We start from the raw sequence: 72,089 nt of genomic DNA, 5'->3' as shown, positions 1-72,089 counted from the left end.
ATTTAATTTCATAGCTGAATGCAAAGTATAAGAAGATAAGGTCACGAGGACACGGATCTATCTCCAGCAAGCGATCACACTCCCTGGGCTGCTGTAAGTGGAGATTTAATTGGACACAGTAGGTTTTGCTATTGTTGCATCATGGAAATAAATTATTTTAAAAATGGCCAATGACCACAGCCAGCTCAGCAGGCACAGTGGTCAGAAGCAAATTTGACTTCCAATTATTGCCTGAGATGGAAACAATTGCTTACACCAATTTCAGCTGGCTGTGAATAGCTTCGTTATTTCATAATCATCATTGTCATCATCATCATCATCATCCTGCCTTACGTTTGTCTAGTAATCTTAGAAAAGGACAGTAACCAGAGAGAAAACTATAGTCTATGCTCTCTTTACCTTCAGTTAAGGAGGCCCACTGAAATAACTATCCTAACTATTATTCCTGCTCAAAATATCTGGGTCACATTTCTTTTCTTTTTTTTTTTTTTTTTTCCTCAAAGATTGGTACCTGGGCTAATAACTGTTGCCAATCTTCTTTTTTTCTTCTTCTTCTTCTTTTTCTCCCCAAGTCCCCCAAGTACATAGTTGTATATTTTAGCTGTGGGTCCTTCTAGTGGTATGTGGGACGCTGCCTCATCGTGGCCTAACGATCAGTGCCATGTCTGCGCCCAGGATCCGAACGGGCAAAACCCTGGGCCGCCGAAGCAGAGCGTGCGAACTTAACCACTCGGCCACAGGGCCAGCCCCCTGAGTCACATTTCTTGAAGTTAGGGGTTGGCAAATTATGCCCACAATTCAAATCTAGCTTGCTGCCTGTGTCTGTAAAGAAAGCTTTATTGGAACAGAGCCATATTTGCTCATTTATGTATTATCTATGGCTGCTTTTGCACTATAATTACAGAGATCACTAGTTAATGACAGGGACCATGTGACCTGCAAAGCTTAAAACATTTACTAACTAGTCCCTCACTTTACCAAGCCCTGCTGTAAGTTGCCACCATCATCCCTTCCATTTACAGAGCGTATTGGGTGTCGGATTGGTTTTAACACACTTCATTTGATAACGCCTTTCTGATCCATCAAGATGGAGACGATTGCAGTGCCCGGAGGCACCTCAGACCAGTGTCATTTCTCCATGGGAGATTCAGACTGGGCACTGCCTCCATCATGGGACTTGGGGTAAAGATGTCCCTTTGTTTGTGGAGAGTGAGAGCCAGTGCTCCTGGTTTTCATCAAGAATGAGAAGCATTGGGCTTGACCCATAGATTGGGGTGATTCCTCAGGAAATGATGGGGATGGTTGTCAAATTTGGAAATTGCTTGTAAAACCACCGTGTGTTAATACATTTATAACTGTACATATTCTCATCCATCTGGAGTGGAAATATGTAAATGGAGAAACATAAAAGTTGAGAACATTAACCTCATTAGACTCTTGGAAACTACAGTAGCAGCATAATATACCGGAAATAATTTAAAGGTTAAGCTCAAACTTGAGTTCAAATCCAGACACCCATTAGTATCCATCTTTGGACAAATTTCTTACCATCTCTAAGCTTCAATTTCTTCATCTTCAAAATGGAAATGCTAATAGATAACACTTACTTTTCAGGATAGTTGTAAGAATGGAGTGAGACAATTCCTGAATAATGTCTGGCACAGTGCAGTAAATGCTCAAGAAATGGCAAAAGTAATGACAATTGCTAGTGTTTGGCTTCAATTAAAAGGTAGGAGAGTTCCTTTCTAGAAGCTGATTTAAAAGTCCTTAGTAAATAAGGCTAACACTCTCAAAACGATGTAATTCTGTATTCAACTTGCTTTTAATATTATGCTTAAAAATATGATAATTTGTTTTTTCACATTGCTTCTACTCCCAAAGCTTTTCCAAGTGAACTCAACATCTCTACGTGTCAAGTATGGTATAAGGGTCAGGTATTTGCCCATTTTACAGATGAAGAAAGTGAAGTTATACCTAGAGTCCTGTAGTTAATGAGCTAAGCTGAGACCCTGCCTCTCCTCTTCACGACCCAGAGCATTTAGTATGATCCTGGACTTGATGTAACGGTCTGTTAAAAGTCAACCCTAACATCCTGGGGAAGGCAGGGGTCCCAGTTAGAAGGCAGCCGTGGGAAGGATGAGAGCAAAGACAGAACACACTGGGGAAGAAAGCAAGACACTCAAGGAAGCAAGAATCTAACAGAAGGATGATGCTTCAGAATTCAGACAAATGCAGTGTGCCTTTAAAAAGGACCATGTCTACACTTCTATATTGCTTACTATCTGAAGCTAAGCCAGAGGGATGTACATAGTGAGATCTTTGTCTCATTTCAGGAAGGATACAGTATAAAGATTCTGTGCCAGTAATCTTCCTTGGATTAATGGTTTCTCTTTTATCTGCTGTATTTCTGCTCAGATGTCTTTTCTCTGAATGAGTCAGAGGAATGCAAATGCTGGGCGCAGTCCGCTTGAAATATTTAAATCTAGTTTTGCAATATTTTGCAGGTTTGGAGGCAAAAATTATACACACACACACACACTCTTACACACATACGATGAAGGAATGGCAGATGAGAATTACAGATACATCAGCCAGCAATACAAAAACGTGGTATTTCAATTTGACAACAAACTCATTTTTCCTTTTCCATTTCTTTGTTTCTCCAGATCAACATTTAAGTTGCTTGATGTGAGCGGAAGGAATCTGCAACATTCTTTTGTGAGGCTCAGAATCTCATCAAGAATGTATCTGACTACATGGAAAACTGATTTTATTTTGGCTCCTAAATGACAAGGCTTCATTATGCAATGAGCACGTCCCTGGAGAAAGCATTCTCTGCACGCTGATAGAGAGAAGGTGGGAGAGGTTGGGTGGTTGGGCATGATTTGTGTGCATTTTCCTGATCCCTCCTTTTATTGATACACTCTGAACTCTTTATTTTCATGTTCAGTCATAGACTTGCAGGCAGTGTCCTACTATTGTGACTAAGAGGGCTTCCTCTAAGAGGAAACCTGAATGGCATTAATATTCAAATCCTCTGGCTTGGTCTGCAGTAGCCTGATGGAGCTTGCACAGAGCCTCTGCTGCGAGGGAGAAAACCTTGGGAAATACAGCTCAGTAAATTGGGATTTAGCTTCCGTCCCCATGTGCAGTACTTAACATGAAACCCTTATATTGAAAGGTCTCCTCCAAAGGCTTTTATTGCTGCAAGAAAGAGTTCCTACCATGTGAAACCAAGGACAGAGGGAGGCTTTCTTATTTTCTTTTCCACCTCATGTGAAAGAATAATCTCATGCCTTCAGGACAAAGCCTTCTTTAAACAACAAAGTGAAATGCTTTCAACGTCCATGAACATCTCCCAACATCAATGAGATTGCTATTCACGGATGAAAAAGGGGAGGAAAAATGGTGGGCATGAACAATCGGTCAATACGGCATTACCCTCGCAAACCAGAAAGCCAGAATTTGAAATGTGAAACATCCCCAGTCCTACTAAATTAGGATTGATGAGTTCCCAGGGATGTTCAACTTCCTTTGACTTTCCTTAAATGATTTATAACCCTTCTCCATGCCATGGTTTCTAAATTTTCTCCAAGCATGCACCTGAACTGAGGCTGGGGAAGGCTTGGCACAAGAGCACAAAATCACGCTTCTTTTTCTCAAAACCTTTTTGTAAATTGGTCTGTGGAATTCAATTCAGCATTCGTTAAGAATCTAGAATGTGCCAGGTGCTGTGCTAGGCCCTCGGACACAGAGATGAGAGAGACACAATCCTTGCCTTCAGAGACCTCATGTCTCACAGAGAGAGAGAGAAACCAACACCTGCAATGAAACATAAGTGCTAGAGCAGAGATAAGTAAAGAGGAGGGACCACCCAGGAGTGCAGGTATCAATTTAAAAAAAAGGACTTTTGAGTTAAGCCTTAAAGATATTAACCATTGGAGAGATGGACAAAAGAAAAAGAGGCCTGGAATGAGGTCACAATCTCTAGATAAGCACAAATGTAACTTGAGATACAGCTACCTCCAGGAACACAAAAATATGCTGACTTTGCTAGATCACATTTGTTGGGTTTCTATTATTCATGCTCCCTATTGGTCAAGAATTGACTTATGTCACCCAAGGGCCTACTTCAGAAAGTCACGTATTATGAGAAAGGTCCAACTTCAATCTCTCCAGGTGAGATGTTAGTGGCCCCAGCCTCCACCCACCAGTCAGTTCTCCAACTCATTCTCTCTCCAGAAAACTACTGAAAGAATCAAATTCTCTGAGGTCTCTGGCAGCTGCAGACATGAATACAGGTCCTCTCTGGACCCCATTCGATCCATCGGTAGACTATCAATTGCAGGTGTCTAAATGAGAATGAGAAGCAGGGCAGGGGCCCCAGGCCACAGGAAGGGGAAGCCCTTTCTCAACAAAAGTCTCTGCCTAGAGTGGAGTGCTACATCCTGCCTGGCACAAGGATGCAAACCACACTGTGAAACAACTAGCCATTTATATCCCCTTGGAAGGACTCCAAGTGCTTCTGTCATCCTATATGCGTTCTCCAGACCTGAATGACGATCAAGGTATATATTCAATATCTCTAATATATATGTATTAGAATCCCAGTTTCAGTGGTTACAACTTGCCCACTGAGTCCTTTCAGTGAATCCAAATGTGGTTCACCAAAATACCTCTGCTCTCTTGACAGTAGAATTCAAACCATCATCTACGCTACAAAGAGAGAGATTTTATATCTATAGACACGTGCCAGCCCACCAAATTACCCTTCTCTGGCTAGGGGAGCTTGTTACTGAGAAGGCGTTTAGAATGCTCCTTTAAATGAGATGGAAGCTAATTTATTCTCTTAAATTATATTGAGGCTCTGGGTGGCATCACGTGAAAAATGACTAAGTCCACTCATACATCAAAGAGGATAATTCTGGTAAAGTTGGTGCTGACAGCATTAAAAAACAATGATGGAAGAGTCTGGCCTTGTTGTTGTCATTTTAATTGTCACTGTGAGTGACGAAAAATGCATTTCCTTCTCCAGCATACTTATCTCTCAGCTTTGTAATACCTTAACTGGGCCGGTGTCACTTGAGAGTGTGATAAAAAATAAAAAGGAAAAGAAGTAGGATGTGTGTGTGTGTGTGTGTGTGTGTGTGTGTGTGTGTGTGTGATCAAGCAAGAGAAAGAGAGAGTGGGAAGAGAGAGAGGAAGAGAAAGGGGGATGAGAAGAAGAGAGACAAAGAAAGAAAGAGAGACAGAAAGAGACAAGTAAGAGCTAGAATCAGAGAGAGACAATGAGACAAAGACAGAGAGAGGAAAAACGATAGACAAACAAGGATTATTTCAGATGGCTCTTCCTGAATATCAAACAAAGACTGCTGTCAGTAATCTCACGGAAAAGGCTAGTTTTGCAAATCAAGAAACCTGCAATGTTTCCAAGATCCACTCTGGGTTTTCAGGCAAGACAGCCCAGAATTTCTTGTTAAAAGCTTAAGGGCTCAATTTATGCTAAGCATTCAAGGAACTGTCTCATGCAAACAGGATATCGTTTTTCATATTAAAGAAGCAAACCGATCTCAGAGCATAAATGTTATTATTCACAGTCGCAAAGGAAAATGGCATTTACTTTCTCTTCCCTCTTAGGGAGGGAAGGAGGAGGCTGTCCCTTCTTTGGGGCCAGAAGAGAGCTCAGAAATCCTGTTTCTGCTCCTGAAAGAAATACATTTATTTCTCTCAACCCCAGTAGGTGAGTCCACAAGCCTCCTCCACAGCATCGATTGCTTTGCTGGGTCAGTCTACAGTATGCGCATGTTGCTTTTCAACATATGTTTGAGGGAAAGAATCAAAGCTAATTTCAGCGTGTGAAAAGCTAGCAGATTCCATTAGTGATTTGACTTCACTTCAAAGTGATAAGGCTGCTGGATGCAGGTTCTCAGAACTGAACATCCAAATGGGAATTTATGATGTAGAACCTCAGTTTTATCAACCATAGGCTTCAACACACACACAAAAGAAGAAATACATACACATTTTTCCACGAGAAGAAATTTTAAAGTTAGCCCAGTGAACCAGTCATACATTTTTTTTCTCATTGCCCCCCATCATTTTTTCCTCTTCAAAACACGTTAGAGTGGGGGGTCATCAGGATCATCATTTCTGGTTTTCACATCGATGGATCTAGAAGAATGCACATTACATGAACTCACGCTGCCTCCTCCACAGACGGCCATAGCAAAACCCCAGAAGCAATTCAAATGGGACTAGAACACAGTCTAATTCTCTTAATTGTCCTTGTAATATCTATATCTGGTAGTATTCTTAATTATCTTGGTCCCAAACCCCATGAAGTCATTTCTCATCTTTACGGAGAACAAGCCAAATTAGAGCTTGGAAAAGGATATGGTCCATAATACTTAATAGTTGTCATTACATTCAAGATGCACCCAATCCATAAATGTACATAAATTGACTACTCATATGTCCAAAGACAAAATGGTATGTCCTGCTAAATTCTATCAAAATAAAACACACTTTATCAGATAGTTTTTTAGAAAACAATGTTTGGTGTTCCCACCTATGAAACTGGGTGGTCTCCATTTAACAATATGTGGTGTTTTTTTGTTTTTTTTTTTAGCAAGACAAGATTTACATTACTCAGAATATGAAGAGTTAAAAGCTGGGCCCACCAATTTCATAAAAAAACAAGTCAGGATTCATGCCAGTTTAATCTGATCTCAGGCAGAGTAATAATACCCTTCCTTGTTCCAGGTCCAGGAAAAGGAAAACAGAGTCACTGAGAGTGATACTGGAACCCCTCCTTGTTTGATTTGGCCGCAAGTCCCTCTGCAGCTATCATTTGCTGTGTGTTCAGGCACAAGTTGCTATGGTCAGTGGAAAATATAAAGACACAGAGTGAAGCAAAAGGTAATCAATGTTTACTGAGAGCCTACTGTGTGCCAGACACAGTTGATTACTTCTTTCGATCCTTGTAGTTACTCTATGAGGGAGACATTCCAATGCTCATCTTACAGACAATGAAACTGAAGCCCTAGGACTTGCCCATGATCTCATAGCTGGGAGCTGGTGGAACTGAGAATAAATTCAGATCCATCCCATCTGATTCCAAAGCCCATGTGCCAGAAGACTGTAGAGCAATGATTTTCAAACTGTGTTCCAGTGTTTTAGAGGTTCCTCAAATGTTTGATTTGAATTTTTTGAATATATTTTAAAATATTTTAAAACTATAATAAAAAATGAGAAGTATATTCAAGTGTTATATTCTCAGTTGTTAACCTTTTGGAGACTACCAGGATATTTGCTAGTTTTCTCATTGGCTGACTTTGTGATAGAACATGTTTATATAATTTAACATCTAAAACACATTCATACTACTAAAATATTAGTTTTATCAATTTCATATATTGAATTTTGCATAGGCTAAAAAAACAGGTTTAAAAACCACTGTTCTAGGGCATGCATTTTCAACGGGGGCGCTGGAGGGCAATATAATACTCAAGAGGGTGAAATTTGGTTCTTAAAGGCCAAAAAACCTTAAACACTATAATCTTTTCCCCCACTTTTCAAAGGTCATAGCACATAAACAGGTATCCAGTATTTCTATGGTATTAAAATTCATGTGGGGAGGGGGATTAGAAAATAAATGTCTAAAAAGGCTCTTTCCAGGGGAGATAATGTAAAAAAGGTTGAGAAACAATGCTCTGGGGTATTAACAATTTCAGAGAGTTTGAAACATAGAAGGGGGGTACTTCGGTCCTTCTTCAGCCTGAGCAGCCAACCTGACTTGAATTGTAACCCTGTGGGGAGTTCTCCCTGACTAATCAGCCTGGCTTGTTTGCAACCTTAGGATTTTCTGTCTGTAAAACACTTGTACAAGCTCCAATCCCTTTGCTCCTGAGAGGACACTTAGCAACCTGAGCCAGGCTCCTCATTTTACAGAAGGAAAAACTGAGGTCCAGAGATGCAAAGGTTTGCCCAAGGACATAGAACCATTTGCGGCAGTCAGAACTCAAACCTAGAACAGCACCCTACACAGGGCAAGTGCTCAAAAAGTGTTTTGTTGAATGAGTGAAGAGAAAAATGGCTCCTAGTTTAACAAAGAGATTGCATTGGAAAGATCAGATCAAAGAATTTTTTAAACCAAGTGTATGCAGACTGCCTATTCCACATCACCAATTGATAGGGAAAAATTAAAAAAAGAAACCCACGACCTCAATTTCCCCAGTGGTTGGAAACCCCTAGAAGTCCCTTCCCACCTCACAGCCCCACTGAAAGGGAACAGTGTTGGGAGACAAGTGAGTTCTTCCTCTGGCTGACCCAACTGCACATCTTCCCTTTGTTTGTTTGTTGTCTTTCTTTAAAGCTCTTACAATACTCCTAGCATAGTACCATCTGCCGAAGCGGGATGAACAGGTAGCTTTAAAATGATGATAGCTCTGGGAAATGATAATCACTAGGTCATAGAAAGCTGCACTGCGGTGTATAAATAAGATAAGTAAAAGTGCTGAGGACTGCATGTTTGCTTTCATAAAATGTGTTTTCCCTTTTTGTGGAGAATGCCTTTCTCAAACGCCTGGGGAGAGAAGCTGAACTATAGACCAGAAACTCGCAGACAGTTCCAGAATCCGGCAATGAGGGTGGGATCAGAGGGGAGAGGGATGAAATATGACTTACTGAGACACAAAAGGAAAGAGTTGGACCAGAGCCTTTGTGTTGAACTGCTGAAGCAATGGAATGAGATCAGACCTTCCAGGTCTAATTCCAAAGCTCCTTTGGTAGAGGCGATACGCTGCCGTGAGAAGAGCAGGGCTTGGGTTACAGCACATCTCTCCACTAGCCGTGTGACCTTGGGAAACTCAATCTCTCTGAATCTGGATTTTCTCAGATGTGAAAAGGGGACAATACCTCACAGGGATATTGTAAGGTTTAAATTGGAGAATGTGTATAGAGCGCCAACCATAATACATGATATACCTTTGGCATTTAATAAATGGTGGTAGTGATGATAAGGATGCAGATGCTCAAGAGGATGATAGTGGTGATGATGATGATGATCCATAGGCCTTCTCTAGAAAGTAGCTACATGTATATACTGAGTCTTGAAGATCCTAAGTAGCTTAGAGGTTACCATGCCCTGTGAGATATGCCATTGGAAAGTATAATTCATAGAGCAAGAATTTCCTTTGCAAAGCATTTCAGGGAGCAAGAACTAAGTCTTAAAATCATGGGCAGCTTCTGAAGTTTTGCAAATATATTATCCTACCTAGGCTTTCTACAAATACAAAGCATTTTCACTGACATTCTCTCATTTTATCCCCATACCAGGAATGTGAGGTTGCCAGGGCAGGTATAAGATACACATTTAACAGATGAAAAAACTCAAGGCCTAGGAGGTTTTGGTCATTTAGTTACTAACCCAGTGTTGCACGGAGAGGTGGTACCCAGACCAAAAACCTAGTTGTCTGCTTCCTATCCCAATGGTACGCTGAGCCAACTAGTTAAAAATTTCCACCTGGAAACAAATGTGGACCTTATGTAGGTCAGGCACAGTTGTGCCCTCTCTGCATCCTCGTGTGTAGTCATCTACCCTCCACCTGATTCCTTCCGAGTCAGCACAGCATTCTGTTTGGTCATCTACTTACCTCTGTGTCCTCCACCCCTGACCCAAAGTGGAAAATCCAGGAGAGACTCAAAATAATCTTTCCCCTTGGGAACCAATAAAGTGAGATGTCTATCAAACCAGACACATAAATGGCATCATCTGACCATTGTTTGATTGCCAAAGGAGCAAGACTGAGAAAGCTCTGGAAGGCTTTGCTGTACCCTACAGGGCAGAATAGAGCTGACTTTGATCTGCAAGATGTCAGCCCTGCTGGGAATACTCTCTTGCTCTACCCTCCAACACAATTCTGAGCACATAAATGATGTACCCTTCTCCTCACAGCAATCCTGTGAGGAAAATGGGGCAGCGTCCTTTCTTCAATTGGGGAAACTAAAGAATCACAAATAGGGTGCCATAGGCATAAACACACAACTTATTAGGTGGAAAGCTGGGTCTTAAACACAGGTTTCCTCACTCCAGGCCCATCTTCTTTGAACTCTACCAGATTACTGGCTATATCAATTAGAAATATTTTGGTGACAAAAGGCAGAAAATCCAATTCAAATCTTTCTAAATAAAAAAGTGAATTTTTCTTTTCTCTTTTTCTCCCTTTTTATGGGTGGGGGTGGGGTGGGTTGGGGTGGTGGTTACATAACTAAATAGTTCATGGGTGAGTCTGGTTTCAGATCCAGGTTAAAGTCTGAGTTAGCTCCCTCCACATGGTGGCCCCTGGCAACTACAGGCTCTCCTCTCATGGCAGAGGCAGTTCCATTCCTCATAGTCTCACTTTACCATCTTCCATGGGAATTGCCTCTGCAGTTCCACCACAGGGGTAACCTTCACTCTGAATGGACTAGCCTAAACCATGTGTCCTTCCCTGAACCAATCATAATAGGCAGAAGGAAGGGATACTTTGGTTAATTTAGGCTAATCAGAGCCAGCCATTGGAGTCAGGGGTGAGGTCAATCAGTCTATATGAATGACTATGGAGGAGGGGTACTTCCTCAAAGGAAATTCAAGGTGCTGTTTTCAGGTAGGAGAGGTAATGGAAACTGGGCAGGAACCCCACAATGACATCCAATCTTTAATTTTACAAATATTCCTTGAATTCCTATTGTGTGCCAATTGTACTGCCAGGCAGGAAGTAAATTTTAATATGGGAAAGACCAATGTCTGCCTAGGTATAACTCAGTCTAGCTTATCTGAACCCAGTGGTAGTGAGTAGGTACCTTCCCTGTTGACGGTATATTCAACCACTTCCTCATATTTGCCTCTAACTCACCCAAATTGCTCTTCTGGCCAGTGAGTCACGCTGGTGCAAGACACAGCAGAGTGGTGAGTTGAGATTGTTTTCTGTTAGCAAGGCAACTAGAATCCTAGAATCATGTCACGTACAGTAGGAAGGGCAGTGCGGTGTAGCAGTTAAGAGCACAGATTCTGGAGTCAGATTGCTTGAGTTTGAATCTTGAGTCAGCCACTTCCTAGCTGTGTCACCTTGGGCAAGTTGTTTGACCTATCTGTGCTTTAGGTTCTTCACCTATAAAATGGTGATAATGATAGCATGTAAGGATATTTTGAGATCCAAATGAGTTAATACAGGGATCAGCTAACTTTTTCAATAAAGGGCCAGATAGTAAATATTTTCAGCATCATGGGCCATGCAGTCCCTGTGGCAACTACTCTATTCAGCTCTTAGAGTGGGAAGGCAACAATGGACAGCATATGCACAAATGGGAGCGACTGTGTTCCAACAAAATTTTGTTTACAAAAACAGGTGGTGCCTAGATTTGCCTTGGCACCAAGTAGGAACTCAATATGGTAGCTATTATTATAAATTCAAGCAAATAGCATTTAACTTTGTTTATTATTCTCTTTCACACACTGTCCCTTTCTCTCAATGGACTCTACCCACCCTTCCTTGACTGTGCTGATAGTAGATCTATTATAACACATATATACACATTAGCTGTTTATTTATTGACTTAGTGACATAGAAGATAAAGAAAACTCCCCACTCCTCTAATTGGATTACTCTTCACATGTTTGAATTGTCTTGTCCACATGAATTAAAGAGGAAACACTCAGCAAAAACCTTGGCATGTTGTACACAACCCAGTGCTCCATGATTCATAGCAAGTAAAGAATAATAACTGTTATTATTTGCTATAAATAAGCTCTCAGCCTCATTAGTGAATGCTCACTTGCAGACATTTACTCCCATCAGAACGGTTTCCTTATGTTACAAGCCACCCCTCAAGTCTCCTCCTCTAACGATGCTCCAGGTCCAGAAATCACTGCTCAGATTTCGTGGTGCTCAGTCATGCTGAGATGTCTCAAGAGACACAAAAACAACACTGGAGTAAAAAGTTAATTCTTCCTGCTGGGTTAATAATTAGGTAAAACCAGTTTGAAGCAAGGGGAAATCGCTGTGTCTGGAGTTCAGAATGAATTAGTGAGGAAGGAGGGAAAATAAGGAATTACAGAGTTGGAATGTAACTGCCAAGAACTCCACCTTCTGCTGGGTGGGAAAGGGGAGACAACAAGGAAACCCATTCAGGAGTCTTAACTTATAATCAGCAAGGAATCCCCAAACTCAGAATCAGATCCCTGACTGGAAGAAAGCTTTTTAGCAAATCCAATGAATAACACTGCTGTTTATCAGTGAGACAGAGACAACTTAAAACTTGATGCATTATAAAATGTCTCCCCCTTAACACTTCTGCTGGCAGCCTAACTTAGTTTATTTGGTACCAAAGTATCTTCCCCTTAATTCAGCATCTTCCCCCAAATTTGTATGATAAAAGAGAAACTCTACATCTCATTTGTTCATTTTGTTAGGGTGGGTGCAACTGCCAATCATTATGCACCAATCAATATGCACATTACCCAGAATGCCAAGTGACAACGCTGGGAAAAACGAGAAGGAAAAGAAAAGCTGAGAACCTCTCTGCTTATTACCACACAAACACACTGCCATACTTTATGTCTTTCTGTAGAGAGGTACATGGGTGAGCCCATTCATGGCCCACGGTTTTGTTACTAGAAAAGGAATCAGTGGAGATGGGGATATTCTATGTATTTAGGCAAAACTGTATCAACATCACTCAGAATAAAGATGCTCCCATCCACTGTGTTACCCTGTACAAACCTAGACATATACCCAAGGGCACTTAGTGTAATTAGTCTAAAATATGCCATGGCCAAGATTAAGTCAGTAAAGGGTGAAATGCCACAGATTCATGGTCCTGCTGCTTGTGCCACCTGCTGCCTCTTAAACTGGGAGATGCACACGCAACTAGCCACGACCTTTAGCACCTTTCCACACTTTTTCTGCAAGGAGAGCTCCTGGTATCACCCAAATACATACAGCCTCTCCCATCCATCCCTTTCTCCAGGACTAGGCTTGAAAATGTTAGTGCAAGGAGCTAAGAAATTAGAAAAGTCCCAATAGCCTAGAGAAAATTGCATGGGCTTTAAAGTAAGATAAGGTCAAGTTTGACTTTCAAGGCTGCTCTTACTAACTGTAGGACTCTAGACAAGTTACCACTCTGTTTCTTCATCTGTAAAATAGTAATAATGGTATCCATGTCTGAGTATTTCTGTAAGAATTAAATAAATGCATGTTATGTTTTTAATATATATTAAGGACTCAATAGATACATTATTTTTCTGGAAATGCAATTTCTATGAGCCTGAAGCGTAATTTCTCCAGCCTTGCTGTCTGCTCCTCCCTATGTTAGTACATCATTTGATCATCCTAGGAACTAATGGAAAGGTCAGGATCCAGAAGACATAAAAAGAAGAAAGAGAAGGACAAGTGAAAGGAGAAGAAGAGAGAGAAGACCAATAGCAGCAGCTAATACTTATAGTGCTTACAGAGTGCCAGGCATTGCTCTGAGCTGTTCATATTTATTAACTCATTTAGTATTCATAGCAACCCTACAGGGTGGTACCATAATTATCCCCATTGTACAGATAAGAAAACTGAGGCATGGGGGGAACATGTGATATGCACAAGGCAACACAGCAGTAAGTGCAAGAGTGAGGATGCAAACCCAGACAGAATGGCTCCATAGTATGTATTAGTGACTTCTGCTATAGGACCCAAAGAAGCAAATGGTACCCACTCAATTAAAGACATCAGAGAGCTTTAAGGGGAAGGCGCTCTTCTTTTTCTCAGAGGCATTAGGATGTAATTTTGAATATAAAACAGGTAAGCTGTGGGCTTAAGGATACTCTCCTGACATGAAGAATGCAGAGAGGGTTGTGCTGGTGAATCCACTAGTTCAGAAAGGTGCTCCAGTGAACTTGTGCTCACTGCCGTCCACATCTCTTCAGACCAACAGATTCCAAACGACTGAGGAAACTGAGGAAGCTTAGCAGCACACTGGTTCCTGCCTGCCCTCCCATGTCCTCTTTGGTCTTTATTATCAATTAGATAAAATTAGGTTGAATGTTCTTATTGCTTGAGTGGTGCCTTTGAATACTGAAGGAGATGTATGGAAGGGACAGGTCAAGGCATCTTCATTGTCATCCTCGAGGGTGGAAATATAGGCAGACATCTTGGCCAGAAACAAAGAGGGAGACTTGGCTCAGATGTCAGGTTCTCCAGTTTCCCCCAAAGAGAGGATTTGTTCCTGTTGTTACAGGTGTAGGAGGTTAAAAGCAAGCATACTTCCACATGTTCAGCAATAACCCTATCTGAAAAGCCTCACAGAATTTAAATACACTCTATGGTCCACAAACTACAATCAAAATGCTAGCTTCTGTACAAATTCTATGGTACAAATAATATGGGTCCAAAAAGGACCAAGAGATTGAGAACAGGAAACTCCAGAGGTGGCACAAAAGAAACATCTCACTGTGGAGGACAGCCAGGGGAACCTTACAGGAGTTGACCATTAAAGTCCAATTTCCTCCTCCTCCTCGGGAATAAGAATAGAATGAATAGAGAAGTGCTGACTGCAGTGTGGGAAAAGGCCAGGATACAGGCCTCCCAACTGCAGCCCTGGTGGGAATTCCTCAGAGGGGAGCAGAGGGAGGGGAGGGGATTCTGTTAAATGAGAGAAGGACCAGAATCAGCCCAGTTATTATCCTCTTAACCTTCCATGCTCCTGTGCCCTCGGGAGTCTTCAAAGTTCAAAATAGACTCTCAAGACATCAAGCCTGATACTTGGAATTCTTGTGTATGTCTCCAAATTCATCTTAGTACTATAAGACTGACCCAGGCTGAAGGCTTTGGTAATATTGGTGAATCATCTCAACAGCTTCAATATGACCAAGAGCTATGAATGCCTCGGTATGCAAACCAACCAGCCAGCAGGTTAGATTCCAGGCAATTCAAGCCAGTTGCTAAGAGCAGTATAAGAAAGGAGGTTTATTTATGTGAATTGAGTGCTAACCATTTTCTTCCCCCTCCCCGGCCACCCCCCTCTACCTGCTCTGGGGGGAGGCCATGTTGTCAGCAGCCCTATAGAGAGACTCATGTGGCAAGGAATGGAAACCTCCTGCCAAAAGCCTCCTGCCAACAGTGAGTGAGCTTAGAAATAGATTTTCCAGCCCTTTTCAAGTCTTTAGCACTGCAGCCTTGTCTGACAGCTTGATTGCAACCTCATGAGAGACTCTAAGCCAGAACCATCCATCTAAGTAGCTCCCAGCTTCTGACCCTCAGAATCCATGTGAGATAATAAATGTTTCTGGTTTTAAGTTACTAAGTGTTCAAGTAATTCATTATACAACAATAGATAACTAACACAAATACTTGCTTAAGTCATATAGCTGAAATATAGTAGTATGTCTGTTTCCAAAACCTCTGCCCTTGACTTTGCTCCATTCTGCCAAGGCTAGAGTAATTCTGTTCTCCATAACTAATGGCTTCTGTTATGGTTTTGAAAGAAACAGAAATCTAATCAAGCTGGCTCAAGTAAAGTGGGGATTAATGCAGGAAGCACTAAGCAAATCATAGACCTCCAAGGGTAGAAAACAAAGTACAGAGATTTGCTTTTACAAGAACGAATGGGTGTCTAACAAGTTATCCTCCCATAAATAACATCTATAAATCCCAGAAGAAAAGAAAATAAACTTTAAGGGCTCCAGGAACTCAAAAAAAAGCAGGCATATTTTGGAAGGCAGTCAAAAATTGTAGCAAGAAACCAGCACAGAGTGAATTCTAGTTTTTTCAGGTATGCCCTGGAGGCAGCCAGAATCGTGGCCAAGGTGGTATGGCTAAAATTCCAAGAAAATGTCTGCTACTATTCTGGCTGGAGGAACCAAGTGAAAAAAACCCAGAAAAACTGGAAAGCTGGAGAGTGAGAGGAGAAGAGAGTCAGGAAAGAAGAACACCAAATTCTGTGCATAAACTCAGCGTAAGTTTCTGCCTAATCCTTGAACCATGTATAAGTAGGTCAAATGGAGAGCAGCTAACAGTTAAAACTTAAAGAACTGACTTCAGGTCTGAAATTCCACTCACCACAGACATTACAGTTTTCAGCTCAAGTCAGACCAAGCTGGTTGCCTGCTCAGATAAAACATCAACATTCTTTAGAGTAATATAACAAAATCCAGAGTCCTTACAATATAACATTCACAATTTCCTGGATTGAATGTAAAAATCGTCCACATGTGAAAAATGTGACTCAATCTCAAGGAAAAATATAAACAATAGATGCCATCCTCAAGACAGTCTACATGTTGGTTTATGAGGAAAGGATTTTTAAATAGCTATTATAAGTATACTCAGTGAGGTGAAGTAAAATACACTTATAATGAATGACAGAAACTTTGGCAGAGAAACACAAAATATAAAAATGAAAAAAATTGAAATTTTAGAATTTAGAACTGGAAATAGAACATCTGAAACTAAAATTCAATGGATGGGCCTAACAGCAAAATGGAGATGAAAGGAAACAGTCAGTGAATTTGAAGATGGATCAATAGAAATCATCCAATTTGAATGAGAGTTGAAAAAAATTAGCAGAACTTCAAGGACCTGTGAATAACTTCAAAATGCCTCACTGAGAGAGAGAATGGGACAGGAAAAAATTTTTGAAGAAAAAAAATACCAGAAACCATCCCCATTTTTTGAAAGATATAAATTTATAAATTCAGGAAGCTCAAAACTTCTCAAACAGGATTAACTTGAAGAAATCCATGCTTCAGCACATTATGGTCAAACTGCCAACAAGCAAAGATAAAGAGAAAAATTTGAAAGCAGTCAGAGAAAAATATCACATTAAATATAGAACACAAGAGAAAATACCATAGATTTTCACCACAAACCATGGATGCTAGGAGAGAGTGGAACATCTTTAAAGTGTTCAAAAAAAAAATAATTGCCAAGAAAGAATTTCAAATTCAGCAAGGTATCCTTCAAGAATAAAGGTTAAATAAAGAGGAGTGACGTCAGCATCATAGCAGAGTGAACTTGCCCAGGACTCTCTCCCCTCCAACATGCAATGAAAAGGGGCAACCATACTCCAACAGAGAACATCCTAACAACACGAAAACTTAAGAAACATGCAGCCACACAATGTAGGGCGGAGAGGTTGGATCCGCCTTGGAGGAGCTGGAACAGGGTAAGACAGAACTTCACTCCCTCCCCTAAAGACTGCAACCATGACAGCAGGAGGACCCGTAAGGGAAGGAGTGGGGGAGGGGTCACTCCTTCATGGGATCACCTGGGACTCCCTAGGGCCCTTGCAGCCTAGAGGGAAGGCCTCTAATGGGTGAGAGCTCTCGTGGGGGGTGACCTCATCAAGCCAACACCCCAGGAGACCAGATAGGGAGAGCTGATTGAGAAAGCCCAGAGTGCACGCAGGAGCAAGTGCACCTCCCCCTACCCACCCCGCACCCCACTGCTCCACTGCCTGGGATCTCAGCTGAAGGTGGAGGGCTCAGAACATGTGGCTCTCAACCCACACCCAGTGGCGATAGGCTGTAACTGCAACTGAATAATATCAGAATGAGAAAAGGCCGGCCTTCCAACATCAGACACTACATCAAATCTCCAGACCAGAGAGAAAACGACAAGCACCAAGAACTAAGTCCTGAGGACACAGAAATACGTAAGCTAAATGACAATGAGTTCAAAATAGCTATCATCAAAAAACTCAATGAGGTAAAAGAGAATGTAGAGAAACAATTCAACGAGTTCAGGAGCTACTTCACAAAAGAGATTGAAACTACAAAGAAGAATCTATCAGAAATATTAGAGATGAAAGATACAATGGAAGAGATAAAACAAAATATGGATTCCCTGAATGCTCGTGTGGACATCATAGAGGAGCATATCAGCATAATCGAAGATAGACATGTTGAAACGCTCCAGACAGAGGAGGAGAGAGAACTAAGACTAAAAAGAAGTGAAGACAGTCTCTGAGAAATGTCCAACTCAATGAGGAAACGCAACATAAGAATGATGGGTATTCAAGAAGGAGAAGAGAAAGAGAATGGAGCAGAAAGTGTATTCAAAGAAATAATAGCAGAGAACTTCCAAAATCTAGGGAAAGAGAGGGAAATCTGTGTGTAAGAAGCTTCCAGATCTCCTAGACTTGTCAATGTAAAAAGATCTACTACAAAGCATATAGTAGTAAAATTGGAAAAAAATTAATGACAAAGAAAGAATACTAAGGGCTGCAAGACAGAAGAAAATAACATACAAAGGAACTCCTATCAGGCTCTCAGCAGATTTCTCTGCAGAAACCATACAAGCTAGGAGAGAATGGAATGACATATTCAAATCTTTAAAAGACAAAAATCTTCAGCCAAGAATACTCCATACAGCAAAAATATCCTCCAGATATGAGGGAGAAATTAAAACTTTCCCAAACAAACAAAAGCTAAGGGACTTAGCCACGAAACCCTCCATACAAGAAATCCTCAAGAAAGCCCTCATAACTGAAAATTAAAAAAAGGGAGAAAGGGGGCACAAAACATAGAGTAAGGAGATAAATAGGCAGACAGAACCAGAATAACACAGCAAGTATTCAACTATAGTCTTAAGCTACAGGGAAGGAAAACACCAAAAACAAAGATAATCCTGTCACTTTAACCACAAACTCACAACACAAGATGGAATAAGATGTGAGAAAAACAACTCAGGAGGGGAGGAGGAAAGGGACTGAATCGGTTTAGACTAAGGAAATAAGAGACCATCAGAAAATGGACTATCTTATACATGAGACTCTGAATACAAACCTCAGGGTAACCACTAATCAAAAAAGCAGAACAGAGACACAAAGAATAAGTAAAGAAAAAACAAAGAAACGCATCATAAAAAACTACATAATTCAATGCGTAGACCAAATCACACAGGACAAGAACCAAAAGAAATGCAGGAAAACTGGAAAATGACTGATAAAATGACAGCATTAAGCCATCAAACATCAATAATCACCCTAAATTGAAAGGGATTGAATTCTCCAATAAAAAGACACAGAGTGGTAAGATGGATTAAAGAACAAGACCCAACAATATGCTGCCTCCAGGAAACACAACTCAGCTCCACTAACAAACACAGGCTCAGAATGAAGGGGTGGAAGACGGTACTCCAAGCTAAGGGCAAACAAAAGAAAGCAGGTGTTGTAATACTTATATCAGGCAAAGTAGATGTCCAGATAAGACAAGTGAAGAGAGACAAAGAGGGGCAGTATATAATGATCAAAGGGATACTCCATCAAGAAGAAGTAACGCTTATAAATATCTGTGCACCCAACACAGGAGCACCAAAGTTCATAAAGCAACTATTAACAAACCTAAAAGAAGATATTAATAAAAATACAATAAGAGTAGGGGACCTCAACACACTCCACTGACATCAATGGATAGATCATCCAGACAGAAAATCAACACAGAAACAGTGGAATTAAATGAAAAGCTAAATCAGTTGGACTTAATAGACATATATGGAACTCTCCATCCAAAAAGAGCAGAATACGCATTCTTCTCAAGTGCACACAGAACATTCTCAAGAATAGACCATATGTTGGGAAACAAGGGAACCCTCAATAAATTTAAGAAATTGAAATAATAACAAGGATCTTTTCCAATCATAATGCTATAAAGCCAGAAATTAATTACAAGAAAAAAGCTGAGAAAGGGGCAAAGATGTGGAGACTAAACAACATGCTATTGAACAAGCAATGGATCATTGATGAAATTAAAGGAGAATCAAAAAATATCTGGCTACAAATGAAAATGATAACATACCATACCAACTCATATGGGATGCAGCAAAAGCCATAGTAAGAGGGAAATTCATCACAATACAGGCACAACTTAACAAACAAAGAAAAATCCCAAATAAGCAATCTCACGTTCCATCTAACTGATTTGAAAAAGAAGAACAAAGCTCAAAGTCAGCAGAGGAGAGAAATAATAAAAATCTGAGCAGAAATAAATGCTATTGAAACAAAAAGGCAGTAGAAAGGATCAATGGAACAAAGAGGTGGTTCTTTGAGAATATAAATAAAATTGACAAACTCCTAGACAGACTTACGAAGAAAAAAAGAGAGAAAGCTCAGATAACAAAATCAGAAATGAAAGAGGACAAACAACAACAGACTCCATAGAAATACAACAGATTATAAGAAACTACTACGAAAAACTATATGCCAACAAAATGGATAACCTAGAGGAAATGGACTCTTAGAGCCTCCCAAAGCTGAATCAAGAAGAAACAGACTATCTGAATAGACCAATCACAAGGAAAGAGATTGAAACAGTAATCAAAAGCATCCCAAAAAATAAAAGCCCAGGACCAGATGGCTTCCCTGGGGAATTCTATCACACTTTCAGAGAGGACTTAATACCGATCCTTCTCAAGCTATTCCAAAAAATTAGGGAAGATGGAATACTTCCTAACACATTCTACAAAGCCAACATCACTCTGATACCAAAGGCTGAGAAGGACAGCCCGAAAAAGGAAAACTACAAGCCAACATCATTGATGAACATAGATGCAAAAATCCTCAACAAAATTTTGACAATGCAAATTCAGCAATACATGAAAAGAATCATACACCATGATCAAATGAGATTTATACCAGGAACACAGGGATAGTTCAACATCCTCAAATCAATCAACATGATACACCACATTAACAAATTGAGGAATAAAAACCACACGATCATCTCAATAGATGCAGAGAAAGCATTTGACAAGATCCAACAGCCATTTATGATAAAAACTCTTAACAAAATGAGGATAGAAGGAAACTACCTCAACATAATAAAGGCCATATATGACAAACCCACAGCCAACATCACAGTGAATGGGCAAAAACTGAACACCATCCCCCTGAGAACAGGAACTAGACAAGGATGACCACTATCACCACTCTTATTCAAAATAATACTGGAGGTTTTGGCCAGAGCAATTTGGCAAGAGAAAGGAATAAAAGGAATCCAAATAGGGAGTGAAGAAGTGAAACTCTTGCTGTTTGCAGTTGAGATGATCTTATATACAGAAAACCCCAAAGAATCCATCAGAAAACTAATAGAAATCATTAACAACTACAATAAAGTTGCAGGGTACAAAATCAACTTACAAAAATCAGTTGCTTTTCTATACTCCAATAACAAACACAGAAAGAGAACTCAACAATCGCAACTAAAAGAATAAAGTTCCTAGGAATAAATTTAACCAAGGAAGTAAAGGACTTATACAATGAAAACTATCAGACATTACTGAAAGAAATTGATAATGACATAAAGAGATGGAAAGAGACTCCATGCACGTGGATTGGAAGAATAAACATAGTTAAAATATCCATACTACCTAAAGCAATCTACAGATTCAATGCAATCCCAATCAGAATCCCAATGACATTCTTCATGGAAATAGAGCAAAGAATCCTAAAATTCATATAGGGCAACCAAAGACCCTGAATTGCTAAGGCAATCCTGAGAGAAAAGAACAAAGCTGGAGGTATCACAGTCCCTGACTTCAAAGTGTACTACAAAGCCATAGTGATCAAAATGGCATGGTACTGGTACAAAAACAGGCACACAGATCAATGGATCAGAACTGAAAGCCCAGAAATAAAACTGCACAACTATGGACAGCTAATCTTCGACAAAGGTGCCAAGAACATACAATGGAGAAAAGATAGTCTCTTCAATGTATAGTGTTGGGAAAACTGGACAGCCACATGCAAAAGAATGAAGGTAGACCATTATCTCACACTATACACAAAAAATAAACTCAAAATGGATCAAAGACTTGAAGATAAGTCCTGAAACCATAAAACTCCTGGATGATAATATAGGTAATACGCTCTTTGACATCGAACTAAAAAGGATCTTTTCTAATACCATGTCTTCTCAGACAAGGGAAACAAAAGAAAAAATAAACATGTGGGAGTTCATCAGACTAAAGAGTTTCTACAAGGCAAAAGAAACCAGAAGCAAAACAAAGAGACAACCTACCAATTGGGAGAAAATATTTGCAAATCATATATCTGACAAGGGGCTAATCTCCATAATATATAAGGAACTCACACTGAACAATAAAAAAACAAACAACCCGATCAAAAAATGGGTAGTGGATATGAACAGACATTTTTCCAAAGAAGATATACAGATAGTCAATAAACACATGAAAAGATGTTCAACGTCACTAATCATCAGGGAAATTTAAATCAAAACTACACTAAGATACCACCTTATGTGTGTTAAAATGGTTATAATCACTGACTAAAAATAACAAATGTTGGAGAGGGTGTGGAGAGAAGGGAACCCTCATACACTGCTGGTGGGAATGCAAACTGGTGCAGCCACTATGGCAAACAGTATGGAGATTCCTCAAAAAACTAAAAATAGAACTACCATATGACCCAGCTATCCCACTACTGGGTATCTACTCAAACAATTTGAAATCAACAATCCAAAGTAACATATGTACCCCTATGTCAATAGTAGCACTATTCACAATAGCCAAGACATGGAAACAATCCAAGTGCCCATCGATTTATGACTAGATAAAGAAGATGTGGTATATATATATACAATGGAATACTACTCAGCCATAAAAAAGACAAATTCATCCAATTTGCAATAACATGGAAGGACTTGGAGGGAATTACGCTAAGCAAAATAAGCCAGACTGAGAAAGACAAACACCAGATGATTTCACTCATATGTGGAATATAAACATACACATGAACAAAGACAACAGTTCAGTGGTTACCAGAGGAAGCGGGGGTGGGCACAGGGGGTGAAGGGGAGCACTTATGTGGTGATAGACAAGAAATAATGTACAACTGTCTCACATTGATGTAAACTATTATGAACTCAATAAAAAAAGTAAAATAAAGAAATTTTTAGATAATGAAAAACCAGGGAATTTGTCACCACCAGACCTATGTTAAAAGTACATCAGAAAAAAATTAAAATAAAAAATATAAAAATACATCAGATTGAGGAAAATGATACAAAGTGAATCTTGCACTTTCAGGAATGAATGAAGAGTATCATAAATAAGTGATAAATATGGGTAAATATAAAATAATTTTTATTTTAATTTTTGTAGAATACATGTAACTGTTCACAGCAAAAAATATAACATTGTCTTGTGGGATTTATAATGTATGTAGATATAATACATAGAAAACTATAACAAAGTATGGTAGGATGAGAGTAAATGGACCTATACATTATAATATTTCTTCTTGTCATTATTTAATATTACATCGACTGTGAAAAGTTAAGAATAGATTGAGTAAACATTTTTTTAAATGAACAGGAGTATAACTTTAAACCAATAAATGTACTAATATGGAAATTAAATTATTGAAATAACCCAAAAGAAGGCAGGATAAGGTGGGTGGGGGATGAGAGAGGTTGAAAATCACACACAACAAAGAATAAAATGGTAGACCTAAATCTGACATATCAATAATTATATTAAATGTCAATGGGCTAAATACTCCAACTAAAAGGCACAAATCATCAGGGTGAATTAAAAAATCAAGACCCAATTAAATGTTATCCATAAGAGATACATCTTAAATATAAATAAAAAGTTTAAAAGTAAATGGACAGAAAAAGGCCCCTCCCTGTAAAAAGTAAGCATAGTAAAACTGAAATGGCTGTAATAACATCAGATAAAACAGATCTCAAGAGTATTACCAAAAATAATAAAGAAAATTTCATAATAATAAAAGGGGTCAATTCACCAGAAAGGCATAGCCATCACAGATGTGCATGTGGCTAATAACAGAGCCTTAAAATACATGAGTTAAAAGTTGGCAGGATGAGAGGAAGAAATAGATGGTGTTACAATCAAAGTGAGAGAATTTAACACCACTCTTTTAGCAAATGATGAAAAAGCTGGATAAAAACAAGTAAGTACACAGAATACAATAATTGAACATATAATTCATCTACACTAATTTTTATTTATAGAAGTTTACACCCAACAACTGCACAATACACATTATTTTCAAATGCACATTGTAATTCACCAAGATAAACCATATGTTAGACCATAATGCAAGTTTCAATAATGTCAAAGGATTTAAGGCAAACAAAGTATATTCTTTGACTACTAATAGATTAAATTAGAAATCAATAATGATAAATAGCTAGGATGATCACAAACGTTTGGAAACTAGACAACAGTCTCTCAATAATCCAATAGTCAAAGAAGAAATCACAGAAGGATTAGAAAATATTTGAAAATGAATGATAATGAAATTAAAACATATAAATATTTATGGGATGCAGCTAACATGGTGCTTAGAGAAAAAATTATGGTTTTAAATATTTATATTAGGATTAAAAAAGAAAGATCTGCAATTAAGGACTTTAAGAATCTAAAAAGAGGAAAGCAAAGAAAATCCAAAGCAGGTGGAAGGAAGGAAATAAAATTAAGAGCAAAAAACAATAAAATAGAAAACCAACAATAAATAGAATTAATAAATAGAAAACTTGTTCTTTGATAGGAATCAACAAAATTCCTAAACCCCCATCTGAACTGAGTTGGAAGTGGCAGTGGAGTGGGGAAGAAGATACAAATGACAAATATAGGGAATAAAAAAGGGGTTATAACTACAGACACTACAGATATTTAAAAGACAAAAAATTGGGGCTGGCCCCGTGGCCGAGTGGTTAAGTTTGCGCGCTCCGCTGCAGGCGGCTCAGTGTTTTGTTGGTTCAAATCCTGGGTGCGGACATGACACTGCTCATCAAACCACGCTGAGGCGGCGTCCCACATACCACAACTAGAAGGACCCACAACGAAGAATATACAACTATGTACCGGGGGCGGGGGGGGTGCTTTGGGGAGAAAAAGGAAAAAATAAAAAAAAAAAATCTAAAAAAAAAATAAAAAAAAGACAAAAAATTATAAATAGTTTTATGTCAAAATACTTGACAACTTAAATGAAGTAAATTTAATCCTTGAAAGCTAGCAAATTACAACCAAAAAGAAATAGATAACTTGATAGCTACTAAAGAAATGAAATTCCTTGTTAAAAATCGTTCCTATAAAGAACAGTAGACTCAGATGTCTCTACTGATTAATTCTACCAACATATAAGGAAGAAAAAAAATACTAATTTTACACAAACTCCTCCAAAAAATAGGAGAGGAGAGTAACATTATCCTGATGCTAATCTATACTGAGATATTACAATAAAATAAAGCTACAGATCCATGTCCTTCAAGAACACAGATACAAAAACTCTTAAACCTTTAGCAAATCAAATCCAGCAATGTATCAAAAGAATAATACACCATGACCAAGTGAGGTTTATGCCAGTAATGCAAGGTTGCTTTAACATTTAAAAAGCAAGCAATGAAGCTGGCCCCATGGCATAGTGGTTAAGTCTGGCATGCTCCACTTCAGCAGCCTGGGTTTGCAGGTTCGGATCCCAGTCACAGACTTGTACCACTCATCAGCCATGCTGTGGCAGCAACCTACATATAAAGTGGAGAAAGATTGGCACAGATGTTAGCTTAGGGCTAATCTTCATTAGCAAAAAGAAGAAGAAGAAGAAGAAGAAGAAGAAGAAGAAGAAGAAGAAGAAGCAGAAGCAGAAGCAGCTAGTGCAATTCACCATATTAAGAGAATAAAGGAGAAAAATCATAGGCAGAAAAAAATCACTTGACAAAATTCCACACCCATTCATAATAAAAGAATTCAATGAATTCTCAATGGATAAAAGGAAACTTCCTGTACGTGGTAAAGGACATCTAGGAAAATACTTACAGCTAATATCATACTTATTGACAAAATAATGAATGTTTCCCCGCTAAGATCAGGAAGAAGGCAAGAGTGTCTGCTCTCACCAGTTCTATTCAACACTGGTGGTGCTAGCAATTCCGATAAATTAAGAAAAATAAAAAGTCATAAAGATCAGAAAAGAAGAAATAAAACTGTCTCTACTTGGAGATGACATGATTACTTATGCAGAAAATCCTCACAAAGATACAAAACAACTACTACAACTAATGAGTGACTATAGCAAGATCTCAAAATATGGAATTAAAATTTTTAAAATCAAGGCTAAAATCAAAATTAATAAAATTTTTATGCAATGGTAGCAAACAAATAGAACCCAAAATTTTTTTAAATTCCATTTATAATAGCTCCAAAAAATGATACTATCCTTATGAATATATTTAACAAAAACCATACAAGACTCCTCCATCAAAAAGTACAGGATATTGCCTAAAGAAATTAATTAAAGATCTAAATAAATGAAGAGATATACAATGTTCATGGATGAGACAACTCAATATAATCAAGATGTCTCTCTCCAAACTTATCTATGGTTTCAACATAATGGCATAAAAATTCCAGCAGGACATTTTTATAGAAAACTACAAGTTGATTATTAAATTTATATATATGTGGAAATCAAAAGGACTTGGAATACAAAAAGCATTTTTGAAAAAGAACAAAGTTGGCATACTTACATATCTGATTTCAAGACTTACTCTAAAGACACAGTAATCAAGACAGTAATGGCAAAAGGATAGACATATAGATCAGTTTGTGTAGAATAGGGAATCAAAAACAAGACTCATACACACATGGTCAATGAATTTTCAACAAAGATGCTGAGCTAATTTAATGAAGAAAGATAATCTTTTCACCAAATTGTTCTGAAACAGCTACATATGAATAAGTGGGAAAATGAATATTGACCATTACCTTATGCCATGAACACAAATTAATCAAAATTGTCCATAGACCTCAATGTGATGCAAACAAAAAGGAAACAAAGATCTTTGCAACTCTGGGGGAGGGAATAACTTCTTAGATAGAACACAAAACCCACAAACTATTAAAAGAAATCAGTAAATTGGATCTCACCAATGATACCAAAAGATAGCTTTAAGACTATAAAGTGATAAGCCGCATAATGGAAGAAAATATTTGCAACCTGACAAATGACGAGTATTTGAAATACAAAAAGAATTCTAACAACTCAAAAATAAGAAGACAAATGACAACATAAAACTGTGGACCAAAGACTCGAATAGACACTTTACTAAAGAATATAAATGAATGGCCAATACATACATGGGGAAAAAATTGCTCAAATCATAAGTAATCAGGGAAATCCAAATTAAAACTAGTAATATCAAGTTTCTGGAGGCAGTAACAACAGAAGCAGAAGCTGCAGCACCAGAGCTTGGCAAAGACAGCAGTGAGTGTTCACTGACCAGTTCTGTGGTATGATTTTTGACAAGATTCTAGCCATATCACCTCCAGGTCCAGTTTTCCAGCACTCATCCTCCATCTCAGCAATTCCGTAAACTACCCAACATCTTTTCAATAAGTTCTTTTTCTACCTAAATTTGCCAAAGTCAGGGTCTTTTATATTAAACTAAGAACCTGAATAATTCAAACAGCTACCTTCTAAAAATTATTTATATAGAAGACTAAAGAAATATAGAAAACATCTATGTTCAAAAAAATAAGGATACTGTCAGACAAAAGTTGAGAGTCATCAGGTGTCAGATGCAATGAAAAAGTGAATGAAATACAGGCAGAAACATAAAAATAAGCTTACTGAGAGGCCAGCCTTGTGGTGAAGCAGTTAGGTTCACACATTCCGCTTCAGCCCAGGGTTCACCGGTTCAGATCCCCAGTGTGGATCTATGCCCTGCTTGACAAGCCATGCCATGGCAGGCGTCCCACATATAAAGTCCAGGAAGATGGACACGGGTGTTTTTTTTAGGTGAGGAAGATTCTCTCTGTGCTAACATCTGTGGCCAATCTTCCTCTATTTTATATGTGGGTCACCACCACAACATGGCTGATGAGTGGAGTAGGTCCTTACCTGGAATCCAAACCTGCGAACCTGGGCTGCCAAAGCAGAGTGACCAGACTTAACCACTACTCCACAGAGCCAGCCCCCAAACGTCTTTTTTTTTTTAATCACCAATTGGTCTTGTTAGTTCCTACCTAGTACTTATTGCAGTCTATGAGTACTTGTTTATTTGTTTGTTTATCATCTATCTCTGCCTACTAAACAGTAAACTTCTTGAGGGCATTGTCTATCTTTTTGCAACTGTGTCCTCAGCACTTACCCATTACCTGGCATACCAAGGTGCTCAGTACATTTTTATCCAATAAGTTAATTTATTTTTTTATTTTTTCTCATTTTTCATTTATTAACAAATACTTTTATAGCACTAAATGCCTGGTATAGTTCTAAGTGCTATGCAAATACTAACACATCATTCTCGGAGCAGTTTTCTGAAGTCTATTTTTATCACCAGTTTACAGACTGAAAAACTAAGGCACAGAGTCATGAGATAACTAACCCAAGAACATTCCGCTGGTCAACAGCAGAGTCAGGGTTTAAACCGAAGCATTCTGATTCCAGTCTCTATGCTCTGAAGAATTACACTTCAATCCTATATAATATATCATATCTATTAATATATGAGCCTCTTCAGCAACTTCACCTGTGATCTCTGCTTACTTCAAGAAAATCTTGGGGACCATAATGACTCATGTTTATAGATCAGTAATTTTAGCAAATTTTGAAAATGTATTTATTACCTTATTTGTTGCACTTGTGTTTGTATGTCCTTTATTTATTTTTTACTTTTTAACAACCCGATTTTAGAACAGCTTTAGATTTACAGAAAAATTATGAAGATAAGCCGCATACCTTTGGTATGACAAATTTGATACAATTGCTTAACTAATGTTAACACATTATTATTAACTAAAGCTCCTACTTTATTCAGATTTTTTCAGTTTTACCTAACATCCTTTTTCTGTTCTAGGATCCCATCCAGGACACCACATCACATTTAGTCATCGTGTCTCCTTAGGCGATTCTTGGCTATGACAGTTTCTCAGGCTTTCCTTGTTTTTGATGACTTTGCCAGTTTTGAGGAGTATGGCCAGGTATTTTGTAAAGTGTCCTTCTACTGGGATTTGCCTGATGAATGACATACTGGGTTTATGCGTTTAGAATAACAGATTTGTTTTTAAGGATTACACTCAAGAGCTACAAAGGTGCATTAAAATGGGCATTCTCATATTGTGACAGTGAAAATTGCTACATCTTACCTAGAAATAATTTCCATAATGTAACAAAACTCTATACAACCAAGTGATTCCATTTCTCAGACTCCTAAAAAATTATCAGACATGAGGGCATGGATTGAATTCTCTCTCTGATTTACATGTAAGAGGAATTGGATGAATATAGCCATAGAAGACACATGAGTAGGAGAAAAGTCTGGAGGAAGGTCTTTAAAAAGTTCACAGAGTTTCCATCTAGGTAGTATATTATCTTTTTAAATTCTTTCCTATATTTTTAAAATTTCTTACAATAAATGTATATTGCATTCTGATGATGACTCATGACTCAAGGCTCATGACGGTGCCAAGGTAATCTGCTGCCATCTCCTGCATTCAGGATGCTTGAACTCTCTGCCACACATCGGTCCAGGGATCTGGACTTAAACCCTCTCGATGACACAGAGGCCAAGGGTCTTTCTACCAGAGTTTCTATTTAATAGTTGACATTAGGACTTTTTCCTCTTTACATCTGTGAACTGGCTCATGGAATCATTGTATTGTTAAATCATTGATTTTTTTTTTCTTTTTTTTCTTTCTCTATCCCCAGATTCTCATCCTGACAATTCTCCCAATATCAGGTCAACCAGTACTGCCCTAACCTCAGATTCCCCTACTTTCCTTATAATTGTTTATGTTTTGTCTATTGAGTTTCTTGAGAACCAAGTCATATCTAATCAATCTTTGTTTTCACCTTTTGCACTTAGTAAATCTTTGTTAAATTGATGTTGTATTATTTTATTTATTTAGTTAGTTAGTTAGTTAGTTAGTTATTTGCTGAGGAAGATTCGCCCTGAGCTAACATCTACTGTCAATCTTCCTCCTTGTGTGTGTGAGCCATCACCACAGCATGGCCACTGACAGACGAGTGGTGTAGGTCCTGCCTGGGAACCAAACCTGGGCTGCTGAAGCAGAGTGTGCTGAACTTAACCACTAGGGCACCAGGGCTGGCCCTGTATTAAATTTTTTAAAATAACTGTTCAATATAATCATACTAATTTTTTTCACCATTGCTGTAAACATGCCTCACTCATTTCTGCCTCTGTCCCTATCCTTGTACCATCCTCCTGCCTAGCCTGGCTCTTTAGCTTTCACTTCCCATTCACATCTTTGCCAGCCCTTCAGGTTGCAGCTAATTCTGTGTCCCTCTGTTAATTCTCCCCTACTAATTTGGCCTCTGCTTGTCTCTGCTTCTTCTGATTTCTTAAGGCTCTATTTGTATATTGTTACATACTATCTTACAATGTCCCCTACTAATATCAGGTCTACCTGAGTCTGAGCCAGCATCAACTAGTAGAAAGTCCTAGAATTTGATATAAGAGAGAGACACTTTGAGTTGCAAACCAACATTGCTACTACCATCTGGGAGACCATGGTCAAGTTATTTATGCTCTTTGAGACTCTCTTTCCCATCTCTAAAATGGGGATAATAGCTCAAAAAGACTTTACAAAGGTCAAAATAAATATACATTCAAAAAAGAAGGCAAAAGAAAAATTATCTTTATCATTATTGTTACCATTATTAAATCCTTTCTCCCTGAGAGTTCCTAGTTTCTTGATACCACAGAATTCCTCTGTATCTGCCAAAGCATCCCACCCAATATTTCCCACACAGCACACTGAGATGGAATCAGAAGACACACCTTATTGCTATATGACCTTGAACAAGTCACTTGACCTCTCTGAGTTTCTCTGTCTGTTAACAAAGAGTCACATTATCATATCTCCCCTACTCATCTCACACCATGGTTAGAGGCAACAAATAGATGATGATGCACAAGTACTTCATACTCTATAAAGCACCTGTAACCTATACAATGTGACTGCTAGCTTTAGTTATCATCAAATATACTCAATATATACCCATGGACTTGGATTACCCTTACTCAGCCTCTTTTCAAATTTTGCTAAGTCTTTTTTACCCCACTAGTTTTCCCATAGGCACAAAGAAAGTTCCCTCCCTAAGCCATGCTCATACCAATTTTGACTTATCATACCCAACATCAGATGCTAGCTTCTTTCTCTCTTATGGGCACCATGGTTCACACAATTGATCATGTTCTCCTCTATACCTTGGCTACCAGGGGCCCAGATACAAACGTGCCAAACTCTAGCAACTATACAGGACTTCTGAGCATTCTTATACTAACTATGCTCCTGGCTTCATCTTTTCCACTACTTTGATTTTCCCTATACCTTCCATTTTCTCTTTTACCTTGTTACATGTAACTCTAAAAGCCACCCCAAATTTGTTCTAAAATGAGAAAGAACAAAAATCTGCAATCAAAGCTCCATTTATTCACTGAAGACTGCCCTGTTTTCATTCTGCAGGGTGCTATGATCCCATAGCAACTGTGACAATTGATGTGGCCGTGATCAGCTCAGTGCAAATAGGAATGGCTATGGTAGACTGTTCACAAACAATGACACAATGGTTTCTTCCCTGTATGAATGGTCCTTTGCAATGTGGCTTTGAAGCAAATCCCATCAAAAGGTGGAAGTTATTTCCCTACCCCTTGAATCTGGGTAGGTTTTGTTACTTGTTAAGTAAGTAGAATGTAGCAGAAACAATCTTATGACAGTTCTGAGACTCAAGAGAACTCAAGAAGTTCCCCCTCTCTGTCTCAGAATCCCATTCAACAATCAAGTGAACAACCCAGGTTATCCCACTGGATAATGAAAGATATGTGACCCAGTTGCCCCCATCTCCCCAACTAACCCCCTAAAGCATAGCCACCTAGCTAACTGGAAGTTGATGCAAGATTGAGGCCATCCAAGACCAGAAGAACCATTCAGCTGAGGCTAGCCCTAACTGATGACCTAGAGAATCATCATCTAAACATGTTTGTTGTTTTAAATCACTGTATTTTGGTAAGGTTTGTAAGCAGCAAAAGTCAACTGATACAGTGGCTAAGAACATTCACAGGACTGAAAAATAACAATTCAGCCAAAAGAGAATAATCATTTGAGCATTGTGATCACTACATAGATATGAAATAGAATCAGAATCTTTTTAGGACATTGTCTTGAAATCCATGACTCTATCACGTATAGGAGCAAATCAAAGAAACTTATTCTCATGAAAAGTGTAGTTCCCTTGAAGGAGGTGAAAAACAATCACCACCAACCAATAAGCTTCCAGTGGTAGCTGAGTGCAAGGAGCTAACCATAACCCTCAGCATCCTCTGGGGTTCCCATTCCCCAGACTTTTCCATACTTCTGTGCAACTGCAGACAAGCACTGCCTTCACAATTCACAAAGCTTGGATTTCAGACACATCAGATATGAGGCAGAAACCTACTGCTAAAGGACGGTTCCTTGGACCAGAAACTCTGAAGCTGTCTGCATTTAACAAGACCCAGGGAGGAGAGACAGGAGAAAGAAACAGAACAGAGGCATACATAGTGCTAAGAGGACAGCCCTTGGACTCAGAGGGACATGAGTCTCAGCTCCATACCCTATTAGGTTACTTACTGAGCTTGGGGCTGGGGAACCTGGGTTCACTTCTGGGATTTCCACTGATGCACTGCATCTCATTTTCATCATTTGCAAAATGAGAGCTTTGTTGTTTGCAGTCTTGAAAATTACTAATTTTGAGACTAGAGGTTTATTAACGTACTTTCTATTTTCTTTGAGTAAGTTACTTAAACTATCTGACCTTCAGTATCCTAACCTTTAAAATGGGTTTAGTAAAATCTACCACGAAGTGTTGACGTGTATGTAAAGCACAAAGCACAAGGCTGATAAATAGCAGACACTCAATAAACAGCAGCCAGTTGGAAAAATGTTTGACTTTGCTGTTCAGACCACATTTTTTCTTGCTAGAATCCTACTGATGCTTACTATTGAGAATTCTTGAATTTTCTACTATTCTAATGAGTACTTTTTATTGAGAGTAGCCAGAAGTCAGGAACTTTATCTTTTTTTAATATGTAAGCCATGGAACTAAAAAAGCATAGGATGTAAAAAAATAATAGCATATACCTTAGCAAACCACTAGTCTCAAAATTACTAATTTTCAAGACTGCGAAGAACAAAGTTCTTCATTTTACAAATGATGAAAATGAGACTCTCAGTGAATAAGTGGAAACTCCAGAAGGGAACCCTGGTTTCCAGACTCCAAGCTCACTTCTCTTTCTACAATTCAGAACACTCCCATCTTCACCACTGGAACCTTAATAAATATTTGACCATGGTGATAGCAAAATACATACATACATATATCTGATAGAGGAAACGTTCCCCAGTCATTTCTCATCCATCGTTTTGGCCAGAAATCCAGATTAGCCTTTGTCACTGCCATATCATCAGGCCAGCTTCACTCAAGACCCACTTATTGTCTGCAAATGTTGCTATAATTAAATCCAAGTGGCCGCTGTGAGTTATCATCACGTACCCTCTGCAGGCATTAGTCAGATTTCCAAGGCTGCAGTTCTTTCTAAAGAGGTCACTCACTCTTCTCTTTCCCCTTGGCTATCCCAGCAGGTTTTGTCTTTCCATTTCTTGGGCAAGGAACTTGTTAGCCAAACTCACTTTCAGGCAATGGGCCAACATTCCCATTTGTCCCAGTGACCTTAGAGCAGCCAGGAAGTCTCTCACCAGCATCGCTGTTGAGCTGGGTGGGGGTGGGGGAGGCAGTGAGGGGAAGAGCTCTGAAGCAGCGTCTCTGAGAGCAGCAGACTGAGGGCTGTTTCTCATAGAGCGCAGGACCAGAATCGTCATCATTGCCATTGCCCTTAGAATCAGAAACCCCTTGTGTTTGTGCAGCACATTACTGTGCTTCATCTCTCTGGATGTTATAATAATCCTCCCAGCTAGGGCAAAGACTGTAGAATCTTTGAGCTGGATGGGGTCCGCAGAATCACGTGGTCCAAACTCTTACAAATGAGGAATCTGAGACTCCATGAGGGAAAGTGACTAGCACACAATCATTTAGTGAGTGAACAACAGAATGCGTCTAGACTCAGGTCTCCCACCTGAATATCAGTTCAGGAAGCATCTCACTCTTTGCTTCTAGGATCCAAGAAGACTAATAAGCGATTGTAATGGAATATGTCTTGAGGCTGTCCTCTGAGAAACCACCTCATCACCATTTCTAGTCAACATGACTCAACCGAGGTTGGCTTTGCTTCCCAGTTCTAAGGATAAGCACATGGCCCAGACCTGGGTAATTAGAACACATCCTCCTTCTGGCCACAATTCAGGGATAATTATATGACCTAAACAAGGCCAAGGAGAATCAACCCCAGGATTTTTGCTAGATCTTTTAGAAAAGAATCTGCTCTGTGTTCTCAGGCATTGTCAGTTGTAAGGACTATAAAAGCCTTGAGTTGGTAGAGGCCATCTTTGCCACTACTTCAAAAAAGCCTTCCTTAGAATGAATCCAACAGAGCAACATTATTTAGCACCTGGATTCAACCATGTCTGAAGACCGAGACTTTTCAATTATATATGTCAATAAATTTTACCTCTTTTAAGATAGTCTGAGTTGTGTTGTCATTTGCAACCAAATGAATCCTGACTAACACACCAACTTTTCTCGATTATTTCAATCATGAGTGAAATTTTAAGACTCCCTTGGTGCAACACAGCTTTTAACATGATCACTGACAACATGAGTACCCCTTCCCCTACCCACTTACACACCTATACCCAATGGACCCCCCTAAATGGAATTGCTCCCTGAGTCTTCCATTGTACTAATCACATTAATAAATTATTACCGGGTACTACTTTTTGCATTATCTCTGACTATACTGCCATTAAATTCTTCAAAATCCCCATCAGGAAAAATATCTATATAAATGAAGCAAGAGGGCTTTTAGGACTCCAGTTTATCTAATGTAAAATGGCCCAGTTGTGAGAAAGTAAGCATCGAGTCCATCATCCCATTGCCTTGATACACACCCACCTCCCAGCCAAGGGGTAATATTAATGATGAGCATTCAGACAGGACAGCCCATTTAAAACAGAGCCTGCTAAAAAGTCGTGATGGCAGTTTTTTAATTCATGATAAAGAGCTGCTCTGAAGAAAACAAAATACTATTATTAAAACCACCTCAGCAGTCACATCAGCTTGGCTCCTTTCTAAAAGACCTATCTCCTAGGTAATGGAAAAGATTCTCAGAGAAGTTAATAAAGAGGTCAGGAGTCACCAAATGTTTACCATATGCTGTGGTGTGGAGGGTGGAATAGCAACCAAACAAAATAATAATAATTAGAATTACTGGGACAGATTCAGAATTGTGTATTGAAAAGACAAAGGACCCAGTGACAGCATTCTACTTTTTAATGAAAGCCTTCCTAACAGTTGTGTTTTGTGGACACTAAGAAAGCAGAAGCTTGGCTAGCAAAGCAAGTCAGGAAAGAAGCCACCTTTCCTACTATAAACATACCTGTTTCATTGTGTACAGTGTGGTATCAAATGCTAATACCCAGGGATTATTTTTCAAGTTTCACATCACAGCCAAAATTATACTCTATGGATAGGATAGAATGGATGGATGGATGGATGGATGGATAGATAGATAGATAGATAGATAGATAGATAGATAGATGGATAGATAGATAGATTGACTCTGCTTCTTAATTCATTTCAGATCCAGATAATACTCACCCTTTTGCCATCACCTCTCAGAGAAAATTGGGCACAAGATGGGTTCTAGGAAAAAATATGTATCTCTAACTTAAGACAAATAGCATCCTTAGCCTCAAAATGCATTGCATGCAAACAAGCAGAAGAGTTTTAATATCAGGACACAGATGCACATTGGAGGAAAACTATGGGTTAAAGAAGGGAGTCCACAAAGAATTCAGGAGTCAGAGCAGTGGATCCACACCTATGTTTTAGGCTAACTCTACTCCGCCCAACTTCTGTCATGGAACTTTTATTCCTTCTTCAATTAAATATTTATTAAGTTGCTAATGTGTGCCAAGACTGGGCTAAGTGTTTGAGCACACAGTGTGAACAAATGAGGCATGATCCCTGTTGTCTTCATAGTGCTTACAGTCTAAAGGAGAAAAGAGATATTAATAAATAAGCATGAATATGCATTGTTCCAGTTGTCTATTACTGTGTAACAAACCACTCCAAAACATAATGGCTCAAAGCATCTACCACTGTGTTATATCTCACAATCCTGAGGGTCAGGAATTCAGGCAGGGTTCAGCTAGGAGTTCTGTTCCACATGGTATCAATGGAAGTGACGTGACAGTGTTCAACGGGAAGAGATGGTGCTTTCTGAAGGGTCCAAAGTAGTTCACTAACATGTCATATGCCTTGGTAGGGATGGCTGGAAGACTGGGCTAAGGTAGGACTGTTGACCAAGTGCCTCCATGGGCACTCTCTGGCATGGCAATGTCAGGGTAATCAGGCTTCTTCCTTCACAGCTCAAGCTCCCAGAAAGCACGCCAAGAGGCAGGAAGCAGGAGCTACCAGTTTATTAAGGTCTGAGCCTGGAAACTCTCACATAGTTATTTCTGCCATGTCCTATTGGTCTAGCAGTCAAAGAATCCGACCAGATTCACAGATCCCACCTCTTCCTGATGGAAGGAGGAAGAAAGAATTTGCAGGCATAGATAATCTGCCCAAATAATGTAATTCACAACTGTGAAGATTACTGTGAAGGATGAGAACAGGGTGCCATGAGGAGGACTGAATGGGGGATCTAATTTAGCTAGGGTAGGCAGACAGCCATGGGCTCTCTCTAGCTCTGAAGGATAAGTAGTCATAAGCTACCACAGCTCATCTCCAGCACACAACAAATACATCCCATCTTCAACATTATCTTTCCCCAACAAAAGAAACCTGTCTTTATTCATGGAAAAAAATTCAATAAGGTGTTTTGTGTTTTTCTAACTCCCTGGAAGATAGGCACATGCTTCAAAGCTACTGAATTCCTTCTATTCTCTGAGGAGTGAAATAAATTATATCTCTGAGAATTTACTTAATGATATGGAACAGCGAATTCCACTCTAAAATCAAACACAACATCTGTAATAGTACAATAAAATAATAAGCAATCAAGTAGAAAACTTTGTTACTAAATATGAATATTTGGAAAGAACATTTTGTCATCTTAACGTACAGAACATTAGACGCTTCCAAATTGCCATAATTCACATTCACTTTCTGTAATGAAAGTAAATATTTTAACATAAAATTTTCAGGTATATATGTTTATCATAAAAATTACATAGCTGGTATATGTGAGGGTGCATTTATATACAAATTTCTAACAGTATGTGCAATACACTCCTGCTGTATACTCAGCTCTCGTCCACACAGTAAGCATCTGCTTTGTGCCAGGTCCTTTCATTATATCACCTTAACATAAAAATTCTGCAAATAATAGAATTCCTTACATGATTGAGTTCGTCCTCTTCTTTCCTATACTGCACTGCCCTACTTGGGACTGCTTCAATTCCACCTGAACTATTAGAGAAACCTTCTTCTAGTCTGTTCTCTCCAGTACATTCTCAAATGGCCCCCCAGAGGCATCATCTAACATTGTCACCCCAGGACAACATCCGAGCTCCAAAGTCTAATATGCAGTCGAGTTATAAAGGACCTCTCCGGCCTCTTCTCCTCCTGCCCCAGACGCTCCCCACATCCTAGGGCTCTGTAGTTTTGACTGCACTAGTCTCCTGCATTTTGCTGGCTTATCCTTCAAGCCTTATCTCAAAATTTGATTCCTCTAGGGGATTTTCTCTCCCCTGTTCCAACAGCTCCTGTTCTCAGCTCTGTCATAGCCTGAATCATAGCATATAGAATTGTCCACTCACTTGTCTGTCCCCAACCTCCACCCTTAGCCTGATCTCTGCAAGGACAGGGCTATATCTTCTTCACCTTTTTATTTTCAGTGACCAGCAGGGCCAAGCCCAATGTCACCATCCCATAAACACTGTTGAATATCTCTTCTTTCAGGCCCCAGATACCCTTCTAAAAGGTTGATTTGCTGGCTTGAGGAAATTTTAGCTTTCTTGAAACACCCAAAAGCCATGATTCCAATAGGGATATAAAAAAAATTTGTTTTCAAGTTCACTTCAATGTTTTTATTTTTTTTCTTCCTACTAAGCAGAGGATTCTTCTCCACACTCATTTATTTGTCTCTATGTTGACAACTGATGCAATTTGCCTAATTTTGTTTCTTAAGTTACGAAGTTTGGCTGCTGGGAATTTGTTTGCCAAATCCAACCCAGCACACTTGACCCACAACATTGGCTTTTCCAATAGTCCCTGAAAAATGGCTCCTTCTGTGGCGTTCAGGTCTCCCTGTGACACTGGAACTGACCAATGAGATGAGAGAGAGGCAGAGATCACAAAGGGAGCACTCTAGAACTTTGCCACTTCCTAACGCTTGGACTTCAAGCAAGCTACTTAATCTCTCCACACCTCAGCTTCCACATCTGAAAAATGGGGATAGTATGAGAAAAATAACTGCTGCACAGCGTTTGGTGAAGCAATGAACACAGAGCATTTAGCACAGCACATAGCACCCACCTTGCTGTCTTCCTCCATCCCCAGATAAACATTGCAGGAGAAAGCAGGCTCCCAAGAGCAGGAGGCCCAGGACAGGAAACCAAATGGGCCCTGTCACCCAGTCCAGATCCAGCCCACCTGCAGGAGCTTGCTTTCTAGCTGCTTTTGCAGACTAAGATTCCTGGTAATGAACTCAAACCTCTGAAGTGATTAGAATGAAAGGCTGTGGACACTATGTACTATTAAGGACTGGTTTCTCTGTGCTTGTTCAGCTGGGCTGAGGTGTTACAAAAGGCACATGGGTTTCTCCCCATCGTCACAGGGGCTGTCAGCAATAAAACCCACCTGCCTCTTGTGCAGTACATCTGGAGATATCCCTGCCCAGACATCATTTAACACCATCCAAGAGTCTCCAAACAGAGGGCGATCCCTGGGTCCACCTACATAAATTGCAGGCTGCATCTCAACATAATGACTTAGTCAAAACCAAGTTGCTTCTCTTAAGGTTGCTTCAGGGGGACAGCAGTAGGGAAATTGGAAACAATCAGAGATCAGAGCTTGGGGGCAATTTAAAGGTCAGCCGGAGAGGAATAAGGACGTGCTCAGGGTCATACAGCAAACTAAGGGCTGAGATGGAAGTAGAGTCCAGAGTCCTTTAAGCCAACTCCAACATTTCTGCCCAATACGACACTGAAAAGATGGTGGATAATTGAATGGACCTTGTGATTTGGGGTGGAGAGGGGTTTCAAGAGCAGAAGGCCCACTCAAATATGGATTAGTTTATTCATCAAAGGTTTGTTGAGTGCCTTCCACGTGTCGGGCACTGAGGAATGTGATAAGGTGCCTGCTCACGTATGTGACTTACAGTCTGAGCAGGGGGAAGGGCAGGGACAGATAACAAACAAGTAAGTAAATACATCAAGTAACCACAGTTTGTGACAAGCACCATGACGGAAGCAAACAAGGCATTGTGATAGCAAATAACTTTGTGGAGGGGGCCTCTTTAAATAACCTGATCAAAGAAGGTCTCGCAGAGCAACTGGCCTTTAAACCAAGAGCTGAAGGGCAGGACTCCAGCCATATGAAGAGCCAGGAGAAGAATATTCTAAGGAGAGCAAAGGAGCAAGAAGCAGGAAAGAGCTTGCTCTTTTCTAGAAACAGTCAAATGTCTGTGGGAAAATGGAGCTTAAAGCACAAGGTAGAGAGTTCAGGAGGTAAAAAGAGAGAAGAAGGCTGGGGCCCAGTCATACCAGGTCTTATCAACCAAGGTAAGTAATTCGAATTTTATTCCCAGTAATCTAGAATAAGAATTTATTCTAGGAATCTACAATAGAAAATCTGCAGAGTTCCAAGCAGAAGAGAGACACGCTTTACCTTAATTTCTTGGAAGATGGTTCCAGCTACTCTGCATGATGATGATAGGTGAGCAAGCGACAGAAGCAAGGAGCACACTTAGAAACAATGGAAGGGGTCAGGCTACAGATGATGATGCCCTGGGCTCCAATGATGATATAATGACAACTGAAAGAAATACGTGGATTTGTGATCAGTTTAGGAGTAGAACTGAGAGGATTTATCAGTGGGTTAGATTTAACTAGAAGGAAGAATCAGATACTGTACCTAGGTTTGTCACTTAAGAAACTGGCTGGCCATGTTGGAATTTAGAGAAATTCTAAAGACTTAGAATGATTCTGCGTCGATGAGTAACAAACTCTGGTTTAGCCCAGGTAATCTGAAGTCTGAGCAAGTTGGTAGACATCTCTAGGCCTTGGTTTTCTTTTAAATAAAAATGGGATCATAATATCTACATTGTCCAGTGATCAAAGGGATATAATGAGTACAGTTACTGGCACATATTGGCCCTCAACAAATATTGATTTCACTCTTCCTAAAATAACAAATCTCATTTGAGATCAGATACAGTTCCCTGAAGATTTTTTTTAACTTAGCCCACTTTAAAGCATCAAGCTTTTCAATATCCTAAATAAGAATGTTCCAATACAAATTAGTTGGGTACACAATAATTTTATCACTAGGAAAAACCTTTTAGAAGCCTTCTAGAAGATCTGTTTTCCTTTCACTTCTTGTTTCCAACTCTCAAAGTTAATATCAGTTTGATTTGATTGAGATTTAGTCTAGAGAAAGTCTTAAAATTCTTAGTCACTGCCTCATAAGTACGTCAACTTGATTAAATAAACCAGGGGCCACTGTGGATATCTCAACCACTTGTTGTAAGTTTTAATTCTGGGTCCTCCCAATAATATTTTCAAAGCTTCTTGGTCAACAGAAAGAAAATAATGCCCCATTTGTGGATTCCTTGGGAGGAATCTCTTAAGAGGCACAGTGGAACTCAAGAGGGTTGATATTGCAACTTGGCCCATTGGGAAATTCAGCATCTTTTCTAGACCATAATGCAGGAGGGCAGCAAGCAGTTCCAGGGCTTCAGCTGAGACGCTCAGACTTTAGGGAAAGTCTTGTCTCCCATCCTGCTACAAATGCTTCCAATGTTGAGATTTAAATCCTGGCAGAGATTGAATATTTAAAGCAGAAAAATCGTTTTTATACTATCACCTAATATTTTCCCCCAACGCATGTAAACACGTGAGGCATGTGTATAAACTTCTATATAAAGTCTTTGCCCTATGATTTTGTTGGCATATTTTCTGGAAGAGCCAAATTTATATAAAAAGAGAGGGTAATCACTGTAATTTCTGGCCTAACACATTCATTGGAGAAATGTGCCTATACCTTAGGGAGAAAAATTATTTTTCCCTCATGATAAGTAATTTGGAAGCTACGATAAGGGTTTCTTTTGGCTTTCCTTAGATATCAATTTCTTATTCAATTTTCCTAAATCAAAGCAGAGAATGCATATACAACTTCTTGGGACGGATGGAGTGCAATATAGGGGTGAACTCAGAAGACCACATTTACATATTTGCTATACTACTGAGCATTCCTGTGAAAAAGATGAACAATACTCAGCCTCTGATAACCAAAGAACCAGCTATTCTAAGAGAAGGTGGCAGTATAATATGTTTCTAAGGCTAAATATCTCCTCTCACACTGACTGTCATTTAAATTCCTGCCTAGCAAAGGGATTTTTATGGAAGGTTAATGCCTCCTATAACATTTATCCTGGATGGTGGAGCTTTTCGCATAATTTTCTGGGCTTTATTCCTGCAGTGTTATAGAACCTTATCTTCCCTCTAATAGCTTGCCAGTAAAGAGCCAGTGCATATAAAGGTAGTCGTTATTTCTCAGTTCAAGCCCTGATTTAATGAAATTCCAAATCTCTAGTAAAAGGAGGCTTGGGGTTAAGCCATGAAGAAAGGAGGGCAGGCCAAAGGCAAGCCGTCACGGTGCTGCCTGAGACTGGCTGTCAAAGGTTACACAGGACACAGAGCCTGGCCTGTGGAGGCTGCCTGAGGCCACAAGGAAGAGCATAAAGCAGACCAGTGGACTAAGCCAAGGGCAGCATCACTGCTGTTTGGAAGGGCTCTTCAGCTGGAGGAAACTTTTTCAAATACTTCCTATTTGAATTTGAGCTTATTTGCCTTTCTATCATTTTCTTAATTCCCCTTCACTATTTTGACACTAACTAGAGACCCTGGCATTTCAACAAAACATTTCCTTCCCAGTTACCTATCTATCTCTCCTTCCTCATCCATCAGTGGGTCAACAACACTAATAATGACCACAGCCGATTGCATTTTCCAAAAATGGCCACAGCAATATATCTGGTCCCACTTGCCTTTCTGGAATCTTGCTACTTCCCATCAAGAGGCAGTCTTTTCACTTCCCCTTGATACTGGACAGGATTTTGTGACCATCTTGTTCAATAAAAAGATCAAGTTCATGTTGCATGACTTCTGGGGCGAGGCAATGATGAGCAATGTGACTCTTGGCCGGTTCTAGCCTTTAGATTTGAGCTGCCATACTATGAGAAAGCCAAAACCAGTCCATGTAAAGAGACAACATGGAGAGGTCTGAGGCACCTAGTTGACAGCGAACCTCAACCAGCAGTTCTGTGAGTAAATGAGTCTTTAGGTCTTTCCAGCCTCAGCCTTTGAGTCTTCCAAGTGAGGCCTCACAGGTCATGGAGCTGAGACAAGCCAGCTCCACTCTGCCCTGTCTGAATTCCTGACCCACAGAATCATGAGCATAAGGCATTGCTTTATGCCATTTGGGGGTAGTTCATTTCACAGCAATAGGAACTGGAACATTGATGCACTATAACCACGTCCTTTGTAAGACATATACAAATGTTTGCTACAAAGAGCTCTTACTCTCTACCAAAGTCTCCTCAGCTACACTCCAGCTGGTCCCTTGAGCCAATCCTTAGCCACCTACTATTCCAGGGCAGCAGTGAGGCAATGGAAAGGGTAGGGTCTTTGGAGACCCCCAGACCCAGTTTCTTTCTTATGGCCTTAGCTAAGTTACTTAACCTCTCTGTTTCCCTGTTTCATCTATAAAAGAGAGATAATAACGTGTACTTCATGAAACAAGGCATGTGCAACTCTTGCACACAGTAGGACCTCGACAACCCTATTGGCACGAGTTGAGAATTTTTCCCAGCATACGCCTCCTCCAGGCAGTCTCCAGCAGTACAGAACTTCTTGCTCTTTGCCCCTCCATATCATTCCTTTCTACTCCATTTAGCATCACTTCCGTGAGTATGTCAAGAGAACATTTTAGCTGGGCCATTGCCTAAGGCTCAGACAATGCTGACCATTGTTATGAGATATCCATTCCCCACCATACCCTTGTGCACTTGGGTTACAGATTCCCACACATCTCTTTGTATCCACAAATCCATGTCAGAGCAGAGGAATCTCACAGGAGAAACAAAAATAAAACTCTGACTCTCTTGCCCCTTACGTATTGATGTCCAAGGATTAAAAATATTTTTTTCATATAGATTAGGGTGGCAGCAAAGTAGGAAAATACAAGAGAAAAGGAATTCACTGAAAGAGAAATGGAGTCTGAGTTGGTAAGCCAGATGTGACAGTAGGTTAAAAGGAATAATTCTAGGCACAACATGTAGTAAATTGAACCTCTCACAGATCTAGCCAAACTGGAGCCAGAAGTAGGTTTTCAGGAAAAATAGTTGCATGTGGCTATCAAGACCTATACTCCTAGAGAGCTGTACCATTTGAGCCCAGGCAGTTTTGTTCTAGAATTGTACTGACTCATATAGTAGCCCCTAGCCACATGTAGCTACTAAGCACTTAAAATATGGATAGTCTAATTTAAGATGTGTTGTAAGCATAAAATATACACTAGATTTCAAGGACTTCCTATGAACAAAATCATGTAAATTATTTCATTAATAATTTTATATGCATTACCTATTGAAATAATATTTTAGATATGTTGGGTAAAATAACACAAATTATTGAAATTAATTTCATCTATTTCTGTATATTCTTTTTAATGTGTCTGCTAAAAAATTTAAAATTATATATGTGGCTTACACTATATTTCTATTGGACAGCGCCACACTAACATCCCTGACTAAGAAAGAGGGCATCAGAAAACCAGGTTGGCTTGAGCAAATCTGTAGATAAATATTCGTAGTGGGATAACAAACAAGTCCTGGGATTCCTGGGGCCCGGGGAGAGTTTCATCAGACATTCCTGTGGAGAACAGCCAAGGCTTGGACCCAGCTCTCACCAACAGCTGCCCTCCTGCACTAGCCACGGGGTGCAAGAGGCATCCGGGGCACAGAGAGTGCAGCCTGGAGACCTCAAAGAATGCATCCTGGTCTCTGTTCTCCCTTTCCAGGCAGGAGATAGAGGTTAGCATCAAGGAGAATCAATGATTCATGAACCTGGGGATTCCCAAGAACATTGGGGGTGGAGGGGGGAGAAACTCAGAAAAGGCAAGAACTCCTGGGTAGACTGAACCGGGTTCTAAACCACGGTAACTTGGGTGTTAAATGTCACATAGCTTTATTTACAGTCCTGGATTATCAGAGCTTCCTCATTTCGGTTACATTTCTGTTTGCCTGCTACTTATATATTCACCTCACATTAAAAAAACAACAACAATAATAATAGTTACTATTGAGTGGTTCTGCTAGATATTTGATGTTTGTGTTGAATCCTCCCTATCCCCCTAAAACATAGGCATTATTATCCACGTCTTACAGATAAAAAAACAGAGGCTTAGAAATGTTAAGTCTTATTCAAATTCTAGTAAATGACAGAATCTGAATTCAAACTCAGATCTTTCTCATTCCAAATCTCACAGTCTTATTTTTCAGGAACCAAAGAATTCTAACCCACAAAACAAATGTGTTATAATTTATTTACGTTGATTAAATATGTGCTTAACCTTGTGCATGTGGATTCCTTTGCAAAGATTAGGTCGATGCTAAAGTAGATGATGCCACAGAGAGAAAGCTATGAATAGGTTTCTACTTTAAATATTGAACTCTTTGACCCCCAGCTTCCTCTTCTATAATAATACCTGCATTCAAGGACAACATGAGAGTGACAGGTTCACTTCTGTCGATTCTGAGCCAACTCAGTCTTGTTTTCTCACTAGATTCTATGACCCTTGGATATGGAGTCTTATTGGGCTAAAATAGTCTTTTAGTTATTCAAAAGTCATGTAGCAGACATAGTTTAGTCTTACATAATTTAGTCTTTATTGTGAAGGCAGCAGAGATCATTTTTAAACTGGGCATGAGATAATCAGATTTGCATTTTAGAAGGATCCCTGTGGGGTACTCTCACACACACTTGTGGGAGTGTAAATTGATACAATCCTTCTGGAAGGCAATTTGGCAAAGTGTACTAAGAGCTCTAAAATGTTTGACATAGTAATATCACTTTTGTGACTACTCTGAGGAAATAATCCTAAAACTGGAAAAAGCTTTAGGCACAAAGCATCCATTGTAACGTTATTCATAATGGCAGAAAAACGGCAACGACCTCACTACCCAACATAGGGGAATAGTCACACAAGTTTTGGTACGTCACTGGGTGGCACATTACTCAGCCATCTAAATGATATTCATGACAAGTTACCAATAACATCAAAAATGATAATTTACTAATATTAGTATTAGCAACACATTTGTGGTAGATTATAAAAATGGCCGCAGATTTTTCTCCTGCCTATATCCATGCCCTTACAATCCGGTGCTTCAGATTCTCTTGTCCACAGGTGGAATCTATTTTTCCACTCCTTGAGTGCAATTTGACCCTGTGACTTGCTTTGACCAATAGAAATATTAGTAAATGAGATGCAACCAGAAGCTTGAAAAACACTTATGCATTGGCACTTTCCTTGTGCTGTGGTTGAAAGCCTTCCATGATGTGAAGAAGCCCAGGGCCAACCTGCCGAATGATGAGAGATATATGAACCCACTCCCTCTGTGGCCCCACATGGCAGCCAGCCAATTCCAGAAGCAGTGCCATCCATCTAAGTGGCAGCAAAACACAGACGCATGACTGAGGCCAGCCAAGACCAGCAACAGAACCGCACAGCTGAGCCCAGCCCAAATAGCTCCTCCAGAGAATTATGAACTAAATCAACACTTGCTGTTTTAAGCTCCTAAATTTTTGAGGCCATTTGTTATATATCAAAAGTTCATTGATTTAATGCTGATAATTTTTGAAGCTAGGTGTTGGGTACGTGGGGGACCAGGGTTCATTATAATATTATCTCTGCTTTTGTGTATGTTTCACACTTTCCATAATAAAAATTTTTTAAATACATATATACATTTATACTAAAAGAACAAATAAATGTTAAGTAAAGTGTTAAAATATACAAATATACATGCGTACTGTTTGATCACAACTATACAAAAGAAATTTTTCATAGAAAAAAATATACCATTGGTTGCCTCCAGGTGCTGGGACTATGGATTTTTTTTTAACTTGCATGTATTTCCAAAGTGTCTGTAATAAACCTGATTTACTTTATTCTGAAAATAAATATTTACAATTTTATTCTTTTTTGTCACACCCTCCAATAAAATTTCCTTGCATAGAATTTGTGGAGAACTGATCGGAGGGTTAAGAAACTAAAGGCAGAGAGACAAATTCACAGGAAATTAAAATAGTCTAGGGGAAAAGTGATAAGGGTCCCAAATCAAGGCAACAACAATAGAGAAAGAAAGGAGAGGATGGACGTGTCGGGGGAGATACCGAGAGAGAATCCATAACGTTGGGCATTGCCTTGCACTGAAAGGGTATTTAACCTAGGACCACAGATAGGTTTTAGGGGGACCCACAAACCCAACCTAACAATGCACTCAAATTTGGATTTACATGTGTAAATACATCTCTCAAGATAGAAAATCCACAGGTTTTATCAGATTCTCAAATGCAATCCCAAAAGATAAAGACTCATTAAGACTTGTCTCCCTATGGACAGGAAGAAGCCACTTTTTCATCCCCATTCAAATAGGATCTGTCATAAGACATCCTGAATAGGATATTGAAATGATCAGAGCACAGTCTTGGACTCTGGTCCATAAAGCACGACCTGAGTGCATGATGGCCCAGGTAATGTCAACCCTTCTAAGCCACAGCTCATCACACACACTTTCCAAGAGTCCCTTAGAAGCTGGTTCCTGCTGGGTTCCACTTTGGAGAATACCAAATCCTGTGGGCCATCACTTCAGGGTGTCAGAGCCACGGCTCTAACTCAGAACTCTGCACTCTCTCCCTCCTTCTTGTTCCCCTTCACTCTGGCCTACTTTAAGTTCCCAGAAATCTGTGCTTCCTCCCACCATACGAGCTTTGCATATGCTGTTCCCTCTGACTCTATTCCATTCCCCTCCAACTAGTGAACTTATCCTTTACATCTTAACCTTCATCACTACTTTCCAGGCCAACCACATCCTCCTGATATATGCTCCCAGAGCATTAGCACAATTAAAATGTTATATTTCTTTTTGTGATTATTAGGTTAACATCTGCCTACTCCACCAATAATAATTTAATAAAAGTGAACATCTGAATGCTCACTATGTGCCAGGCACTCCAGGAATCCCTCGGCATGCATTCATTTATTTTACTAGCACAATAATCCCACGAGGGAAATGAGGCACAGGAGAGAAACAACTGGACGGCGGGTTCCCTAGATAATCAGAGGCGGTGCTGGGAGGCAATCCCAGGCAGGCTTCAGCTAGAACGGCACCGGCCTGAAGCTCCATGTCTGTTTTCACTGACTGTAGGCCCACACCCAGCACAAAGTCTAGTGCTTAACAGGGACTCCAACAGTGTGGCCTAAATTGGCTTGTTTTGACCGGCCTTGAATTGCTTTGACACATGAAATCCAGACTTGGGGCCAACCTCACAATCACCTCTACCAACCCCAACAGAGGAGGAATGGGAGACCCAGAGAGGGAACGTGGCTTTCTTAAGGTCACACAGAACCAGGCCTAGAAGCCAGATCTCCCAACACAGCCCAGTGCTCTTTCCACTCATTAAATGAAAACTTAAAATAAAAAGTATTAAATAGAAAATATTTCATAAATATTTTTAAATCAATAAAGAGGCTTTATTTCGCTCTCCTAACTTTGCTGCGAAATCAGAAGGGAAGGATGAGGGGTGGGTAAGGAAAGAAAACTAGTTCTTTAGTAATTTGTCTTTGGAGGAAAGCACAAGGATTGTAGAAAATTACTATTCATGTAAATTGCTCCTTAAAAAATGATTTTCTTTTTTTTTCAATTTACTAGTGTTGAGCATTTTTTAACTCAAAATAACCTTGATTTAGCAAGTCTGTGTCTTAAACATACTATTATGTCAATGTGGTCACCTGTCATCAATTTCTTTCGTTAGCTCAATGGCAACCTAACTTGCGCTGATCTTGATTTATGCAGAGTTGTGCCATAAGGGGGTCTCTGTGGACCTGCAATGATGCAGCCTGGCCATCAGAAAGACCCTCGTCATGGCTGGGGAGGCACTTTGAATGTCGCTTTAGTTTGAATAGGGGAGGCCTGGGGATTGGTAAAAAGGATAGATGAGCTTTGCATTGTTTCAAAGAGCCTTATTTCTGTTCTCGTAAAGACTTGATTTGTAAGACAGGATAGTTGTTTTTAATTCCTCAAAGAATTGAGTTGCAGGGCCCAGCCCAGTGGCACAGTAGTTAAGTTCTCACGTTCTGCTTCAGCAGCCCAGGGTTTGCCAGTTCGGATGTGCAGACCTACACATCACTTGTTGAGCCATGCTGTTGCAGGCATCCCACATATAAAGTCGAGGAAGACGGGCACGGATGTTAGCTCAGGGCCAGTCTTCCTCAGCAAAAAGAGGAGGATTGGCGGCAGATGTTAGCTCAGGGTTAATCTTCCTCAAAAAAAAAAAAGAATTGGGTTGTGACATGAATGATATCAAGATACTGACCCAGTCATGCACCTGCACTATCCTCAACCTGCTTCTTTGTATCAGGGAGAAGATCCTCAACTAAGATGGAAATCAAAAAGCTCCTATGTTCTAGGTTTAGAGCTGTGTCTCTTTGGAATGTTTTAGTAAATCCTTCCACGATGGCTTCAGAATGTTTTTCTTTCTCTCCGGATACACAGGAGAGAAGGCCTAAAGAAAGCTCCTGTCAGGATCTGAATTTCAGCTTCCAATCTGGCCAACTTCTGAACTTAGGGATAATTTTTGAAAAATCCTTTCAAACGTCTTGTCAGGTTTCAGCCTGGACAAACAGTGAATATTGCTGGGAGTATTGAACAATGCCATAGATTCAAGTGGGGTCCCCAACAAAGGTGCAAAAGATACTACCCTCCCAAGATTCAGAGCCATTCCCAAAGAAAATCAAAAGAAACAAAGAGACAACTCCCTGGAGAGCTGGCAAGACTCAGTGGGACCCTAGTCGCCAATGGAGTTCAACCCACATTTCTGTGCAGCCATATTTTTAAGACCCCAACCTGACAGTTGCCAAACCAAGTTCTCAAAACTCAAAATAAGACAAACAAGAGGCAAGAGCTGTCCCTAGGAGAGAAAGGGTCAATAACCAATGTTTCTTCCTGCCAATCTGAGTTTGGAAAGGAAGGGACAATGCGGAATTTTACCTTCCTCTCTCTACCAGCCACCACACGTAGAGAGCAGGGACAGCTGACTTTGGTAAGAATTCCCACCCTGTACCAGCTTCTGCCAGTTTTCCCAGGATGCCACCTGCAGGCTCCAGAGTGAGTGAGGTGCCCCAGCGGGTCTCATCTTGGTCACCAGAAACTGTAGAGGAAGAAGAATAATTTTCCCTCGACCCTTTATAGTGAGTGCCTGGCTGAGACCCTCTTTTTCTCTAGGGCCCCTCATAAATGGATAAGCTTAGCTAGGTTTAAAGCTCTCCACTGTGGCCACTATAATTCAAGACTAATTGCGGTAAGGTTAACCTGCTTGTTCAGCCTTAAAACAAAGTTGTGTCCACCTGAGGCCTCTCCCTGGCCCCAGTCCAACTTAAGTCAAACCCAGTCCCACCCTGACTCGGTCCAGTTTCAGAGTCTGGTTTCTAAGTCAGAACCAGTCCCATTCCAGCCAGTTTCAGACCCAGTCCAGAAAAATAAGTGCTCAAATAAAGTCTAAAAGCTAGTAAGGCAAGAGCTGCAGCGTTAGGATCTGACAGAGACGGACCCACCACCTCCAGAGGCCGTGAGAAAGCAGCCAGCTCCAGGGGCCCAACAGGCTCACCCTACATCCGGGTCCTCTGTGTTCCTGGGGGCCATTAGGGCTATCCTTCGGTTTCCTCTTCTGACACCAGAACTGTTAAAAGATAAACTGAGGCATACTAAAAATTTTAAGAGTTTATTTGAGTAAAAATCGATTCTTATCAGGCAGTGCCAAACCGGAACCAGAAGTGGTTAGCTGTGTTCCACCAACAGGAGCTGGTGGGGAATAGGGAGGATTTTACAGAGAAGACAGAGAAGCAAAGTAAGGAAATTATGGATTGGCTATAGCTTAGAGACTGGTTCTGACTGGTCTCCCCTAGTGTTATGATTTCCTAACCTTGAGGCATTTATAAGCTTAGATTCAGGGTTGCTTACACAGGTGCCGTGGAATTAGAGCTATGTCAGTCCAGTGGCTTCCTTGTCTAAAATTTAGCACTCTTAAGAAGACATACTTTTCTCCACTTTATCGATGAGGATACTAAGTCCAAAGAGGTCGAGTGATTTGCCCAAGGTAACACAGCAAGCCCCAGGTTGCCTGACTAGGAGTCAGAACTCAGTTCATGAGAAATATAACGCTAGAGTGTCAACAACGTGATCACCTTTCACAAGCCAGGAGGCTAACGCAGAGGGACATGGTGATAGGCCAGTGAGCTCCAGAGAATCCAGGTCAGAGGCTGAATTCGCTCCAAGAGCAGCTGCTTCCCACAGGGCCTCACAGGACCACCGCGGAAACGCTTTACAAGAAGACTTCCATCCTTTATTCTGACATTGCCTTTCCCACCAGCAGTGACATCGAAGCTCCACTCTGGCTTATTTTAATGCTCTGGATTTTTTAAATGCCTTCTCCCTGCAAAGAGCTGGGGAAAAAGTTCATCACGTGCTCTCCGGAAAGCCTCCCTCTGCGCCCAGAATAGATGCCTTCATGGTTAGATGTCACCAACAAAGCCCACTGTCTTCTAATAAAAGAAAGCAAAGATTATAAGGTCTCTTCAAAATGCTCAATAAGTAAGTGACACATGTTCTGAGAAGAGCATTGGTAAGTGGGAACAGGTCTGGAGAAACTCAGCACACTGAGGCCAAGAGGAAAGTTTGATGGAATGGAAAAAAGGAAAACTGAGAGAACAGCAGAGGACAAGAAGACTGCCCACATACTTGAAGGGCTATCATGTCAAAGAGGGCCAAGGTGTGTTCCAAGTGTGTCCAAGGGACAGAAAAGTAACATTTACCAGACTGTGAGCAAGACTTAACATCTCCAGGCCTCAGTTTTGTTACCTGTAAGGCACAGATAATAATGCCTGTGCTTTAGGACTTTAGTGTTGAGACAGGCTGAGCAGGAGGGTGCAGGGGTTAAGAACCCAGGCCCTTAAATCCTTTCTCAGCAGCATAGATAGCCTTAGTTTCCCCCTCTGTAAAATAGTCGTGGCAATAGTAGCACCTATCTCATAAGTTTGTTGTGAGCATTGAATAAGATTGTGAATCTCAAAGGGTTACCACAAGGCCTGACAAATAGCATGTCCTCCATATAATGTCACCTGTTGTCACTGCTATCTGGAGGAAGTGAGCTCTTTGCCCTTGGAGGTATTCAAGCAGCAACTGATGATCAATAAGCCATGAAACTGTGTGAGGAGAGAGATTCATGCATTAGACAAAGGGCCGGATTATGTGACCTTAAGCTTCCTTCCATTCCTGGCTTTCAAATTCTTTGTTTCATTGAAACCGAGGTTAATGTGAAGTCCTCTCTTGGACTTTGCAGGCACCAGCTTTGGGGTTTTGTTTTTCCACCTTTGTACTTGCAAATCCTTGCTGTGGAGCAGAAGCTGGAGGGTGAGTCTTGGAGCACACAAACTAGGAAGGAAAGCTTCTTTTGCTTGGTGGCTGCATTCCTGGAATTCCCAAGATTCCAGTCCCTTTTCCTCCTCACATTGTAAACATTAGGTTCTTGTGGGGAGGACAAAAAGGTCACTTTCCAAACTGCTTTTGCTCCCAGGCTCTGCTCTGAATAATTCAAGTCATCCTCAGTAAGAGCAGCAGGCTTTGGGGTGATCTCCAGCCTGTTTGACAGGAACGGTGCTGACTTAAGCTAACAAGAGGTCATTGTCTGAGCAGAAGAATGGCATCCTAGCTTCTTGATGAGCAGAACCAGGCATGGGAACGTAAAACAAGACCAACTGACTCATTGTAACTGAACCAGAGGCAGCCAAGTGCCTTCCCAAATTCCCTTCTTAGCAGGACCAAGCCCTTGAGGAGGAGGAGGCATTTATTGGGGATTGCTACAAATTCGGCTTTACTGCCACCGCCTTTATAACCACAATATAAAGTAACTCCCACAACACAGTGAAGATAAGCTCTTTAAAGAAAATATAAAAGCATTAGCTTGGCAATTCACCCAAACCTCATCATGCACCATAGACATTTTTGAAGTTTAACAAAGAAAAGCACATCATTAAAGAATAGTGCTCTATCACCATTCTTATGCAAATCCTTCCAGATAGTTGGGTGGAAAATTCCATCTAACACGCAGCAAGAAATAAATGTTGCAGGGTGGAAATTTCAGCTATACTGCGTGCATCTATCACTTGTATAATCCACACTACTGTATGTGCGCTGACTACAGAATTAGTATTGATCCATTCACCATGTAAACATCAAGTACTTTCTATTATTACTTGAAATAGCATGCTATCACAATTTCTATTTCCTCCTTCTATCTTAAATAGAAGTATGGCACATTAGCCCTTTCCTTCATGTACTTTTTCGCACAGCTATCTAACTACAGTGTTCAGTGTGGTGCTGAGTTTCCTGCAGACATCTGCAGTATTAGCATTACAGCACTTTATTTTCAAGTCATCTCTGATGGAAGACAATACAACTTTCATTTACCCAGAAACCTGTTACCAGAGCTTCTCTTGGAAATAGGCACATTCTCTCAATCTCTCTCTCTCTCTCTCTCACACACACACACATACAGGTCATCATCATCATCCTCCTCCTCCTCCTTTGTTTGCAGAGACCACCATCATTAGTATGTAACTCTTCCTCACCCACCCACCCCCAACCCCTGCAATAGGACAGGACCACCAGGTCTCTGGAGCTCTGAGGCAGTGGTAAAAATATCTGCCAAGGCTGAGAATGGTATTTAATTTTAGGATGACTTGAGATGGAAACTCAAGACTCGACTCTGTGTTGCGTTGTTCAATGTCTGGATGCATGAAGAAGAATTACTTTGGAGACTCAGCTCTGATGTTTGAAAGCATGTAAAAGCATAGTGAGGGGTGAGCCTCTCCTCTCTTTCCTCTCCTGCATTCCGCAGAGTAACAGCGTGAGGAAACTCAGACTGGGTTCCAGACCCTGGAGGGTCAATTTTAGCTCAAATAGCTTGGAACTACATACGGCGTAATTCACGTGCTCTAGTGCCTGTGGCACTCCCTGGGCACCACATGCATCCTGACCCAGTGCTCAGTGCTTCTTGTTCCCCTTGCCATGCTCCAAACAATATGCACTGTGTGTGACTTAACTAGATTTTGAGTGTCTTCAGAGCCCAGCAGTGGCTCAAGTGAGAACACATACAGTTTCATTTCTGTCAATGGGCATCTATACATCGCAACCTTAACCTGCCAGACAGCCAGCCTTCACGGACATATGTAATACCCCTTAAGCACAATCCAAGGGTGCAACACCATTGTTCTCTTTAACCAACGTGTGGAACCTGAAAATTTTCATCTGAAAAACCAAAGCTGTGGCTTCGTTTGATGGAGAGAAAATATCCAGGACCAACTGAAGACTATTTAGCCACCATCCTCATGTCCAAACTCCTTTCAACCAATCTAAAAAGAATAATGATTAAGTAATTAATTGAAATTCTTCTTAATACATGGCAGCTTTGTTGGCAAACTAGACTGACAGAAACTTGAACACGTGAGATTCTGAAATTGAATAGCGTGTGTTAAATATTCAAAGAAGAGAAAGTGAGGATGTTATAAAGGAACTGGACGCCTAGGTCTGCCTCTAACAAATCTCCAGCTTTATTTCTTGACACCAACTATTGAGTCTCTTGAATGCTCAGTCATGTTCACAGCAATAAAGTTCTACTCGCCTCCCTGAGAGTCCCCTTCCAGAAGTGGAACCAGATTAAAGGTGTGCCCATATGCACTCTCTTTTTTATGTATAATCCTTTGAAGTGAATGACAAATCCTCAAAATAGTGGATCGGATTGCTCTCCAATAATTGGAAAACAAAATTCATGAATTAATTAACTGATTGATTAAAATAAAAGCCATATCATAGCAACCACTGTCAATTGCCTCTTTCTTCCCTCTTCCTGGTCAACAATGTCCTCCCTGATCTTGACCAGGTAAGTACCACTCGAGAGAACATGACCCTCTCCCCAGCTCAGGGTAAAATCATGAACAGGTAGTAACTGATTGAACTCTTGGCAGGGACTGGTCCAGGAGCAGGCATGTGTTTCAGTTGTGACAAGATATGAGGGAACCAGGCTGGGGCCTTCGAGAGAAGGTTTCCTCACTCTTAATAAGAGATTTGATGGAGAGTCCACCAGCAGTAAAAACACAGTCCGATGTTGGATCTGCACATGACCCCTGAACCCCAGAAGCCATATTGTGCAAGATGAAAAGAGTCTTGATCCTTACTGAGCAGCTGAGTCAACCAACTCTGAAGCAGCCCTACCGTGGACTTCTTGCTTTTAGCAAGATAATTATTTTCCTCATGATTGAGGTTCCCAGTACTACAGTCAAAAGCATCATGACTACTACAGGTAATGACAGGTCCTTATAGATTGAGATGTTGAGAAATGACCCTCCACTCACTTCCTCTCTCGTTCGTCAACCAAGATGAACTTCTTGGTTGAAGTGGAAACATTCATATATTTGAGCAGACATGGGTTAATGCTGCTCTAAAAGTAAGAGATACTAATGAATCTTACCAGTGAGTACCTTCACCAAAGAAAGAATAATTTCATGATGGCCCATTAGCCAAAATTTGACATGGGACCACCCATGAACATCCAGCTAGAGTGTTACTACAGAGCTTCAAGATGGCCTCATATTAAGAAAGAATGGAATGAGTACAATATTAGAAGAATACAGTCTTTGAAGCCCCTCGAGCATCACAGTTTTGAGAAAATAAGGACCTCACTGTACAGTAGCAGGTTCCAAGATTGCTTAGGCACAGAAACCACTGCTTTCTTCAGAGAGAACCTCAGGCAGAAGTTGGATGGTAACACTTCAGATTGAAGAGGGGTGGGAGTCTCTACTCTACCCACTCAGTCTACACCCCGCTGAGGGCCTCTGAGTCATTTCCACTGAATCTCTAGGACTCCCTGGGGTAGTTTTAGAAACAATGATCTAAATGAAGGATGAGGGACCATCAAGTTTTTTGGGTAATACTACTTTTTTTTTTTTCCTGAGGAGGATTCACCCTGAGCTAACATCTGTCACCAATTTTCCCGTTTTTGCTTGAGGAAGATTCGCCCTGAGCTAATACCTGTGCTGATCTTCCTCTATTTTGTATGTGGGTCACCACCATGGCATGGCTGCCAGAAAGTGGTGTAGGTCCCTGCCCGGGAACTGAACCCAAGCTGCCGAAGCACAGCGCAATGAACTTAACCACTAGGCCGTAAGCAAAGAAAAGACATAAAGTCCTAAAAGTTTAAAAAAACACACAAAAATGCTTTCATTTGTAGGAAAACATGCAAATCAATGGTGAAGTGCCCTATCAACACTGGAGAAATGGCCTCAGCAAGGCCAGTGAGAAGTTCCTCCCCACCTCTGGGTCAGGATTCTACCTATGTCCCCCAGAGTGGGGTCACCTGAGAATCTTGGCTGAAAAGAAAAAGAAAAAAAGAAAGTCTACCTAAACATAGGTTGAGATGTCTGCAGGAAGAGAGTAGAGAAATGTGGTCTACACAGGAACTGTAGTGTTCTTCACCGTCAAAAAGGTGGTGTTATACCACGAACACTACTAAAAGACTAAAGACAGCCTGGGAGAAAATATTTGCAACACATATTATGGACAAAACTTGAATATCCATACTATACGGAATTTAAAAATCAATTAAATTTTTTAAAAAGGTAACTCAGTATAAAAAATGGGGAAAGAAGATGGACAGACAATTCATAGAAGAAACATAGGTGACCAATAAATATATGAAAAGATTCTCAGCTTCACTCCTAATTAGGGAAATGCAAAACAAAACCATGAGACACCACTCTCTGCCCATTATGTTTGCAAAAATTTAAAAGACATCATATCCACAGTTGCAAATAAAGCAGAGAAATGGGCATTCTCACACATCTGATGGAAGTGTGAATTGGAACACAGTTTGGGAGGACAATTTGGCAATGTCTATCAAACTTAAAATGCAATTCCATTTTAGGAATCTGCCCTCCAGATATATTTGCACATGCTTGCAAAGATATAGCTACAAGGATATTCACTACAGCATTGTTTGTAATTGCAAACACACAGGAAACAATGTAAATGTCCATCAATAAGGACCGGATTAAATATATTCTGGTAAATTATAAAATAGAATCATGAGCAAACATCAAAAACAATGAGATAGATAAGTATGTCGTAGTATGGAAGCACCTGAAATGTGAAAAATGAATAAGGAAAGCAAATCTTCCAAAAGAATTTAAAAATAAAAGATAACATGTACATATCTTCTTTTAATATACCTAGTGCAATCCAGGAATACAGTAAATACCCAACAAATATTAAAAATATAAATGACTTGTAAATATTTGCTAGAGGAATGAACGAGTGATGAACAAATGAATAATGAATGTGCATGTAAACATAAGAAAAATTTGTTCAAAAAAATACACAAGGTTACCTCAGTGTAATGGGAGAGAATCACTTTTCATTTAATACTTTTTATAGATTTTTTTTTTGAGGAAGATTAACCCTGAGCTAACATCTCCTGCCAATCCTCCTCTTTTTGCTGAGGAAAACTGGCCCTGAGCTAACATCCATGCTCATCTTCCTCTACTTTATACGTGGGACGCCTACCACAGCATGACTTTTTGCCAAGCGGTGGCATGTCCACACCCAGGATCCGAACCAGCGAACCCCAGGCCGCTGAGAAGCGGAACATGCGAACTTAACCACTGCCACCGGGCAGGCCCCTATAGATTCTTTTTTAATGTTTACAGGCATACATGCTATTGTCACACTAACAGAAAAAGAAAAGTGAAGGGTCCACCTCTGCTTTTTGAAAAAGATGTTATCTTAAACAATAAAGAAAGATAAAGGAAAGACAAAGAGAATATTTGCAACATACATAATGAAGTTAATTCCACAAAACATAAAGAGCTCTTATCGATCAATAAGATAGAGACAAACAGTCAGAAAAAAATAATCAATAGCCAAATGATATGTGGCAGACACTGGTAATCCTCTACCCATCTATTATTATCTATTATTATTATTATCTATTCTGCTTTTTCACAAACAGAACCATATCAGAGGGTGAGGCTACCAATGTGTTTACTACCCAAAAGAAAAAGTACAAATGACCAAAAAGCACAGGAAAAGATATTCAATCTCACATAATCAGAGAAATACAAATTGAAAATAAAATACTTGGGTTTTTTGCTCATAACATAGCCTAAAAAGAAGAAGAAGATTTCTACTATCCAGTGTCGACAAAAACATGGTGAAGGGCATTCTGAATCAAAGTGGATGGGAGTGAAATTGGTACAGTAATTCGGGCCATAACTCGATATGTTTATCAAATTTTAACATGGACCTAGAAATTTCACTTCTAGGAATCCATCCCACAGAATCCCTTACACAATTGCCCAAAGATGTATGTAGAAGAATGTACACTAGAGCCCTGTTCATTAGCAACAATCTGGAAACAATTCTATTTCTCCATCAGTAGAACTGTGAAAAAGAAGAGGAGTCAGGATCTCTGCTGGGCTAGAGCCTACGTTCCAGTGGAGGGCAGAGGAGACAGACAAGAACCAAGAAAATAAATAAGCAAGATGCATTCCAGTAGTAAGTACTGTAAAGGAAATAAAACGAGATGATGTGACAGAGCGTGTCTAGGGGTGCAGAGGGGAGCCGAGCAGAAGGGAGACTATTTTACATGGAGCCATTAGGGGAGGCCTCCCTGGAGGGTGACATGGAGCTAAGATCAGAATGATGACAGAGAACTAGCCCAGCAAATGCAAGGTCCCCTGAGACAGGATCAGAGGGAGATGCAGACCAATGAATAGGAGGAGAAAGGAACAAGATGAGGTTGGGAAGAAGACAACAGCTTGATGTTTAGGTCTTGAACTTCAGCCTTCAGATGAAGGGTTTGGGAAGCCACTGGGTTGGTAAGCAAGGAGGGAGATGACCCAGGCTGCTGAGTGCAGGATGAATTGTAGGAAATAATAATGGAGGAAAAAGAGCAGTTAGAGGTCCTAGCAAGATGTGCTGGCGGCTTAGACCAAATTGTTGGCAGTGGACAGTGAGCAGCGTTCAGATGTGGGAGTGTTTTGGAGGTAGAGCCTACAGCATTTGCTAGTAGACTGCACTTGGAGTCTGACAGCTAAGAAGGAATCAAGGATATCTCCAAGCCTTGGGACCTGAACAACTGGGTAAGATGGTGGTATGATTTGCAAAGATGAAAAAGCCTGGGGGAGGAAGAAGTTTAGTGGAGAAAGTGCAGAGTCCATTTTGGACTTGTGAAGCTTCAATGTCCTATGAGACAGGCAAGTACAGATAAAGTTGGAAATTAACATATATATTTGCAAATGCACAGAAAGAAATCTGGGAGGTTATCCACCTAACTGATAAAGGGATTCTCTCCAGGAAGTGAAATTGGGGGTGGAGGGAGGGGAGACGGAGAGGAAAGAAGCTATTTCTACGTTTGACTTTATGTACATTAATAAGGTTTGAAATTGTTACAATGAATATGTATTACCTTTGAAATTTAAATAAATGAATATAAATAAAAGAAGACTGAGTGATTTTCAAATTTTTCCACAGAGCCTTTTCTTCAAACAAAATCTTATCCAGAATGCTCTTCCCGCTGTCATCACGGAGGCCTCAGCTCAAATACCACCTCCTCAGAGAGCCCGTCCTTAACCACAGCATCTAAAGCTGCTCCACCTCTTCCTTCCTCCTAGTCACTCTGTCGCATTCCCTGTTTCATCATGCTCGTATCACTTACAACCCAAAATTGACTTGTCTATTTGTTTACTTGTCTTCCCTACTAGAATATAATGGTCAAGAGAGCATGGACGTTGTATATCTTGTTCTCCAAATATGTCTAGAATCTAGAACAGTGATTGCATACAGTAGGTACTCAATAGACACTTCTTTGATTAAAAATGAATTCCAATTTGCACTCAAGATAAAAAGCTGAGATATTTCAATTTAATTGAGATCAGGGGTCCAGAATCTTCCCATTATCTCTCTCTCCACTCCCTCCCCACCACTACTGGTCTGCCCTGCGCTATGTCCATGGCACCCCCAAGGACCTGCAGGAAACAGTGTAAAAACCACAAGATTGCCTGATGGCTCATGCAGTTCAGACCACAAGGGTCTGACCAGAGACCTCCTTCTCAGGAACCCAACGTTCCTCAGGTTCCATCCACCACCACCAGAATAAGTCTGGTCCAGACTCAGCTTTAAGCTCCATCCATCTCTGTCCACCTCACCTCCACCATCCTAACTGCCCTTACCCAGGCACTCCTCCTACCAGGCACTCCAGGTCATGCCTGCCACCCCTCCGCTGCTCCTGCTCACAGAGTCACCAGTAAATGTCAGCTGTGGCTCAGTCCGTGGGCACAGTGAATCCAGAGACAAGCAGAGCAGCGCCTGTCCTGCAGGAGCTGCATGTGGGAGATGTCAGGCCAGAGTCAATTCCAGCACAGTCCCCCGGCATTCTGGTGCCTCTCAAAGGCATGTGGTCAAGTCCGATTGGCCCCTGGTTCTTTCTCAAGCCTTCCTGATTGCCCTGAGGCCACAGAATCAGGACTAAACAAAGACTGGCAGTCTCTGTGCACCCAGTTGTTGTCTTTATGAGACATGGATGATGGCACTGCCCCACTTCCAAGAGAGGGACATGCCATCTGTCTGTCTTGCTTGGCCTCAGTGCCACTTCAAGCAGGCGTTAGCAGGCATCCCTGGGCAACGTCTTCTGCCCTTCCCGTGGCCCAGAGGGAAAAGCTCTCGTTCTCAGATTACACTTGCCCCCAGCCTCAGCCCAGGCCAGGGTCTTGCCTAAGTGCTCGCCACCTGCCTTGGTCCAGGCCAGCATCTCCCAGCAAGGGCCCAGCACCGGGCCAGGAGCATAGCAGATATATAGTAACCCTACATAAAAGTAAGTCCCTGCCACTCTCAGGACCTTGCCACAGGTCAGAATCGTCTTCCTTATGCCCATTGTCTCCCTCGGCTACTGTATGTGCATCTGCATCTTTGTGGGCTGAGGTGGAACCCGGGGCAGGCAGAGCCTCACGGATAAAGCCAGGAGAAGCCAGAGCAGTGAGGAGGTCTCTTGCAGGCCTCACCACAGTGATTCTCCCAGGAAAGAGACAGCTGGAGGAACACGGCTGGCCCCCTTCCCCGGAGCCCAGCACACGGTGCTCAGGGGCCACCTGCTGGCAGCCGGGGGCATGTGTGACTCTGGGGGCAGGGCTGCTTAGGCCCAGGGTGTTTTCTGCAGGGACCACGTGCAGATGCACTCCAGTACATGGTGTGCATCCGTGCACACACAAATATACCTCCCACATGTCCAAGTATGTATGTGCATACTCAGGGAGCCATGCATGCACACAGTGCTCGTGCAGACATGAGCCAGCCGTGCAAGCACATAAACATAACACAGTTGCATGTGTGCTTATATGCATGCATCAGCACACACCCATGGGCACACAGGTACACACACACAAGTGTGGGTACTTGGGAGAGTGGCCCCTGACTGAGCCCCTTCCTCCCCCATGGCCCGTTTTGCAACTCCCTACCTCCCGGACATTACCCACACGGCCTCTGCCCTGTGCTCTCCTGCTCTTAGGAGGCAGGTTGTGCTCCTCCATGGCTCAGGGCCCAGGGGCTCCTCACACAACCTCAGCCCCACCTCAGCACAGGATTAAATGGCCTGCACGCAGCCTCCCCTCACCTGTGGCCTGTGTCTGGACAGCAAGTACGTGTGGCAGAGATGCCTCAGCTGCATGAGGACAAAGAATCGAGGGGCTCAGTTGATAGTAAGCTCAACTGGAGAGCAGTTTCCCACTAATCCCATAACAAGGTAGCAACAGCTGCACAGGTATGGGATCTAGAAAGGTGGGAGGTGATGCTCTTGAACTCTCTGGGAAGCTGAAGCCCTATGTTGACGCCTCCAAGGGGGCACTCAAGGGCTGACAGAGCCTCAGAAACCAGGTTCAAGGATGAGGAAGGAACCTACTATTTACTGAGTGCCTGCTGCGTGCAGGCATTGTTCTCATGCTATCTCATCCCGTCCTTACTGCCCTGGGAGGTAAGGAGTGTTACTAGTCTTCACAAGTGCCCTAACAACCACCACCAAGCCCCATTCTTTTCTTTCCTGAATAGCCATCAGATGTTTCCACTGATGCACCAAGGCTTGCCTGGGCCAGTGGCACAGCCTCCTAACTGGGCCCCTTACCCACTCTTGTCCCACCCAATCTGCCCTCCATAACAGACAGGTTTTAACAACACAAAGCTTAAAGTCTTTTCAAGGCTTCACTGACTTCTCGTTCTGAGGACCAAGACCAAAATCCTCCTCTCTCCCTTGCACCCTCACTCTCCTCTCCCGGCTCATTTGTCACCCCAGCTCCTCCCACCCCTCATTCCCCACTGGTTGTTTTCAACATCTCTAATGCACCATGCTCTCCTCCTGTCTCAGGGGCGTTGCACAGGCTCTTCTCTCCACTTCCTATTCCCATCCCCTTGCCTGATAAGTCCTCCTTGTGAAGTCCTCCTTCACTCTCTCCTCACATGTCAGTTCCTGCCGGCTGTCTTCCTTGCCCTGGATCTCCCGGCCCCGTTAAGCACTCATAACTCCCTGCGGTGTTCCATCATAATACACAGCAGCGTGGTAACTACCTATGTGTGCTGTTAGGTGATTTCCCTCTGTCACCTCTGTCCCCTGGCTCTGAGCTCTGCAAGGGTAGACACCTTGTCTCTGGCTCACTCTTTTATGCCCAAGTTCCCAGAAATTGTACATGCTGGAGAAAAGGACATTCAAACCAGGTCCCTCTGCTTCCAAACAGTGTCCTTAATTCAAAAAGTGTCTCTGTGACCCAGAGGGAACAAAGCTGGCAGGGCAATGCCAGGAATGAGGACTGGTCCTTTCTGGATTCTGAGACCCCTGACCTTCTAGGTGAGTCCCTGGTTCGAACAATCCAATCAAGCCCATGCTTCCATCAGCCTCGGCACTCAGACTGTTCACGTGTTTCTACCTCAGCAAGCCTGTACTCTTATCTTTCTTGAACAAAATAATAACCATCTATTGGAAAAAAGCAGAGCTTATCTGCCATATCTGGTTGATGGATAAATGAAAACAGACCCAGTAACTAAAGAAAAGACCAGCTTGCCACAACTAGAAGGACCCACAACTAAAAATACACAACTATGTACTGGGGGGCTTTGGGAAGAAAAAGGGAAAATAAAATCTTTAAAAAAAAACAAAAAAGAAAAGACCAGCAGATACTTGCATCGTCTTGGGGAGGCTGGGGGAAGCTTTCTAACCACAGAACCAAGGGCATACATAACAAAGAAAATTCTTACCAAGTGAAAATGGTAAACTTCTGTACCTCGTTTTAGATGTCCACCATCCAAAGGAAAAACCAAGCCTATGAAGCTCTTGAGGACTCGTGCTTGGGGAACTCCAAGGTCGACAAGCCTCCTTCCAGGAGTGGCTACACAATTCACTGGACCCCTTATTCAAAAACTATTAAGAATTTTCAGACAGAGACAGCAGAGCAGTAAGCCAAGAGCAGAGCCTTTCTACGTGCAGGGACTTGTGCAACTACACAGGTCACATGCCCATGAAGACAGCCCTGCTCCTTCGCTCCCGAAAGCTGGGCAGGCCAGAACTACCCACGACACAATTTGACTCTGGAAACGTTCGCCCCCAAGCACCTCACCTGTGCCCAGTTCTTGCCCTCATGAAGCTCTGAGCCTAGAGGTAGAAGAGCTGTCAGGGCAGAGCTGAAAAGAGAACTTGGTGTGTCTTTACTCCCCTGGAGGCAGATGAGGTGGAGGGGCTCCAGTCCAGATCCCAAAATCACAGCGGAGAGCAAGGATGGTATAGCGCAAACATGGCCCCGGGGATTGTCTCACACACAGCACCCTGTGAATTACTTTCCTCACACTCGACAAAAGCCTGCGTGCATTTTGGAGGAGGGAATTAGAGAAAATCGGGCTGAAGAGAGCTAGTGCAGGTGCTGCAAGAAGGCGAGGGTCTTTGCAAAGCCTTGAGGTCCTCTGCAGTTTCACGCCAGTAAACAACACTCCCGTAACAGGAATTTTGATTGAGGCAAAATTGTCCCCCTTAAAATCACCCAAGATGACTCTGGCTCTCCCTGCCAACTTGGGTGGGAAGTTTGAGGGCTTCTGCTGCTATGCTTTCATCAAAGAAGGGCAAAGGAGAGGAGACCACGGCCACCTTCAACTCACCACATATAATGAAAATAATAGCTACCATTTGTTGTCTACTACACTGAACCAAGCACTGTGTTAAGAGCTTTTACATTTAATCTTCACATGAGCCCCCAAGGTATGTCTTACCCCTGTCTTGAGACTCTATGAAGGTTGATATTTTTATTTTTATTTTTATTTAACATGCATATAGCACTTACCATGTGCCAGGCACTGTTCTAAAAGCTTTATAAGTATTGACTCATTAAATCCACAAAGCCACCCTATAAAGTAGGCACTATGAACATCACTCCCATTTTGATAATGAGGAAACTGAGACCAGAGAGTGAAGTGACTTGCTCCATGTCACGTAGATAGTAGCTGGTAGAACAAGGATTCAAACCCAGGCAGACTGGCTCCAGGATCCATGCCCCTAACTGTTATGTTGTGTTGCCTCTCCAGAATCAAAAATCAGACAGAATAGAGTGCAAGCTTAACTCCAATAGCCAGCCTGTTAATTTGTATACTATTTGGGTTTTATTTCCATAGCTACTTGCAAATATCAAGGTACTACATCATTCTTTCAAGAAAGCAGCTAGTGTGGATTAAGACGAGGTTTTGGATTGAGACAGATCTGGATGCAAGCCTCAGCTCTGCTGTTTGCCAGCCTGGGGACCGTGGACAAGTAACTTCAGCTGTCTGCGCCTCAGTTTCTTAAACTGTAAAATGGACGTAATAATAGCATCCACCTTTTAGAGTTGTGGTGAGGATTAAATGAGATAGTAAGCCCAGGCCCAAAGTAAGCATTCAATACAGGTTCAAAGTTACTCTTTTTAACACTATCGTCTTCATTTTATCAATGTAATTGAGAGAGAGTAGGGCAGTAGGGCAGAATGAGAAGAACATGCAATTTGGAGACAGGAAATCCTGGATTAAAATGTAACCACATAATTTTTTCACTGTGTAGCCTTGAGCAAGTCACTTCTAACTCCCTTTCCTCCTATGTAAATGGAGATTATAATGAGAGTTGCCTCTCCCAGCATTTATCAAGATCCTATGAGCTTATATGTGTCAAAAGGGCATGGTTATCTATCTAGAAGCATAGGTATGTTGGTCATCATTTGTGTTATATAAAATAGCCTGTCTATAGAGGGTTGAATGGTGGCCCTCCCCAAAAATATGTCTACATCCTAACTTCCAGAACCTGTGAATGTGACCTCTTTGGAAAAAGAGTCTCTGCAGATGTAATTAAATTAAGGATCTCGAGAGCAGATCATTCTGGATTATCTGGGTGGGCCCTAAATCTAATAGCAAGTGTTCCTATAAGTGGCAGGAGAAGACTCAGAGAGAAGGAGGAGAAGGCCATGTGAAGACAGAGTGAGAAATTCAAGTGATGCTGCCACAAGCCAAGGAACACCTGGAGCGACCAGAAGTGGGAAGAGGTGAGGAAGGATCCTCCCCAGAACCTTGGGACAGAGGGAGCCCTGCTGACACTTGGTTTTCAGACCTCTGGCCTCTAAAACTGTGAGAGAACAAATTTCTGTTATTTTAAGCCATCACATTTATAGTAATTTGTTATGGTAGCCCTGAGAAACTAAGATGCTGTCCCTAGGGGGAAAAAAAGAAAGAAAGTCCATGAGGAGGCTGGATTAGTTTGCTAGAGCTGCCGTAACACAAAAACAGGGACTGCATGGCTTAAACAGTAGACATTTATTGTCTCACAGTTCTGGAGGCTAGAAGTCCATGATCAAGATGCGGCCAATTCAGTGTCTGGTTCAGACTCTCTTCCTGGCTTAGAGACGTGTCTTCTCACTGTGTCCTCACCCGGCCTTTCCTCTATGCGTGCTCGGAGAGAGAGATCTCTGGTGTCTCTTCCTCTTCTTAGAAGGACACTAGTTCTATCAGATTAGAGCCCTACCTTTATGACCTCATTTAACCTTAATTACCTCCATAAAGGTCCTCTCTCCACATACAGTCACATTGGGGGTGGGGGCTTCAACGTGGGAATTTGGAGGGACACAAGTCAGTCCACAACAGAGGCCATGTGAAGAATGTGTTAAAATCTGGAGCAATCAGACATAGCTCCATTAGGGCGGTGGCAGCATTGTGGAGCACAGGCAACTTCCTAGAATGGGGTCCCCAGGGCTTTCCTCAGTGATGGCCCAAGAAACAGGTAGCAGCACAGGGAGGACCAGGAGGAAAACTTCCTCCACCCTGTGCCACCTTCTCAGTTGGCCTCACACTCAGTTTACACCCAGCACTATTATTCCCTTTTATTCTATTAGTCAAATGTTTGGTCTTCCAAACCACAAGATTAGGGAAACAACCACAAGATTTCATTTTTGAAAAGTGAATTCTTAGATTTGAAATACCACCAAAGAGTATCTGAAACCCTTCAAATCCTATGAGGGGCTGTGTTTATAAATAAATATCTGGATGGATTCAGGTTTTGAACAACCAAGATGGCTGCAGTCATTTTCTTACAGAATTATGAAAAGGCGGTGTATCCCCATGTGGATGGGAACACACATCAGATCCTAATGGCAGAACTGCAAGCAGGATTCGGGAAGATATAGCGGGAACATCCAGAGGAGCTGCTCTCAAACTTGAGGAGTTTCAGCATGGTAAATTAAGTCCTTTGGCAGCTTTTAAACCCTAAGGAAATCAGTCTTATGTTTCTCTAACAGGTTAGGTTTTGGTGAAACTAAACAATGCAAACTTTTAAAATCCTCCTGGCTTTGAAAACAAATAGCTGATCACCATCTATTCCTGCAATTCGCATTTCCCTTGAATGTTTACAATTTATTTGGTCAATAAATATTTATTCAGCTCCTACTATGTGCCAGGAATAACGCTGTATCCTGGGGGTTTTGTCATAAACAAAAGTAGACAATGCCCAGCCAGCAGGTGAGCCCACAGTTGGCATTGGGGGTCAGACCAAGGGGAAACAGGAAGGCAGCCCTACACACAGGGGACCTCAGCACAGGGACTTAGCAGGGGAGCCGGAACACAGGCCAACTATAGGGGGCCCACCAAGTTTTGTGGAATCACGGTCTGAAGTGGGCATCCTGATATAGGGATGGGGAGACATGGGGCAAGGGTACATCTCAGGCAACAGTAAGGGGTTCAGGGGCCCATGCTGGGTGCCCCTTCTCTGCTCTGGCTAACAAGGAGACTCACGCAACCCTGAGCCTACCCACATGGGAGGAGGAGAGGTGCCAGCAGCAGGTGCCCACCCCCTGCCTCAGCCCGGATGGGTGTGGGACGGGGACGAAAGAGCACCTGTAGAGGAACATCAGTGCATCCAGTTGGAAGTTGACAATGGGGAAAATAAGCCAAAAAAGTGCGGCTGGAACTGATTCAACCCACCTCGGGAAAACTGGGTGGTCAGGGACTCACTCAAGCATCAGGATTTTAAAGCCCCCAAACCAAAAGCACACCAAAGGGTCCAAGCTCACAGTGAGTAGGAATGCCATCTCTCGAGTTTCTTGGACCTGCCATTCTCTCATCAAAGAGCCCCCTCTGGTCTTTGGGCATTATCTAGTGTGTCTCCTTGACCTGCGGCATGAATAAGAAAATGGAAGGAAAAGGCGAGAAATGAGAGCACTCAGGGAAGGCTGCTCACCAGCCGTCACATAAACTTAAAGTCAATTTCTGTCCTTCTTGGATTTTTTTATACCTGGTCTTATCCTTTCTGGAAACTTGCAATGCTTTCCAAACTTAAGTGGTATCCAAAAACCCAAAAAAGTAAGAGGCAAATTCTCAGACTTATTTATCTGCCCTGTATTAAAGAGATCATAGAATTTTATCTTGGAAAAGGCATGACCTCGCTAAGCTTCAGTTTTCACCTTGAAGAATGGAGATAAATGAGGAGAAAAATCTAGCTCGCAGAGCTAATGTGAGAATTAAAGACTTTTACATGATTTGCACACCTGTGTACATTAGTAATTATTTTTATAGACATGCGGATCCACAAGGGAGAAGAAACCAGAAAGCTCCCACAGTCAGGCCGTCTCCTCCCTCCCTGATATCTGAGTGTCCCCTGCAATAGGCCCATGAGGTTGTCACCCCAACTATCTGTCACCCAAGATAAGAAATCCATCAAGAATAGTAATGTCCATGAACATCGATGCAAAAACTCCTCAACAAAAAACTAGCAAATTGAATACAACAATACGTTGAAAAGATCATATACCATGGTCACATGGGACTTCTTCCAGGGATGCAAGCATGGTTCAACATCCACAAATCAATCAATGTGATACACCACATGAACAAAATGAAGAATGAAAACCACATGATCATCTCAATAGATGCAAAGAAAGCATTTGACAAGATATAGCAACCATTTATGATAAAAATTCCAAATAAAATGGGTATAGAAGGAAAGTACTTCAACATAGTAAAGGCCATACATGTCAAACCCACAGCTAATATCATTATCAATGGAGAAAAACTGAAAGCTATCCTTCTCAGAACAGGAACCAGAAAGCATGCCCACTTTTGCCACTCTTATGAGACATAATATTGGAAGTCCTAGCCAGAGTGATCAGGCAAGAAAAAGAAATAAAAGGGATCCAAACTGGAAAGGAAGAAGTGAAACTGTCACTATTTGCAGATGAAGTTATTTTACGTATAGAAAACCCTAAAGAACCCACAAAAAAACTCTTAGGAATAATAAATGAATATGGCAAAGTTGGAGGATACAAAATCAACATACAAAAATCAGTTGCTTTTCTATACACTAATAATGAAGTAGAAGAAAGAGAGATTAAGAATACCATCCCATTTGCAATTGCAACAAAAAGAATAAAATACCTAGGAATGAACTTAACCAAAGAGGTGAAAGATCTGTACACTAAAACCATAAAACATTATTGAAAGAAATAGAAGACACAAAGAACTTGGAAGATATTCTATGCTCTTGGATTGGAAGAATTAACATAGTTAAAATGTCCATACTTCCTAAAGTAATCCACACATTCACTGCAATTCCTATCAAAGCTCCAACAACATTTTTCACAGAAATAGAACAAAGAATCCTAAAATTTATATGGAACAAACAAAAGACCCTGAATAGCCAAGGGAATCCTGAGAAAAAAGAACAAACCTGGAGGTATCACACTCCCTGATTTCAAAATATGCTACAAAGCTATAGCAATCAAAACAGCATGGTACTGGCACAAAAACAGACACACAGATCACTGGAATAGAACCAAGAGCCCAGAAATAAACCAACACATCTATGGACACTAGTTTTCAACAAGGGAGCCAAGAACATACAATGGAGAAAGAAAAGTCTCTTCAATAAACGGTGTTGGGGAAACTGAACAGCCACATGCGAAAGAATGAAAGTAGAACATTCTCTTATACCATAAACAAAAATTAACTCAAAATGGATTACAGATTTGAATGTAAGACCTGAAACCATAAAACTTCTAGGAGAAAACACAGGCAGTACACTCTTCGACATCGGTCTTAGCAGCATATTTTCAAGTACTGTGTCTGGCTGGGCAAGGGAAACAATAGAAAAAATAAACAAACGGGACTACATCAAACTAAAAAGCTTCTGCACAGCAAAGGAAACCATCAATCAAACAAAAAGACAACCTAACAATTGGGAGAAGATATTTGCAAACCATATATCTGATAAGGGGTTAATATCCAAAATATACAAAGAACTCATACAACTCAAAAAAGCTAACAACCCAATTAAAAACTGGGTGAAAGATCTGAACAGACAGTTCTCTAAAGATGATATACAGACGGCCAACAGGAAGATGAAAAGATGTTTAACATCATTAGCTATCAGGGAAATGTAAATCAAAACTATAATGAGATATCACCTCATGCCTGTAAGAATGGCTAGAATCAACAAGACAATAAATAATAAGCGTTGGAGAGGATGTGGAGAAAAGGGAACCCTAATACACTGCTGGTGGGAGTGCAAACTGATGCAGCCACTATGGAAAACAGTATGGAGATTCCTCAAAAAATTAAGAACACAACTACCATACGATCCAGCTGTTCCACTGCTGGGTATTTATCCAAAGAACATGAAAACATGAATACATAAAGATACATGTACCCCTATGTTCATCGCAGCATTATTCATAATAGCCAAGACTTGGAAGCAAGCTAGGTGCCCATCAAGGGACGAATGGATAAAGAAGATGTGGTATATAAACACGATGGAATACTACTCAGCCATAAGAAATGATGAAACCTGGCCATTTGTGACAACATGGATGGACCTTGAGGGCATTATGCCAAGGAAAAAAAGTCAGAGGAAGAAAGTCAAATACAGTATGATCTCACACATAAATAGAAGATAAAAACAACAACAAAAAAACACGTAGAGACAGAGATTGGACTGGTTGTTACCAGAAAGGAAGGGGGGAGCAAGGAGGGCTAAAGGAGTGATTAGGCACATGTGTAATGGGGATGGGTAGCAATTAGTCTTTGGGTGGTGAACATGATGTAATCTACACAGAAATCAAGATATAATGATGTACACCTGAAATTTATATAATGTTATAAACCACTGTCACCTCAATTTAAAAAAAAAAAAAAAAACAGGAACGTCCCGCATTTTCTGAGTACATGCTATGCATCTGGCACTGTGCTCAATGTTTCCCCCGCAGGGTCTCACTCTATCTTCGTAATCAGTCAGTGAGGTGATAATAGCCGTACAATTCTGTGAACATACTAAAAACCATTGAATTGTATGCTTTAAATGGGTGAATTAAGTAGTTACGCGAATTATATCTCAATAAAGATGTTGGTTTTTTTTTTTAAAAAAAAAACCCTCAATGAGTAGGATCTGCTATTACCCTCATTTTACAGATGAAGAAACCGAGACAGACAGGTGCAACAACTTGCCTGACATCGCACAGCTAGCAGGGGGCAGAGCCAAGCCACGGTCTTCCACGCCGAGTGTGTACATACTGCTCCCTTGCCTCTCTGAGGGCAGCTTCCACGTCGGGAGGCTTGCCCCACGGGAACCCCGGGGCCAAACATCCTTGCTTTGTCTCTCTCCACAGCCCACGAGGCAGCCTGCTCCTGTGCTGGATAACGTGGGTCTTTTGCCAGTTTCCGCATATCCTGAGCCAAATCTGCCTCCGTGGAGTTTCCAGCCCATCATGCTGGTTCTCGCTCTGGAGCCGTGGGGAGTAAGAATGCTGTTCGCTCCATGAGGTGCCTTCAGGTATCAGAACGCAGCAATAGATTACATTCCCCCATCTTCCTTCCTCCAGGGCCTGACAAATACCTGAGCCTGGCAGAAGCTTGCAGACGACAGAGCTTGGCAGCCAGTGCTTCCTAAAGTCAGCCTGTGGATTTGGCTGCACTGGATTCACCCAGGAGGCTTCAGAAAACCCCAATTCCACTGAGAGAGCCCAAATCAGTGGTTGTGAGCCCGGGAGTCTGTATTTTTTTAAAGCCACCAAGTGATTCCAGTCAGGGGTAAGGTAAAGAAACCTGTCATTTTAAAGAAAGGAAACTGAATCTCACAGAGGGATGGAATGACTTCAAAACCCCTCAGCCACATTCGCGCCAGCTCACCCGAAGGACAAGCCCGCTTCAGTGCTGAGGATTCCAAGTTAAGACCACGCATGAGACTGTCAGTGGTCATGCAGAGGGTACAGGACAGAAGATGTGATTCATACAAGAAGAAATGCTATTGAACAGCCGTTTTAATCCTAATATCTATTTTTTAAATGCAATCAAAACAAGGTAGGGCATTTTATAGCCATCAAATTTATAAGCTAACAATACCCAATTTTGGTGACGTTATATTGAATTTAGTTCATTTGCACATTGCCTGCAACAATTTAAATTGATATAATACTTTGCAAACCAATGCAGCACGATAAATCAAGAGAACCAGGCTGGCTCCTTTCCTGGTGTTGGAAATGCAGGTAGGAACAAGACTTGCTCACTGCCTTCAAAGGACCCAGGGTCCACTGGATGAGACAGAGAAGGGGACACTTGTTTCAATATGAAAGATAAGTGGTAAGCACTGGGGGCCATGAGACTTTCTAAGGAAGGCCTCCTGGCCCTACCTGGAGGTTCAGAAAAAGGATTCCTGAAAAGAGTGACAAATGAGCTGAATCCAGAAGGATGAGCAAGAGTTAACCAGGTGAGGAAGGCTGTGAGTGGCATTCCAGGCAGAGGGGACAGCCTGAGCAAAATCTTA

General features: G+C 41.1%; 1 long non-coding RNA gene across 2 annotated transcripts; it reads left to right on the top strand.

Moving 5' to 3' along the window:
• The first annotated feature begins 38,509 nt into the window (after positions 1-38,509).
• Positions 38,510-59,471, top strand: LOC111770664 (uncharacterized). Of its 2 annotated transcripts, none has more exons than XR_002804032.2 (3): positions 38,510-39,914; positions 58,185-58,300; positions 59,279-59,471. It is a non-coding gene; the product is annotated as an uncharacterized lncRNA (long non-coding RNA). The 2 variants fall into 2 exon arrangements; XR_002804033.2 differs by lacking the exon at positions 38,510-39,914 and adding an exon at positions 39,966-40,068.
• The last annotated feature ends 12,618 nt before the right edge of the window (positions 59,472-72,089 follow it).

Source organism: Equus caballus, chromosome 25 (genome assembly GCF_041296265.1).
Source record: "Equus caballus isolate H_3958 breed thoroughbred chromosome 25, TB-T2T, whole genome shotgun sequence".
Classification (NCBI taxonomy): domain Eukaryota; kingdom Metazoa; phylum Chordata; class Mammalia; order Perissodactyla; family Equidae; genus Equus; species Equus caballus.
This window is presented reverse-complemented; position numbering and strand designations above follow the sequence as displayed.